Genomic DNA, 72089 nt, shown 5'->3' with positions numbered 1-72089 from the left:
TGGATCATGGCTAATCCATGGACAATGGTAGGAGGCAATGACGTTCTTATAGCACAGAAATTTCCTTGGAGTGGCAGATTTATTACGTTGGAATTTTTTTTTTTTTTGAGACGGAGTCTCACTCTGTCGCTCAGGCTGGAGTGCAATGGCACTATCTTGGCTCACTGCAATCTCCACCTCCCGGGTTCAAGGGATTCTCCTGCCTTAGCCTCCTGAGTAGCTGGGGTTACAGGTGTGTGCGCCACCGTGCCTGGCTCATTTTTGTATTTTTAGTAGAGACAGAGTTTCACCATGTTGGTCAGGCTGGTCTCGAACTCCTGACCTCGTGATCCACCACCTCAGCCTCCCAAAGTGCTGGGATTACAGGCGTGAGCCACCGCTCCTGGCCAAGGTGGATTTTTTTTTTTTTTTTTTTTGAGACGAAGTTTTACTCTGTCACCCAGGCTGGAGTGCAGTGGTGTGATCTCAGCTTACTCCTCTGAGGCCTAGGTTCAAGTGATTCTCCTGCCTCCGCCTCCTGAGTAGCTGGGATTACAGGTGCCTGCCACCACGCCCAGCTAATTTTTGTAGTTTTAGTAGAGACAGGGTTTCACCATCTTGGCTAGGCTGTTCTTGAACTCCTGACCTTGTGATCCATCCGCTTCAGCCTCCCAAAGTGCTGGGATTACAAGTGCAAGCCACCGTGCCCAGCCCCAGGATGGATTTTTTTAAGCCATTATTAGTCTGTGTTGAATAGCTCCTAAGACTTTAGTTTAATATCACAGTTCAAACATTAATGCAATGATTTGATCTTTCAATCTCAATCATCATTATGCTTCGCTTGCAAAAGTTAAAACTCACCAAGATTCATGTTGTAACTTGCTGATCAGGAAACACCCAAACAGATTTCTGAACTTAAGTCTCCACTCAATGGTACCAAAACAATAAGCTGCAAGGAGACCACAGGACATTCTGATTGGAATGTCCATGACTTTTCTTTCCTATGAGGCATTGAGTGCAAACTTAGAATTTGTGACTCAAAGGTGGGTTTCTGCCTCTTGCCTATGTGTCTCCCTGCCCCAGTTAATACTACCTGGGGATGTCTCTGGTTCTGGACTCTTCTCTCATGATTCATCCCCTAAACAAATCAAATACCAACTTATTCACTTACTGCATTGTACGCCACAATTCTTTCACCAGGAAGGGATTCCATAGCATTATGCATACTCCAGCTCTAAAAGTGCCCTATTTTTAGCAGTTTATACATTCCAATGAATAATCAGCTTTTCATCATTTTTAACAAATGGCAATTATATCCCCTTCAGCACATAATTTTTTTCCCATTGATTGCCTACCTTAGTGACTTTCAGACTGCATTAGCCATTTATACTTTTAAATTGCATTTTATTTAATTTTAAAACTGGAACAAGATGAATAAATGTTTGGTCATTTTTTCTCTGTTATACTGCACAATATTTCTCAACCACTTATTCATTACTTGAGATGGGAGGAAGGAGCCTTTTAGACCTTTTCCCCCTTAATCACCCCGTCCCATTTAATTTAAATACCACAGATGTTATTATATATGTTTATGTCCTGTGACTCCTTGGAGTAATGTTTAAGACCCTTCCCCACTAAAGAAGCAATTATCACCCCTTTTGGGCAATATTGTCTCCTCTTGAGAGTACAGGTACTACAGTGTTTTGACTTTATGACTGAAGAGATAAGGAACAAAAGAAGGAAAGAAAGAAAGTGGATCTGCTGTTAACATGGTTGCCACTTCCCTCTTTTTCGGGCATGAGATGAGGTGGTCTCTTAAAAGTTAACATTGATAAGATTTCTGCATATTTGTCTACCAAGTGGCTCACTGAGGTCAGTGTGATGTCAACTAGGACAAGAACACTTGTTAATCTGAATCAAACAGCCACCATGTGTGGCTTCTGTATAATACAGTTTGGATATTGTTGCCTGCCAAATCTCATGTTGAAATGTAATCCTCAGTGTTGGACACGAGGCCTGGTGGGAGGTGATTGGATCATGAGGGTGAATTTCTTGTAAATGGTTTAGTGCCATCCTCTTGGTGCTGTCCTCACAAGAGTGAAGAAATTCTCACAAGATCTGGTTCTTTAAAACTGTGTGTCTTCCCCCACCCTCTTGCTCCTGTTTTTGCCCTGTGACTTGCCTCCTCCCCCTTCACCTGCTGCCATAATTGTAAGCTTCCTAAGGCCTTCCCAGAAGCAGATGAAGCTATGCTTCCTGTACAGACTATAGAACCATGAGCCAATTAAACCTCTTGTTTTTTACATATCACCCAGACTCAGATATTGCTTTACAGCAATATCTGTAAGGAGATAAGCAGGGAGACACATAAGCAAGAGGCAGAAACCCACCTTTGAGTCACAAATTCTAAGTTTGCACTCAATGCCTCATAGGAAAGAAAAGTCATGGTTTTTTTTAACTTTTTATTTTAAAAAGCAATATCTGTAAGGAGATTTCTTTACAGCAATGCAAGAAGGGACAAGAACACTGTATTCATATATGATTTTCTAGTTTTGCCATCTACTAAGACTTTACAGAAATAGTTCTCCTTAAAGGATTAAAAAATAGGTGAAAACTTTGCAGAAGTAGCATTACTCCAGACCTTTCTTTCTAGTCTTTCCAGGGAACGCATTATAACCCGGATTAGGATAGATAAAAAGTCAGTAATTAGCGTGACAAGGAATGATGCTGGGTCCAACTGGCTGAGTTTTGTTATATCAACAAAATATGATCTTAGTGAGAATTTCTGCCTTAAAAACTATATGGATGAACCTTAACTTACAGGATAAATGAGCTTGTGTCATGCTTTACTACTTGCCAGTATATTGGCCTTTATAACATATGTTGTGTTCTTTAAAAAATTATTTTATAGGCTCCATGTTTACTTTTTGATTATTTCTAGTCAGAAATTTCTTGATTATGACTGTATTACAAAAACATTTACACATTCATTGTGGATAATGTACTCTAAGATAATATATTATATGTCTGTTACTTATAGTTTTATATAAAAGTTAAAATTTTATTTATTAGTAGCATTTTAAGTGATTTCAACTGCAGTAAATATATTCAAGATGTGAAATAAAAGCACCTGCATGTAATTGGGACCTTCCTCATTAATCTTTAATTTTCAATATTATTATATTTTCCTAAGATAGAAGAAAATGATTATTTTATTTTACATTATTTTTTATTTTTAGAAGACTCAGATCTAGTTTTGGTACCATAGTTGCCTGGCATTAATAGCCCTTTCAATAGCTTTTAGTGATCAACATACTTATAACTCACAATAAAAAGATTTTAAGCTTTTTTAAAAAATATATTTTTGGCTTTGTAATTGGTCTCCTTCTTCATATTGATCCCTGAATTTTCCACTCTTAGTGTACAAGAAAAGTTCTGTGTTAATTCTAACCCTCAAAGAAGGAATTTTTTCCCTTTCCATATGGGTATAGGGGTCTAATGGGTCCTTGATGTTTATGTTCCATAATTAGAATAATTATTTATAGAGCTACCTCTTTCATTGCTTAACTAATTCATAGCTAACTGCCTTACTTGGTATTTACTTTCATCTTTATTGAATACTAATGAATATTCTTGGCACTGAATAAACAAACTTCCATTAATTTTACAGGTTAGACTACTTGCATACTTTTCAGAATGTATCTGGTAAGACCACAGAAAGTATACAATTTTAATACTGAAATATAGTTATTTATAAGTATCATCCCATAATTGCTTTTAAAGCAATTTTACCTCTACATTTCCTTTTTTATATACGACAATACTACTATAAAGGCAGAGGGTATTCTTTCTATTTAACAGCTGAAAAACCAGAGCTCAGAGACTTTATTACTTGCATAAGGTCAACCGAGTCTGTGCAGAGATGAGAATAAAATCTTAACTCTCAGCCCCTTCCACAATAATATATTTTCTTTGGGAAATAATCATAGGCAATAAAGGTGCACCTTATATGAAAAAATCATGACGTGTATGGACTTCAAATCACCTGGTAAGAGTAGTATTTCTAGAGTACTTCGTATTTCTCAAACACTGAGCAAGGAGGCACAATGGGGTCATCAACTCTGGCTCTCAGGAGTCCACTGGGTCTTTTTAAACAGTATGAGAAAGTGATGCTTAACCCCTAAAACAGCAGAAAATGGTCTTTCATCAAATCAAGATTATAAAGTAAAGACCCTTTATGTACCTTTGCCTGCCTATCCAATGCAAATACCTGTACAAATAGAAGAGTGGCAATTTGTCAGGTGGCATTTTACATTCACCTCATTTGTTAGCCCAATGGGCCAGTAAGAAGCACTATTTTGTGCTTGGTTGATTTCTCTTTGCGTGCTTTTTCTAAGGGATCGGGAACTTCTGAGAATTTGAACCAGATAAAATTTAAAGATATCAGACCGCCTATGCCTCAGAAAAACTTGCTTTATATCTTCTATTGGTAGATTTATCTTTATTAAAAATTAATACACTGTTAAAGGGTGCTTGAAAATGTAAGCATATTTTATATTGCTACTCTACCCCTATGTTTTAAAGGAAATAACCACAATATAATTAAGCAGAAAAGAGAATAAGCAAGCTCAAAGAAAAAAACAATAAAATAATGATGGCCATAATCATTTGTTAGTGAATCACGGACAGGCCATTAGAAATTACCCAGTCAGAAAAACAAACAGACAAAAAACAGTGAAGAAATTACGGGTCACCATCAAGTCAACCAAGTATATGCATTATTGAAAGAGCAGAAAAAGAGGTACAAAAATATTTTTAAAAACAATGATGGGAAACTTGCCAAATCTGCAGAGGAAAATGAACATCCAGATCTATGAATTTCAAAGAACTCCAAATATGTTAAATATAAAGAGAACTTCACTGAGATACATTATACTAAAATTCTCAAAAGTCAAAGACAAAGTAAAAATTTTGAAAGCAGCAAAAGAACAGAAACCCATCATATACAAGTAAACCCCCAGAAGGCTATCAGCAGACTTTTCAGCAAAAACATAGCAGGCTAGAGGTGGGGGACATTATATTCAAAGTGCTGAAAGAAAAGAAGTGGCCATGAAGCATACTACATGCGACAAGTCTGTTCTTCCAAAGTAAGGAGAGTGATAAGGCCTTTCCCAAACAAACAAAAGCTGTAGTAGTTCATCACCACTAGAGCTGCCTTACAATAAATGCTTAGGGAAGTTCTTCAGGTTGAAATCAAAAGACAATGACAACTATGAAAACATATGAAAGTATAAAACTCACTGTAAAGGGAAGGATATAATCAAATTCAGAATACACAAATAATACAATAATGGTGCGTAAATCACTTCTTACTCTAGTGTAAATGATAAAAGACAAAAGTATTAAAATAATGATGGCTATAATCACTTGTTAGTGAATACACTATATAAAACTATGTACATTTTGACATCAATAACATAAAATATGTGGATGAAAGAAGTTAAAATAGAGAGTTTTTGTATGCGGCTTAAGTGAATTTGTTATAAGCTTAAAATGAACTACTAAAACTATAAGATGCTTTGTGTAAGCCCTATGGTAACCACAGAGAACAAACTGATATATCTACATGGGAAAAAGAGGAAATAATCAAAGCATACCACTATTTTTTTTTAAGTATCACATTACAAAGAAAAGCAGCAACAAAGGAAGAAAAAGCAAACAAAAAACCATAAAACAATTAGAAAGTAACTAACAAAATGGCAGTAGTAATTCTTAACCATCAATAGTAATGTAAATGGATTAAATTTTCCAAACAAAAAACAAAATGAGCAAATAGATTTAAAAAATCAAGATTAAACTATATGCCCCCTACAAGAGACTCACTTCTGCTTTAAGGACTTATGTAGGCTAAAAGTGAAGGGATAGAAAAATATATTTCTTGGAAATGAATAACCAAAAGAGAGCAAGAGTGGCCCTACTTATATAAGACAAAATACTTTGTAAAAAACTGTCTCAAGAGACAAAGATGATCACTATAGAATGATGAAGGGGTCAGTTCATCAAAAGGATATAACAATTGCAAATATATGTACACCCAACACCGAAGCATCAAATAATTGAAGAACTAAATGAAGAAATAGATAGCAAAACAATAATAGTAAGGAACGTAGATACTCAATTTTCAACAACAGATAGATTATCCAAACAGAAAATCAATAAGGAAACAGCAAACATAACACTACAGACCTAATAGACCTAACAGACATATAGAACATTCCATCTAACAGCAGCAGAATACACATTATTTTCAAGTGCATATGGACAATTCTATAGTATATATCACAGGTTAGGCTACAAAGTCAGTCTTAACAAATTTAAGATGGGAATTACATCAAGTATTTTTTTTTTCACCACAATGATATAAAACTAGAAATTAATTTCAAGAGAAAAATTCACAAACGTGGAAATTAAACAACATGCTCTTGAACAACCGATATGTCAAAGAACAGATCAAAAGAAAATAAAAAAAACTTGAGACAAATGAAAATAAAAACGCAACATTCCAAAACTTATGAGATGCAGCAAAAGCAGTTATGAGGAAAGTTTATAGCAACAAATGCCTGTAGTAAAGAAAAAAATCAAATAAATTACCCAACATTATACCTCAAGGAATAAGAAAAAGATGAAAAAATTAGTCGAAAATTAATAGAAAACCGTAAATAAAAAATCAGATAAGAAATAAATGAAATACAGCCTAAAAACCAATTGCAAAGATCAATAAAACTAAGAGTTAGTTTTGGGGAAAACTAAAAAAATTTGACAAACCTGTTGCTTGACTAACCTAGAAAAATAGAGAGAAGACTCAAGTAAATAAAATTATAAATGGAATAAGAAATTACAAATGACATCACAGAAATACAAAGGATCATCAGAGACTACTATGAGCAAATACATGCCCACAAATTACACAGTGTAGAATAAATGGATACATTTCTAGAAACATACAACCTACCAAGTGTGAATCATGAAGAAATAGAAAATATGAACTAACAAGTAATGAGTAAGGAGATTTAACTAGGATTAAAAAAACAAAAAAGAAGAAGCTTCCAACAGAGAGAAATCAAGGATCAGATGGCCACAGGTACACATTCCACCAAGCATTTAAAGAAGAATTAATACCAATCCTTTTCAAATTCCACCAAATAAGTTAAAGATATGGGAATACTTACAAAATCATTTTATGATGCCAGCATTACCCATATCCCAAAGCCAGAAAAGGATACTATAAGAAAAGAAAATTAAAGGCAGTATTCCTGATGATTATATGTGCAAATCTTCCCAGCAAAATACCAGATAACCAAATTCAGCAGATTACTACAGCAATCATACTTAGGATCAAGTAAGATTTCTCCCTGCAGTGCAAGGATAATTCAATATATGCAAATCAACCAATGTAGTATGTGACATTAATAAATTGAATAACAAAAATTACATGATCATCTCCATAGATAAAGGAAAAGTATTTGACAAAATTCAACATACTTCTATAATGAAAAACTCTCAACAAACAAGGTATAGAAGAAATGTACCTCAACACAACAAAAGCCATACAAGACAAGCCCGTAATTCACATCATACTCAAAGACAAAGAGTTTAAACTCATTCCTCTAAAGTCAGGAACAAGACAAGGATGCCCACTCTCAGCATTTCTATTCAACATAGTACTGGAGGTCCTAACCTGAACATTTAAACAAGAGAAAGAAATAAAAATATCCAACTCAAAAAGGAATAAATAAAATTATGTTGTTTGCAGACAACATAATCTTATGTAAAGAAACCTGAAATACTAAATAAAACACTTGTTAGAACTAATTCTTTCTTTCTTTCTTTTTCTTTCTCTTTTTCTTTTCTTTCTTTCTTTCTTCTCCTTCCTTCCTTCTTCCCTCCTTCCTTCTTCCCTTTCCCTTTTCCTTTTCCTCTTTCTTTCTCTCTCTCTTTCTCTCTTTCTTTCTTTCTTTTTCTTTCTTTCCTTCCGTCCCTCCCTCCCTCCTTTCTTTTTTCCTTTCCTTTCTTTTCTCTTCTCTTCTCTTTCTTCTCTTCTTTCCTTTCATTTTCTTTTCTTTTCTTTTCTTTTTTCTTATACAAGGTCTGGCTCTGTCACCCAGGCTGGAGTGCAGTGGTGTAATCTAAACTCACTGCAACCTCCACCTTCCAAGATCAAGTGATCTCCTCACCTCAGCCTCTCAAGTAGCTGGAACTACAGGTGCTTGCCGCCATGTCTAGCTAATTTTTGTATGTTTTGTAGAGACAGGGTTTCACCATGTTGCCCAGGCTGGTCTTGAACTGTTGAGCTCAAGAAATCTGCCTGCCTCGGCCTCCCAAAGTGCTAGGATTACAGGCATAAGCCACTGTGCCCAGCCAGAACTAATAAATAATTTCAGTAAAAATTCAGGATAGAAAATCCACTTGTAAAAAATAGTTGTGTTTCTGTACACTAACGAGGAATTATCCAAAAAAATTAAGAAAATTCTATTTACAGTACCATGAAAAGAATAAAATACTTAGGAATAAATTTAACCAAGGAGCTGAAAGACTCAGATATTGAAAACTATAAGATATTGATGAAAAAATTAAAGAAGACATAAATAAATGGAAAGATATACAATGTTGATGTATTAGGAGAATTAATATTGTAATATTACTACCTAAAGCCATGTATATATTCAATGCAATCACTATCAAAATTACATTAACATTTTCCCCAAAATATTTACAGAATCCTACAGATTTTGTACAACTACCCAACACCTTCCAAAGCTAAAGCAATCTGGAGTAGAAAGAACAAAATTGTAGGTATCACAGTACCTGATTTTAATATGTATTACAAAGCTATGGCAATAAAAAAAGGTAGGGTACTTTTAAAAACAGACAAATAGGCCTATAAACATAACAGAGAGCCCAGAAATAAACTCACACACTTATGGTCAACAGATATTTGACAAAGTTGCCAAAAACCTGCACTGGGGAAGACAATCTGCTCCACAAATGGTGTTGGGAAAACTGGATATCCACATGTAGGAAAATGAAATCAAGCTCTTATCCTATGCCATATACCAAAATTAATTCAAAATAGATTAAATTATTAAATTTAAGACCTGACACTGTAAAACTAGTGTCAAGGGAAAATGCTCCTTGAAATTGGTTTAGGCAACTAATTTTTGATATGATTCCAAAAGCATAGGCAACAAATGCGAAAATAGACAAATGAAACTCCATCAAACTAAAACGTTTTTGCACAGGAAAGGAAAAGAATCAACAGAGCAAAGAGACAACCTACAGAATGAGAGAAAATATTTGTTAACCATGTATCTGATAAGGGGTTAATATCCAAAAATATAAATAACTCAAACAACTCAATAACCAAAAAATGAATAACTGAATTTAAAATGGGCAAATGATCTGAATAGACATTTGTCTAAAGAAGAAGTACAAATTGCTAACAGGTGTATAAAAAACTACTCAGCATCATTAATCATCAGGAATATGCAAATCAAAATCACAATGATATATCACCTCACACCCGTTAGAATGTATATTATCAAAACATCAAAAGTTAGAAAGTATTGTGGGGGATGTGGAGAAAAGGGAACCCTTGCACACTTTTGTTTGGAATGTAAATCGGTATGGCCATTATGAAAAACAGTGGAGTTTTCTCAAAAATTTTAAGATGAAATTGCTATTCGATTCAGCAGTCCCACTCTTTGGTATATATCTGAAAAAATGAGATCAGTTATTAAAGAGATATCTGCACTTCCATGTTCGTTGCAGCATTATTCACAATAGCTGACATACAGAATCAATGTAAGTGTCCACTGTTGGATGAAAGGATAGAGTGTCACATATATACATAGATATATATACACACACCTATGGACACATATATACATATGTACATATATATAAGATAGTGTTCATCCTTAGAAAGGAAGAAAATCTTGTCATTTGTGACAACATGGATGAATCTGGAAGAAATTATGCTAGTGAAATAAGCTGAGTACAGAAAGGCAAATACTCCATGATCTCACCTATCTATGGAATCTATAAAAATCAAACTCAGCTGGGTGCGGTGGCTCAGCCTGTAATTCCAACACTTTGGGAGGCCCAGCGGGGCAGATCACGAAGTCAAGAGATTGAGACCATCCTGACCAACATGGTGAAACTCTGTCTATACCAAAAATACAAAAAACAAAAACAAAAACAAATTAGCTGGGCGTGGTGGCATACGCCTGTACTCCCAGCTACTAGGGAGGCTGAGGCAGGAGAATCACTTGGACCCGGGAGGTGGAGGTTGCTGTGACCCGAGATGGCACCACTGTACTCCAGCCTGGTAACAGAGTGAGACTCCATCTCAAAAACAAAACAAACAAACAAAGTCAAATTCACAGAAGCAGAGAGTAGAATGGTTGTTGCCAAGTCACAAAGTGTATGGGAAATGGGGAGATGTTGGTCAAAGGGTACACAGTTTCAGCTCTGCTGGATGAACTAGTTCCGTAGATCTCACGATCTACAGCATGGTCATTATAGTTAATACAGTAGTATTGTACACTTGAAATCTGCCAAGAGCTTGATCTTAAATGTTTTCACCACATACACACACACACACACAAAAGATAACTATGTGAGATGATGGATGTGTCAATTAGCTTGACTGTGATCATCATTTCGCAATGAATACATATATCAAAATATCATGTAATACACCATAATTATCTACAATTTTATTTTTTAATAAGTCAGTATAAGTAGAAAAAATAAAATATTAAAAACTTTTAAATTAGTTCTATTTGTAATTTTTCTCCTCTTCTGGAATATTTGGTATGGCATTTTGAAAGCCTCAGTTTGCAGTTGTGTATCATTACAAAGGTTCTGGGACTTACTGAGAAAAACAGATGAAATAGAATTTTTGAACTAATAACTAACCAACTCACTTATTTGATGTTAAACCTCCAAATGTTCTATTAAAATACTCAAGAAATGCTGAAAAATGGAATTGAACAAAATTATAAATTAGCCATGAGGAAAATTCATAAAGTGAAGTCCAGACAAATTTCCACCAACTGTTAGTACTTTTAGGTTTATACTACACTCAATCCTATTTCTAAACTAGAACACTGTATATTTCTATGAAAATAATAGGCTAGGCCAGGCGCAGTTGCTCATGCCTGTAATCCCAGCACTTTGGGAGGCCAAGGCAGGCGGATCACGAGGTCAGGAGCTTGAGACCATCCTGGCTAACACGGTGAAACCCCGTCTCCACTAAAAATACAAAAAATTAGCCAGGCGTGGTGGCGGCCGCCTGTAGTCCCAGCTACTTGGGAGGCTGAGGCAGGAGAATGGCGTGAACCTGAGAGGCAGAGCTTGCAGTGAGCCGAGATCACGCCACTGCACTCCAGCCTGGGCGACAGAGTGAGACTCGGTCTCAAAAAAAAAAAAAAAAAGAAAAAGAAAATAATAGGCTAATTTTACTCTTCTTATAATTGTCCTGGAATCTCGGATGCAGGTGCTGCACTGACTAAAAAATTAAAATTAGGCATTTGACTTCCCAGATATCTGGGAAAATTTTCTGAGCAAAGCCACATCTATTTCTTCTCTCTTCTTGTGTGTCTCATAATCATTAACATCAGACTGCTACTTCCACCAAGACACAAGAGTTCACAAGATCCAACAAAGCAAGAAATAGTTTTGGATTGGTAGACATTCACTGAATCAACTTAATTCTCATGCCTGTCACAGAAAATCTTTATATACAGGAAAAGTGGTACAAAAAAATCATAGCAAACAGGGCTAACTAGGATATTGTGAAACACCATACAAATGTAAGTATTAACTAACATCAGAGAGAGAAAATATATACAATCATGGAATATCTTTACCACCGGTTTGACTAAACTGAAAAAGTATTATGTCTGAAGTTATTAAAGATGTGGAGAATTGGTACTTATAAATGTAGAGAAGAGTTATCAATTGATATAGATTCAGGAAGGCATTCTGACAATATCTATAAATATCAGTAGTTCATTTATAGTTACTCCTAAAAATTATATCCCAATTATCTGCCCTAGGGGGAAAAACTCACTTATGTAAATTAGGAGAAAACTGTTAAATTAATTGTAATTGATAATAAACAAACAAATAAGTGCAGGACAAGCTTGAGAAATGACATCATAATTCAGGGAGAAAGCAGAAACAAATGAAAACAATAAAAGAAACATGAATTTTAAGATAAGTGGTTGGAGACTCCATTTAAGAATTAGATTTTGCTGTGGGGGAAGAACTATTAAGAGTAAAAACAGTAATAAAAATAAGATAAAAGAAAATTTGGCTGAGCTGGAAATAGGATTCAAGTTTTTTATTTTGTTTTGCTTTTGGCTTACTTGGGATTTTTTAAAAAAATTTTAATCCACAGTGCTTAAAAACATTCAAAATTCTATCATTCCTGTTACTGAGGATAGACTAGTTACATTTATGTAAAACACAGATCCCCAAATTCAGAGGGTTAAAACAGTGAAGGATCACTTCCTGCTCATGCTATATACAGTACATGTGGTGGAGGACTCTGTTCTATGTTATCCTCATTCGTGGATCTAACTGCTGGAGACTCCCTCTCTGCACTCTTTTGTTTATTTTATTATTTTATTTTTCCATAAATTATTGGGGTACAGGTGGTATTTGGTTACATGACTAAGTTCTTTAGTGGTGATTTTTGAGATCCTGGTGCACCCATCATCTGAGCAGTATACACTGCACCATATGTGTTGTCTTTTATCCTTCGTCCTACCTCCCATTCTTCCCCCCAAGTCCACAAAGTCCATTGTATTATTCTTATGCCTTTGCGTCCTCATAGCTTAGCTCCCACATATCAGTGAGAACATAGGAGTTTGGCTTTCCATTCCTGAGTTACTTGACTTAGAATAATAGCCTCCAATCTCAGCATCCAGTTCACTGCAAATGCTATTAATTCATTCCTTTATATGGCTAAGTAGTATCCCATTATATATATATATGATATATATATCTATATATCATATATTATATACATTATATACAAATACATCATATATAATGTATTTGTATATAATGTATATGTAATGCATTGTGTATGTGTACATTATATACATATACACATTATATGTAATATATATTATATATATCATATATGATATTTATTTGTGATATATATATATTTTATATATATATATATATGCACCACAGTTTCTTTATCCACTCATCGATTGATGGGCACTTGGGTTGGTACCACGATTTTGCAGTTGTGAATTGTCTGCACTCTATTGATCCACAAAGCAGGAAAAAGAAACAGATTATTAGGGCTTTCACCAGAAAATGACACTTATTAGATTATTTCACACCTTATTGGCCAAAGTCACATTGCTAAAGATCTATGTCAAATAATCTAAGAAGAAATAAATATTTGATAAACAATATTAAAAAAACTACCCATGGAAGTGGCTTTATAAATACTAAAATATGGCTTAGTGAAATTTTAAAATTCTGTTGTAAAGAAAAAAAATTTCTAAGCCTATAGGAAGGAAGCAATTGGTTACTCAGAAAGAAACAAGTATCAAGTTGACAAACTACATCAATAAATCCCAAGTGGGAAAGTTGTGATAAAATGAATAGATTTTCATTTTGTTAAACCTTGCTAGGTGACAGGGACTAGCTGAAGGAATATAACAGCATGACGATGAAAGTGACAGAGATTTTGGAAAGAAACAGGGAAGAGCTAGTGAGGTGAAATCATTGCTAAGAAAAGAGAAATTGAGGAGTGGTAGAGATAAACAAAAGAGGACATATAGACAAAATTTATTGCCTGAAGTCCAGATGTAATGTATTTTTTTATAAAATATTACTTATTAATTACTGTATTGGGCCATTCTTGCACTGCTATAAAGAAATACCTGAGACCAGGTAATTTATAAGAAAAGAGGTTTAATTGACTCACAGTTCTGCAAGCTGTACAGGAAGCATGGTGGCAGCAGCTTCTGGGGCTGAATGCAAAGGTACAGCAGGCACATCAGAAGGAAAAGCAGGAATGAGAGGGGGTAAGTGCCATATACTTTAAAACAACCAGATCCAATGAGAAATCACTCACATCATGAGTACAGCATCAAGGGGATGGTGCTAAACCACTCATGAGAAATCCACCCCATGATTCAATTCCCTCTTACTGGGCCCCACTCATGAGAAATCCACCCCATGATTCAGTTCCCTCTTACTGGGCCCCACTCATGAGAAATCCACCCCATGATTCAATTCCCTCTTACTGGGCCCCACTCATGAGAAATCCACCCCATGATTCAATTCCCTCTTACTGGGCCCCACTCATGAGAAATCCACCCCATGATTCAATTCCCTCTTACTGGGCCCCACTCATGAGAAATCCACCCCATGATTCAATTCCCTCTTACTGGGCCCCACTCATGAGAAATCCACCCCATGATTCAATTCCCTCTTACTGGGCCCCACTCATGAGAAATCCACCCCATGATTCAATTCCCTCTTACTGGGCCCCACTCATGAGAAATCCACCCCATGATTCAATTCCCTCTTACTGGGCCCCACTCATGAGAAATCCACCCCATGATTCAATTCCCTCTTACTGGGCCCCACCTCCTATACTGGGGATTACAATTCAAGATGAGATTTGGGTGGGACACATATCAAACTTATTTCAGTTACACTCACACACACACACACACACAAAAAAAAAATGTTTATTTTTAACATTTCTGACACATTTTTAAAATCTTGAACAGGATGACCTAAAGAAATCTAGTCATATGTAGAGATTTCTGTATGTTCTTAAGTATTTGAGCCTTTCCCAATGGGGTGAAGTTTCTCTCCTCTTGCCTCATTGAGTTTTCCAGCAACAGGCTAAATCTCTGCCACTACTGGAGCCTCACATATACCAGTGACGTATTGTCTCACAAAGTATCCTCAGATCTGAAAAAGGAAGGAAATGAAACAGTTCCCATAAGCTCAACTGACTTGGGGATCTGCAGCCATTTTTTGTCCTTTTCCTTCTGATAGACACATTAAAAGTAGGAGATAAACTTTTGCTTACCTATATGTATATAACTTTAAGAAATCTGGTGGCTCAGCTGTGGTTTTCTAAAAAATACTGGGCTGGTTATACTAAGCTAAGCATAGGTCCTCATCCAGAAATCCTTTCTTAATTTCCCAACAGAATTATTTATGATCTTTTCTCTATGATCTTACTGTAATTATCACAATTTTTATAACTTTATTGAACTTCTGTTGAAGTAAAATAAATTGCACTTATGTAAAAGGTACAATTTTATATGTTTTTATATATCCCTGGAAAGTGAAACCATCACAATAATGAAGATAATGGACATTACCACCACCCCCAAAAGTTTCCTTATGGCTTTTTAAAATGTACTTTTTCATTCATCTTTAACCCTAGACAACTACAGGTGTACATTTTTCTAAGTATATTCTTTTAAAATCTAGTTTATTTTACTCAGCATAATGATTTTGATATTCATCTATATTTTGCGTTTTTATTTACAGATTTTTTCTTTTTATTTCTGATTAGTATTTCATTGTATGCATATATTACAATTTTTTAATTAATTTAACTATTAATGGACATTTGGGTTGTTTCCATTTGGGGGCTCCTACAAATAAAGCTGCTAAGAACATTCATGCATAACTCTTTGTGCGGACATACTGTTTTCATTTCTCTGGAGTGTATACCTAGAAACAAACTAACTGGGTTGATTACTAATTATTTGCCATTTTAAAAAACCGTGCAGGCCAGGCACGGTGGTTCATGCCTGTAATCTCAGCGAGGCTGAGGCAGGCAGATCACAAGGTCAGGAGATCAAGACCATCCTGGCCAACATGGTGAAAACCCATCTCTACTAAAAATACAAAAATTAGCTGCATGAGGCGGTGTGTGCCTGCAATCCCAGCTACTTGGGAGGCTGAGGCAGGAGAATGGCTTGAACCAGGGAGTTGGAGGTTGCAGTGAGCCGAGATCGTGCCACTGCACTCCAGCCTAGAGACAGAATGGGATGCCATCTCAAAACAAACAAACAAACAAATCCAACTATTTTCCAAAGTGGATATAGCCATTTAAAGTTTCCATGAGAATTTTACCAGAGTCCTAGATGTTCCAGATTCTCATTGACCCTAGGTATGGTCAGTCATTTTAATTTTGGTCATTCTAATATGTATATGGTGTTGTCAAATTTTGGTCTTAATTTGCACTTATGTGATGATTAATGATATTGGGCATCATTTTATGTGATTACAGGGCTTCTTTTATGAGGTATCTGATTAACTCTTTTACTCATTTTCTTTTATTTATTTATTTATTTATTTATTTTTACTGAGTCATAAAGGTTCTTTATATCTTCTGGTTGCAAGTCCTTTGTCAGATATAATGTTACAAATGTTACTTTTTCCAATATCCTGGCTTATCTTTTTCTTTTCTTAACGGTGTCTTTCAAAGAAGAAGTTTTTTAAACCCTTGATAATGTCCAGATTATCTTTTATTTTTCTTTTTTGTTTCTATGGTTCATGCTTTTTGTGTTCTGAGAATATGCTGCTTAACCCAAGGTTGCAAAAATTGTCTCCTGTGTATTCCTCCAGAAATTGTACAAATTTTGGTTTTATATTTAGTCTTACGACATATATTGGGTTAGTTTTTATGTATGCGGTTAGGTAAACAAATGTAAATTTTTTCATCTGTATAACCAGTTGATACAGCAAAAATTATTGAAAAGACATTCCTTTTCCCTGAATTTCCTTGGTATTTTTGCTGAAAATCAATGGTCCATACATATCTGAGTCTTTTTCTGGACTAATTATGGTTCCATTGATCTATATACTCAACATTTGTCACTACCAAACTGTCTTGATTATGGTCTGAAATCAAGTAGGGTAACTCGTCCAATTTGTTCTTTTTATAAAACAATTTATTGGTTATAAGTCCTTTGCATCTCCATATCAAAAATCTTATTAATTTCTATTAAAAGAAACCTAGTGGTAATTTTTATTGGAGTATTTTGAGTATATATATATCAATTTTGAGAGAATAGCTCTTTCGATTATAGCAAGCCTTCTAACTCCCAACTCAAGAGCACAGTATCCCTTCCTATTTGTTTTTTAAAAATTTTTTTCTCATTTTCTTGTATAGAGATCTTGGTACATTTGGTTACATTGAGCACTAAGTATTTAAAATTTTTGCAGCTACTACTAATGCAATTATCTTTAAGTTCTATTTTGATTTATTTACTGCTAATCAATAAGAATACATTTGGTATTTCAATAAAACCCGTGTATTCCTGAAACCTTATTAAATTTATGTATTAGTTCTAGTATTTCTTTTTTTATTTCTTGGGATTTTCTACACAGGAAATTATATTCTTTGGAAAAAAGTAAGTCTTACTTTTTCCTTTCTGGACGTCATTTCTTTTATTTCATTTTGTTGCTTTATTGCAATAGCTAGGACTTAGGATACAATGCTGAATAGTAGTGGTAAAACTTGGCATTCATGCTTTGTTTTTAATATTTTGGAGAACAAATTCAATCTGTCATCATTAACTATGATATTAGCTAAAAATTTGTTATAGTTGACTTTTATCAGTTTGTGGGATTTTCCAAATATTTCTAGTTTGTTGAGTTTTTCAATATAATTATGCTTTTGATTACATCCAACATTTTTTTCAAATCTATTGAAATGACCATATGTTTCTTTCTCCTTTATTCTAATAATAGGGTGGGTCACATTGATTACTTTTAATTAAAATGTAAAGTGAAATTTGCATTTCTGGGATAAATCATACTTAGCCATGGCATATGATCCTTTTTACATATTGTTTAATTTGGTTTATTATTTTAAAATTTTTGCTTCGATAGATATTCATGATTAATAATCATGTGTAATTTGCTTTTTTGAGTTGTTTTCTCAAATTTTGAAATTAAATTTATATTTTATCTTGTGGCTCCACTACCCATAGATTATTGCCTTTTTTCACATCATTCAAGAGGGCTCAAAAACACATCATCTTCCAGACAGAAGGAAAACGAAACAGGTGAAGAGGAGGATGTGGTCCTTTCTTTCTAGAGTACACTGAGAGCTGTCCACATTGCTTATATTTAAATTCTATTTTCCAGAGCAATATATATTAGTAGCAAGCGAGAGTGCAGCTTTTATTTTGAATAGCCATGTAATCCACTGAAAATGGGGCCTTCTATTATCTTAGAGGACATTCAGAATATATTCTGGGGATACTTGGCTTTCTCCTTTTTTTTTTTTTTTTTTTTTGGAGGCCAGGGCATCACTTTTTTTATTAATACAGGTGGTGCTAGAGATAGAATAAAGGAGGTACAAACAGACTATAATGGAAAGAGGATAGAGAAAGAGAAGCTTAGATAAAGGCAGAAAATAGAGGGAAGAAGAAAATATTGCAACTATAATTCCTGTGAGACAAGGACTTTGGAAAGGTTCTCAGGTCTCTGCATTGTTTGTACCTTCAAGAAAAATGGGGCCTTGGAGAGGGACTTCCTGAAAGGTCACAAAGCCTATTGGCCAGCAGGTTTAAAAGTCAAATGTCCACTCCTGGACCAGGCTTTGAACCAGCTTGGTCAATGGCTGCTGGAGGGGAGGAGGAGAAATAGAAAAACATACCAAAATGTATTTTTAAAAGCATGTAAAAGAAAACGATAATAAAGATACAACATGACATATAAACATACTTAAAACATAAAATACAAAATATATATGAATATCAAAAAACTGTCAACTTCCCTATGTCATATGGAAGTTGACATATCTAAAGATGTTTAACTGAAGAGGCTCCTAAAGGTAACACCAACAACTGATTTCAAAGACTGGAACAAGCTTTCTAAAACAGAATCTTTTGGCCAGAGGTGGTGGCTCATGCCTGTAATTCCAGCACTTAGAGAGGCCAAGGCAGGAAGATCCCTTGAGCCCAGGAGCTTGAGAGCAGCCTGGGCAACACAGTGAGACCCTGTCTCTACTAAAACATTTAAAAAATTAGCCGGGCATGGTGGCATGCGCCTCTAGTCCCAGCTACTCTGGAGGCTTTCTCCTTTTTAAAAGTAATTAATGTGTTCAAGATTTAGGAAGATGATATGTGAATGCACATTCCAAATCTTGTTATACGTAAATTCATTAGGATTTCTTTCATATTTATTTCAAGTTTTTTGATGCAGATATTATATTATCTAAAATTAATGTTGGAGGTAAGGAAAAAGTTTTTGATGTTTGTTTTGTGTTACTTTTGCTTTCCTGCAAAATCCCTAGTACATTGCATGACATCATGTAGACAACAAGAACAAAAAACCTCAGCAAATATTTGGTGAATGACAAAAATGGGGAAACTGAAGAACAAAGAGCTACTCTTTATCTGGATGAGACTGTATTTCTCTAATGGTCCAATTTTAAGAAAATCATCATGGGGATACCAAATTATTTTAGTTCATTCATTTATTTTTTCCGTAACTTTTGTTGATAACTCATTTCCAACATATAGTTTTATGCAAGATACACGTGGTCACTGCCCTCATGTAAGTTAAGATCCAGTGGAGAATATTTACAAAAGAGAGATACTTAGAAGGTAGGTGAATTCTATTGAGGGGATGCACCGATGTCACAGCAAAACAAACTATTTTAATATTAACGTTTGAAGATGTAAAATTCATCAGCCAGTGTTGACTTATCTGTCATCTTCTACAGATAATGTACACTAAAGTAATCTTGGTATTGATTGAATGAATAACTCACAGATGCTTTAGGAAAACTCAATACTTCCTGGAATTTATTGGATGTGTCCAGTATTTTATGTTCCACTTCTCTTTAGCCTCTCCATCCTCCCCCAAGGAAGTCATCTGAGACATATTCAGGTATTTCTTAAGTACTCAGTGGCTAAGAAAACAACCTCAAATGTAAATTTGAGCAAATACTATCCTGACATGCTCCAGTTAAGAATACTTGATCTCCCAAGTATTAATATTTTGAAAATAGTCCTTGATACCATTCTCTCTCAATAAGACCCCAATATCTTAAAATAAGCTTCCAACATCTGTTTTTCAAATGATAACTTCTGATAGATTTTGGAAAATAAAAAGTACATTTCTGACCAGTAGGGTCAAATCTAAAATCTGAAACCACTTCCTAGATAAGATATATTAATTTAATGCAAGATGAATGTGTAACCACATCTTCAGACACATTATATCTTCAAGTAGTTGAATTGCTTCCAGCAGTATGTCACCTTTTTAAACACCTTATTTGACTCTAGAACAATGTAAATGTTCAAAAACCAAAACTTCCATGTCGATCTTTATTTCTGAAAATCTCTGTACCCAAAAGCCATGGAACCATTGTTCACAGGAAATGATTATTCACCTAGCAATATTTGCCTTTATACAAAAGACTCTAGCCCTCAAAACGTGAACCATTCATATAAGACTTTCAAGCTGACTATGCTGTCAATCCAGAGTCAGATTTGGATGAATGTCCCTTAGAGATTAACATAAAATTCTCTCCAGTGTACAATTTTAGGGTCCCAGAATATGTGTTCTCCAAAGTATCAAATATGTGCATAATACCTTTAATGAGGTCAACTGAAGTTTTTGAAATGATCACAAAATAGCACAATACGTAACCACCAATTTATAAAATAAATGGGCTCTGAAAAAGCAAAAAGTAATGTGGAATAAAGGGAAGCCTTGGATACTGCTGTACTGAATGCACATTGATTGTAAATTAGTACAGCTCTTATGCAAAAATTTTGGAGTTTCCTCAAAAAACTAAAAGTAGAATTAATATGTGATACAGCAATCTCACTTTGGGGTATCCACCCAAAATATTCAAAGTCAGTATGTCAAAGAGATGGCTGTACTCTCATGCTTATTGCAGCACCAATCACAATATCAACATATGGAATCAACCAAAGTGTCCATCAACATATGAATGAATAAAGAAAATGTGGTATATATACACAATGGAACACTGTTCAGCGTAAAAAGAAATAAATTTTGTCATTTGCAAAAACATGCATGAAATTGGAGACTATATTGCTAGGTGAAATAAGCCAGGTACCAAAAGTCAAACACTACTGGTTATCACTTATTTGTGGAATCAAAAGCAGTCCAAGTCAAAGAAGCAAGAGCAGAATGGTGGCTACCAGAGGCTGGAGGTGGAGATTGGGGAACAGGGAGATGATGGTTGAAGGATACAAAGCCTCAATTAGATGGGAGGAATAAAATATTTTTCTTTGAGACATATTGCAGTGTGGTGAACATAATAATATATTGTACACTTTAAAATTGCCGAGTGTATTTCAAATGTTGTCACCACAACAAAATGATAACTATTTGAGGTGATGAATGTTAATTAGGTTGATTTAATTATCACACATATTAATAAATTATGGCATCATTTTGTCACCCATAAATATACACAGTTTTATCAATTAACAATTAAAAATTGAAATTAAAAACAAAAATACAAAATTCCAAATATGCTGAGGAACGATTTCATAAAATTATTATGAAAGTTCTATAACTTCATTTGTAGCTGATACTTATACTTGCACATTAAGTTAGTGTGAAAGTATAAGTATCTACTCAAAATTTGAGTTTCATCACCTGAGATGCCCACTACTACTTTCTCATACTTTGCACGAGTTTTCTCATTTTATTCTCAGTACATACAAGAGCTGAGATAGTTATTATCTTTCTGCAGTAAATATTCTGGCTTTGGGTTATTTTAGACATTGGCCTCTAATGTCCTGTTTATTGTAGACCCTTTCTAATTTTCTAAACCAAAAAACACATGTACATTACCAATGATCTAAACTCTAAGAACAAAACTTAAGATAATTCCTAAAATATGCATTTCATAACAGGAAAGTGTGAATTAGCTGGAATTCCCTGCCAGGCTGTGCTACAATGACTCAGTCATGCTACTACCTCCATTTTTTTTTTTTTTTTTTTTTTTTTTGCAGTAAATACAGCTTCTATCCCTTGTATTTCCTACCATCCACAGTTGTAATCCAAGTACTTAAGTCAGCATTAAACATGGTAAGATGATTTCCTGGCCATTTTCTGGTAGATTCATGTCGGTACTGTAAATGAAGGTGTCCCTGTGACTCAGTGAGGCAGAGCCCCAGGCAGAGATTTATATGTTACCAATTTATCACCGAGTGAAATCCTGGGCCACAAGAGTGAAGAAAAAGGGAAATGAAGCAGAGAATGGAGAAGGTTCAGTAACAAGGTGTGCTATCAAGCTGGCCACCACTTGGTATCAAATCAAACATAGTAGATCTCTTGGGACTATCTTCTGGGAAGTTATACTAATAAGTGTTTGTAAAATGCTATACTTTATAAAAAAGAAGACACGAACCACCTTCTAATCCCCTACAGTGTTCTGTTACAATAATCCAGTTCATTTTTTATACAGTTTTTGTCCCCCATACTCATACCCCCCATAGTTGTCCTCCATGTACTTGAGTCATTGAACAGTCCATTAAAGAACAATGGGAGAAAAAATTATGGATCCTGTTTCCCATTGGTTTGTCCCATGGGATAGTAATTCCTCCATGCCTCCTGATTGCACTTGCATGGGTGCCTAGCAGTCTTGTGCATGTCATGCTTCAGCACCAACAGGGAGGCTCCTGAGCTGGAGGTGAGAAGCACCTGACAGGTATGCAGCAAGGTGCTTTTGATATGTATCTGCATGATATTGTTTGGAGATTTAATATGAAGTATAAGTATCTACTACAAAATGTGAGTTTCATCACATGAGATGCCCACTACTACTGTGGTTCACTTACAATGACTTCTGGAGAATGAGACCAACCTAGACGTTTGTTAATCTTATCGGTGTTCCAATTGCTCGAGCCATTCTGCACCCATGTAACTCCTCTACTGGGTGGCTTTTAATGTGTTTCTTCCTTATCTCAGGGAGGGAAGGGAAAGCCTATGCAAAGAAGAATTGTGTCATGGAAGGTCACAGTTATTTAAAGCACTCCCAGGTGAGAGACAAACTCAAGCTGTGGATCTAATAAAAATGCAAAAGCAATAATACCACCACTATTCAGCAAATTTTAATCTGGATGAAATCACAGCAAACTGTTGCCAATGCCTAGCTCCCCTCCATGTCTCTCAATTTTCCTTGCTCTCTGCCTTCAGCTTTGTGGGTTCCCTCTCTAAGGCTCTCTCTGCTGCTTATCTTGCTAACACTCATACCCTCCTATTCCACCAAGATCCTGGACTGTTCTTCTATATTAACATAAAAATCCTGTGCCTGCGTTTGTAATGTTTGCTCCCCAGCTCTCCTCTCCCAGTGTGCACCATGTTGTCAATATTCATGGGCCAAAGGTAGAGTGTGGAAAGTCATGCTAAACGTGAACCAGCATAGTATTTTCCCGACTGGATGCATTTGTTGTTTCATCTGCTACTACAAATAAAGGCACAAATGCTAGAGCAGTCATATGTGACCATATGTGCTCCAATGAGAGTGGTATAATGGCTCACGTGTGCTCTGTGGTGTCTTTCCAAGATCTGTCTCTCAGGACCCTGGATAGTCAGTGTCCTTTCGGCATATTTTCTTTGAATGGAATATTTAAATAGGGTAAATATGGCCATTCTTTTCTTCCACTTACTGCTGGCAGAACAAATAAGACCCTCCAAATTTATATGCCCAATTACTTTTAGTTTAACAAGTTCTGAAGTGCTGTGGAAATGCTCCCCTGGAGTTTCATTGTGGGTTAATGGAGAATCATCCAGCCTTTCTTCAGGACTATTAGAATAATAAACACCAGGCAGTGCCATCAATTAGTCATTTTGCCAAGACCATCACTCAAGTGGGTAAGTAATTCAGACCATTCCCCAGGGAAAATTGGCCGCAGTGATCTCTGCTTTTTGCCAAGACCTGGGTGAGAGACAGGGAAGCATTATTCTTCCAGGGATACAAGGTGGAGCCTGTGGGAGCCTCTCATAAGGCCTAGAGCTGGAGACGTGGCATAAGAAGGATAAAGAGGAGGTGCTGATGCCGGCAAAGGGGATCCTGCGCTTACTCTTTAGGACAAGTAAAGTCAACCGACACAGTTCTCTTCTCTGAATGACAAAATAAAATACAGGAAAACCTCACTATTGCAGAGCAAATGCATATGAACATGTTTGTGTGTCTTTGGGGAGTCGTGGGGGAAGAGATTCTAGTTTGAGTATGTAGAAAATAAAGAAAAAAACTGGATTTTAATATACTTTTAAGGCAGTTTAATATCTTTCAAATACATACAGTGGATGGAAATAGAATGGCAAATCGTTTTCTAATAGAGGTCTTTAGGCACCCGTTTTTTGGTTTGTTTGTTTTTTTTCCACACACATAAGGATGACTTATAAGTAGTATGTCAAATAATTGCTTATAAATAGTACTTCTCAGGTGCCAGAGGGACCTTGAAAACAATTATTTCTTTGAAGTGTTTTAAATATGTTTCCAGCATACTTATGTATACCATGAATTATTTGGGAAACCCTTTCTCTATTGTAAGCATAAATATAAAATTCAGTTTAGTTCTAATAATAATTGTCAAAAAATTTTATGTGATACTGTCTGATACATTTTGTTGCTGGATAACTAGTGCTCCACAAACTTAGTTGCCATTATAAAGAAACAGCTACTTCGTAGCAATGAATTTTTATTTCTGAGAGACAGTAAGAAATAGAAAAACCATCCAAAGGCTGATAGAGTGCTTTGACATTTCCAGTCCTAAAACTGAATTGTTTTTCTAGTCATTACTGTAAGGTCACATTTTAAACCAAAGACCAGAACTGGTTGTGTGTGTGTGTGTGTGTGTGTGTGTGTGTGTGTGTGTGTTTCTGTGCCAACACTTTACCCGTTTAACAAATAATGAGGCCATTGGCAATTGCCCATTTTGTTAGTGAGCTAAACTTCATAGACAATGTAGTATTGATACAAAAGATCGAAATTTCGAATTTTTATTCAAATTTTATTGACCTTGATGTGTATATGAATACATACATGTGCACTTTTTCTTTTCAACATTTAATTATTGGAAGAGAGATCAAATAAGACAATGTATTTTTCCCTCCCTTGGTGATGAAAGGTAAGATAACATTCCCATTTTACTGAGAAAACAGGAGCTTTGAATGGTTTTGTATTCTTAGCATAGGCACGGTGTTTCAGAAACGAATTCCAAAAGCAAACGAAGAATGTTTCTAAGTCTTTCAAAAAGAAACAAGACAGTAATTTATTTTTTTCATTCAACAGTAATTTATTGAGCGCTTCCCAATTTGCCTGACTGCATTGTAGGCCCTGCGGATATATCAGTGAATAAAATAATGCACTTGCCATCACGAAGCTAGCATTTCAAGTACCTCTTTATTCTTTTCTAGCTTTTAACTACCTAATTATGATAGCATACTACACTTGCATTCTTTACAATTTGCAATACATTTTCACATGCATTATTTCATTTCAATTTTGATTATCACAAGAATCATATGAATTAGACAATATGTTACTAGCTCCAATATACAGGTAAGCAAACTGAGGCTCAGTGAGGATAATTAATTTGTGCAAGTTTTCACAGCTTGTTAAGAGAGCCAGCACTCCCAGAACTTCTAATTCCACATTTGCTTTCTTCCAAATACAGCAAATATTCTGCTATTTCTTCACAGTAGCAAAGAGGAGCATGTTCAGGGTTATTTATCCAGCTTATAGTGGATTTTGCACTTGGAAACGGCAGGTTTTGATTCTATATTTACAACGCACTTATCTTCCTCTTACTACCCTACCCCCCTGCCAGTCTACTATCCCACAATTTCCAAAATGGCACAGCTATTCAAGTCATCTTTCTATCTGGGCCCACATTTTTCACCATCATTCTGTCTTCTTGGAATGAGAGCTTGTCCATATGGAAATGCCTTCAGTTCCAAATAATTCAAGAGAAGCATCTCAAGCACTAGGATGTCAGCAAGAATTCATCACATCAAAACTCAAGAGTCCCCAATTGGTGACATTCTGCTTCTCTGTTCAAAGGGACTTAAAATAATGTCTGAAGAGAGTCTTTTGCGAAGACAACCTTGGGTGCTTATATTTTAAAGCTAGCATTTCCACAGTAACACTGACATTATGAATACAGGATGGAAGTTTCACTTTATTGCTTAAGGCTGTTATTTGAAACTATCCCAGATTTAATATATCTAGAATCCATTTCATCTCCCTGGCTTTGTTATTTCCACACACTAAACCTTAGCACTTATTTAGGTGGCAAGTAACATTATTCCTGCTAAGAACTAGATCTCCTTCCCAAGGGTTATACCAACCTAGATGTCTTAGATATTGCATTTTGGGAGCTTCTGATTTTCCTTAGATTCTAATCCATGAATTTAAAGAAAGTAAGAATCTGAAAGTACCAGATTTGAAGCCATCAGTATGACTTTCTCAAAATAGGGGCATGTTAAAAAAAAGAAACTAAAAATATTATTTTAGAAAAAAACATTAATAGAGAAAAATTACCTTTGCCCCCTTTGAGGCATTTTCTGTTTTTTTTTTCTCCCCTTAAAACTCAGTGGCAGGTTTCCTAGGTTTTGTGAAATGGGCCCCAAGAGTGACACAGTGGAAAAGTCCCCACTTGATTACACCATGTTCTTTTTATGTTAAATGGCTGACAATGCCATTAAGCATTGTGCCTTGTGTTATGAGCACAGCTAGATCTGAAGCTAAAATGCTGGACCCCTGGGCAGCTGGTAATTTCATCTTAAACCCAGGCAGCTGAACAATAACGAATAATATGTCCATCGTTTGATCTGCTTTCAATGAAAGACCTGGTTGTGTACTCTACAGTGGAACACGCAGCAAGATTCTAACACTCTTTTCTTAACCAAATCCTCCCTCTAGCTTTCTCTACTGTGGAAGAAAAACAACCAACAGGGTGGTTTTTCTTTTTTTTTTTTTCCCCCTAGAAGAGGGGTCTGGAAGTAATTTTGAAATTTATTTTTAAACGTTTGGTGTGATTAAGCAAGAGAGAAACTGGACAAATAGCAACACAACTTACCTATTTATTTATCTGTTTATATGTGCCTTAATTTTTTGTGGCATATATGAATAGATTTAACAGAAATTTCTATAACCCCATGGCATTTTCTGTAAGGATAATGAGTGGATGAGACCACCTGGTGCTGATAGTATTCTCAAGGGTTCACACTGGAGGAGATAAAAGGCATAGCTTAGAAGACTTGATGGCAATATTTCATAATTGTAAATCTAGCTTTAAAAATTACAAGATGAGAAACTAGGACATAAGAGTAGATACCATTGTCACACTTGATCATGTTATTTTTTTCTTTCAATATCTAATTAGAAAAAAAAAATTTTTTTGAGACAGGATCTTCTCACTCTTTCGCCCAGGCTGGTGTGCAGTGGCACAATCAGGGCTCACTGCAGCCATAAACTCCCAGGCTCAGGTGATCTTCCCACCCCTCAGCCTTTCTAGTAGCTGGCGCCATAGGCACACAACACCATGCCAGACTAATTTTTGTATTTTTTGTAGGGACAGGGTCTCAGTATGTTGCCCAGGCTGGTCTTGACCTCCTGGGCTCAAGCAATACACCCACCTCAGCCTCCAAAAGTGCTGGGATTACAGGCATGGACCATCATGCCCGGCCTAGAAAGCTCCTCTTAACATGACCCTTTTTCATATTTAGTCCTAGTTTTTGGCAGACACCTAAAGTTTAGACTTGTGTCCCTATCCAAAAGTATGTTTAATCTGAAAGTCACAGAATTTTATATGCAAATACAATTACACCTACTTTATATATAAGTCAGGTACATAGTGGTTAGGAGCATAAACTAAGAGTTAGACTTCATATTCTGCCATGTACGTCACACTTAGCAAGTTATACTTACCCCACTGTGTCTCAGTTTCACTGTTTATAAAGTGAGGATGGGAAGAGTAACTAAATCATAATGGTGTTGTGGATATTAAATGTATTAATTTATATGAAGAACTGGGAGCAGTGTCTGGCATATACCAAATATCATATCTGTGTTTGCTCCTGTAGTGATGGCTGTGATTATGGTTATTTTTGTTATTTTATGGTAATTCACATTTTTTCTGACTTCCAGGTGTGTGTTTTATATTTTAAAACCTTAGTGCCTCCCTTCAGGTTTATTTTCTTTGTCCCTTTTCTTTTTGATGGTTTTATGACTGGCGGGTAGAAGGGGGAGTAGTAAGGCTTGAGAAACTGCTGGAGTAGTATTGCTGGAAAAGTAGCCAAAAACTGTATTAAAAAAATTAAAAAGCCATTGCTGCTTATTTCTGAGATTTCCATTCCAGATGGACGTTGTTGTATCTGATCATTGGTCCAATAATGTAAAGGTGCCCTTGAATGGGAACTGAGCAGCTCCCTGACAATGGTGATCCTCTGAGGGAACCAGGGAGTCAGCATTCCCACAACCTTTAGGGAGGAGTCTGCATGCCTCATCATCTCAAAGCATATCTCCATATCCTCATGATAAAACTCCCATTTCCTTTTTCTTCCTCCTTATTTTTCCTCCCTCTCTTCCTGCTTTCTCCCAGCAATCTTTTGCACTCGCTTCTGAGCTTGTAGATTTTGAATGCTACCCTATGACACTTGGGGGCTGTAAGAAACTCAGGGCTGCGAATGGGTATGCTTTGCTTCTAACATCTCTCGTAGCTGCTTATTCCATTTCTAGAAATGATCAGCACAGCCTGGTTTTTCTCTATTCTCATATCCCTCAATTTCAAAGGAGGCATTTTATCAACACTCCAGTCTCTTCTCGCAGCTTAGTCTTGGAGAAGTTTAAGGGAAGACCACAAAAACAAATCTTTTGCTAAACTTCTCAAATCCTTCCAGTTTAACTGTATTGCTTTCTCTCACTTGCAGGGCTCTTCCAGAGTCTCAGAGTTTGGTGGAAGGGATAGAGAAAGAAATAAATTGCTGTATCATCCAAGTCTCTTCTTTTTCTCACATACCTTAATCTTTAGCTTTTAAACTTAGTGTTTAGCATCTTTATTTTTCCATCATTGCTCTAACAACTTTTTTCATTGGTGTATGTCAGCCCATGTTGTGCACCTGGAATGCAGGTAGTTGGATGGAGAAAATAATGTGCTGATAGCGAACCAAATTTTATTCTGCCAACAAAAGCTTGATGTAATCAACACAAAGTAGGAAAAAGGGATTTTTATATTTTCCTACTTGTCACATTCACATTTATAACAAATTTCCTAAGTCTCCAGAAATAGCTGTCTTAAACATAATTCCAAGATTTAAATAAGTTCTGCCAAACTTTAACATTTTGGCATAGATATTCATTTGGGATAGAACACCATTTAAAACTAACAGTCCCAACAAAATCGATTATTTGTGGCAAAATTTTGAGCATCTATTATAGACTAGCATCTATGTTGAGTACTTTTACTTTGCCTCTGTTTTTTATTCATTTCAAACTATTTATATGAAGCTATACTAGGTGTCAGCCACAGTTCCAAAAGCTGGAGACAGCATAGGCTGGAGATAGAATATTCTACTGGGGGAAATACGTAATAAGTACATTTGCAACCTAAACAATTTCTGCAAATAGATCACTAAAGCAAATAAGCTAGAGTTATAGGACTGGTGTGGCAGCAACTTTGGGTGATGATATGGCTTGGATGTGTGTCCTTTCCAAATCTATGTTAAAATGTGATCTCCAATGTTAGAGATGGGGCTTAGTGGGAAGTATTTAGTTCATGTGAACAGATCTCTCATGAATAACTTGGTGCTGTCCTCACAGTAATGAGTGGGTTCTCACTCCATGAGTTCACACAAGATCTGGTTTTTTAAAAGAGCTTGGAGCTTCCTCCCCCTCTCTCTTGCTCCTTCTCTTACCATGTGACATGACTTCTCCCCCTTTGCCTTCTGCTATGACTGCAGGCTTCCTGAGTCCCTCACCAGGAGCAGATACCGGCACTACATTTCTTATGGAGTTTTCAGAATCTTGAGCCAAAATAAACCTTTCCATTTTCTTTATAAATTACCCAGCCTCAGGTATTTCTTTATGCAATGCAAAATTGACTAACACAGAAAATTGGTAATGTGGAGTGGGTTGTTACTAGAGTAACACCTGAAATGTGTTACTCTGATACCTGAAATGTGGAAGTGGCTTTGGAACTGGGTAACAGGCAGAAGTTGGAAGAATGTGGAGGGCTCAGAAGAATACAGGAAGACAAGGGAAATTTAGAACTTTACTTAGAGACTTTGTAAGTGGTTGTGAACAAAGTGCTAATAGGAATATGGACAGTGAAGGACTGGCTGATGAAGTCTCAGTTGGAAATGAGGAATGTATTGGGAACTGGAGCAAAGGTCACCCTTGTTACACCCAAGCAAAGAAGTTGGCTGTACTGTGTCCATGCACGAGGACTTTGTGGAAGGTTGAACTTAAGAGTAGTGATGTAGGGTATCTGGAGGAAGAAATTTCTAAGCATCAAAGCATTCAATAAGTGGTATGGCTGCTTCTTACAGCCTATGATCAGATATGAGAGCTAAGGAATAATTTAAAGTTGGAATTTATAAGGAAAAAAGAAGAAAAATGTAAAAAATTGAAAAATTTACCACCTGGTAAGGTGATAAGGAAGGATAGAGCTTTTTCAGGAGAGGAATTGAAGCAGCTGTGAAGCAACCACATCCTAGAGAAATTGTCATGACTAAAGGAGAGCCAAGTGCTAGTAGCCAGGACAATAGGACAAAGGCCTTCAAGGCAATTCAGAAAGATTTCTACCAGGCTACTCCTACCATCACAGGCTCAGAGTCCTGGGAGGAAAGAATGGCTTCAGGGGCCAGGTCCATGGCAGGACTGCCATGCTCATCCTCAGGACACTGTTCCCCAAATCCCAGCCACTCTGGCTCCAGCCTTGGCTCAAAGAGTCCCAGGTATAGCTTGGGCCACAGCTCTGGAGGACTCAAGCCAGAAGCCTCAGTAGCTTCCATGCGGTGTTAAGTCTGCAGTTGCACAGAGTGCAAGAGTGAAGGAAGCTTGGCAGCTTCCAACTAGATATCAGAGGTTGTATGGAAAAGCCTAGGTGCCCAGACAGAAGCCTCCCACGGGGCACAGCCCCCACAGAAAAACTCTATTAGGACAGTGCTGAAGATAAATGTGGGGTTGGAGCCTCCAAACAGAATTCCTATCAGGGCACTGCCTAGTGGAGCTGTGGGAAGGTGGCCCCTGCCCTCCAAACCCAAGAATGGTAGAGCCACCAATAATTTGCACCCTGAGACTGAGAAACCTGCAGGCACTCAACTCCAACCCATTACAGCAGCCATAGGGCTTCACCCAGGAAAGTGACAGGTACAGAGCTGCCTATGGCCTTAGGAGCCCACCCCTTGCACCAGTGTGCCCAGGATGCAGGACATGGAGTCAATGAATATTATTTTAGACCTTTCAGATTTAAATGACTTCCCTTCTGGGTTTCAGACTTGCATGGCATCTGTTGTCCCTTTCTTTGGCTGATTTCTCCCCTTTGGAATGGGAATATTTACCCAGTGCCTATACCATCATTCTATCTTGGAAGTAAATAACTTGTTTTTTGATTTTATAGGCTCATAGGTGGAACTAACATGCCTTGAGTCTCAGATGAGATTTTGGACTTTTGAGTTAATGCTGAAATGAATTGAGACTTTGGGGACTATTGGGAAGGGATGATTAGATTTTGCAATGGGAGAAGGACATGAGATTTAGGGGACCAAGGTCACAATGATATGGTTTGGATGTTTGTCCTGTCCAAATCTCATGTGGGAATGTGACTTCCAATGTTGGAGGTGGGCCTATGGAAGGTGTTTGGGTTATCAGGACAGATCCCTCATGAATGGCTTGGAGATGTCTTCACAGTAATGAGTGAGTTTCCACTCTGTGAATTCATGCAAGATCTCATTGTTTAAAAGAGCTTGGCACCTCCCTCTCTCCCTTGCTCCACTCTGGCCATGTGATACACTCACTTCTGCTTCACCTTCTAGTATGACTGTAAGATTCCAGAGACCCTCACCAGAAGCAGATGCTGGCACCACACTTCTTCTACAGCCTACAGAACAATTAGCTCAAATAAATGTCTTTTCTTTATAAATTACCCAGCCTTTACTCCTTTATAGTAATGCAAAACAGACTAATATAGGTAATGAGGGGAAAACTGTCTGAAGAGGTGGCTTTGGGATTTCCCTGAATGGTGAGAAGGATATGGCTTTATAGCAATCTGAAGGAAGAACATTCCTAGCAGAAGAGATGCTACCCACTCATTCTCTCTGCAGCCCTAAATGTGGCCACTAATATTTCAATTTTATTGATATAGACAACTCAGTGGTTTTAGGAAATTTGCCCATGTTTATGCAGTTAATGAGTAGAAGACCTAAAATTTGAACACAGTTCTGTTTGACTACAAAGCTATTTTAAATAAGATATACTGCCTTTTGTTAGAAAAGCCAGACTATTCATCCTTAGATGATGGAAGAGATATTTACTCTGTCTTCTTCATTAAGTCAGAACCATTTCCTGTAGATTATTCCACATTAGGGATACTTTATTTACTTCCTTCCTTCATTTAGAAGTCCTGTTGATAAAGAGCTGTCAGAAGATGCAAGTTATTAAAAGAACAGAAACCAGGAATGCCTCTTGGGAGTCAACAATTATTTTGACTCTCTTTCTGTAAACCTTTCTCAGATTTTGAGTATCTTTAGCAGGCCTGCAAGGGAAGTGAGTTTTAAATTAATTTTCTTCTGGCAGGTTGTATCTGTGATAAATTGAAGAACTCCACAAAACCATCCACATAGCCAGGTGTTTAATAGCTCAGTCACTTCAATGTCCCATTGGGGTCACTTTAGGTTCTTCTTTCCTTTCCTCCCATCAAGAGTAACATGGGGTCTTAATAAGACTTGGAAACAATTTTGATATCAAAAACTAAGAGACAGCTCTACTTATAATAAGCTTTAATGTTAGGATATCAGCAGCACCTGCAGTGCTATGGCTGGAAATGACAGTTTTATTATCTTTTCCTTTGAAACTGATAAATTTGTCCTGGCTAAGGGCAGCCTTTTTGGCTGGCACCTTAAAAAAACTCAAGGAAAAAGTAACTTGACTATCACTGGAGTTATTTAAAGCTCTATAGAAAATTCTAATAGACAAAATTTCACATGGTTCTTGTCACTAAGTGCTAAGTCCCAGACCAATTGAGAAGGGACATTGTGTGTGTGTGTGTGTGTGTGTGTGTGTGTGTGTGTGTGTGTGTCAGAGAGACAGAGAGAGGAGAGATACTGAGACCAATAGTGTATATTTAGGTTTGGGTTCACTTTTGATTTTGTCAATTGAACAGTCTCACTAACTTTAACAAATCAAACATTATCTACAAATAGCAGGCTGCAATTATTGTTTATCATAGTCATATCCATAATGAAGATCACTAGCAAAACAAAACCCTATAAGAGCATTTTAACAATGTCACATTATTTTTGAATACTATTAGATACTTTTAAAAAGTACTAGTAGATTTTATTTATTTGTTTTATTTAATTTTTTCCAGCTTTATTGAGGTATAATTGAAAAATAACAAATTACATATTAAAGGTGTATAATGTGAGGTTTTGATATACATATACATTGTGCAATGATTATCACAAGCAACTACCTAACATATACATCACTTCACATAATTACCTTTTTTTGGTGTGGTGAGAACATTTGTCTACTCTCTTAACAATTTTCAAGTATACAATAAGCATTATTAACTACAGTTACCATACTGTACATTAGATTTTCTGAACTATTCAATCATGCACAACTGAGACTTTGTACCCTTTAACCAACATCTCTCCATTGCCACTCCCCCACCCCGGCCCCTGGCAACCATCATGTTATTCTCTGCTTCTATAAGTTTGACTTCTATAGGTTCCACATAAGTGAAATCATACAGTATTATATAGCTTGTCCAAGAGTGATTTATCCCTGTGGTGCAAAGATGGTTTGACATATGCAATTCAGTAAGTGTGACATACCACATTTATAGAATGAAGGATAAAAACTATATGTCCATCTCAATATGTGCACACAAAGCACTTAACAATTTTTAATATGCATTCATGATAAAAACTCAACCAATTAGGTGTAGAAAGACTTCTTCAACATAATAAAATCCATATGTAACAGGTTCACAGTTAACATAATGAAGTGAATAGCTGAAAATGTTTCTTCTAATATCAGGAACAAGACAATGATACCCATCTTGTCACTTCTATTCAACATAGTACTGGAAGTCCTAGCCAGAACAATTAGGCAAGACAAAGAAATAAAAGCCATCCAGTCAGAAAGGGAGAAGTAAAATTGTCTCTGTTTGCAGATGACATAGTCTTATAAATAGAAAACTGTAAAGAATCTACCAGAAGCCTCTTAGAACTAATAAATAAGTTCAGTAAATTTGCAAGATACCAAATTAAATAGAAAAATCAGTTGCCTTGCTATACACTAGCAACAAACTCTCCAAAAAAGAAATTAACAACCCCATTTATAATAGCACTAAAAAGAATACAATACTTAGGAAAACATTAACCGAGGAGGTGACAGATTTATAAATTAAAAACCATATAACAATGATGAAAGAAATTGAAGAAGAGACAGTGGAAAAATATCATTTTGTTCATAGATTAGAAGAATTAAAAATGCTCATACTATTCAAAGTGATCTACAGTTTCAATGTAATCCCTGACAAAATTCCGATGGCATTTTTCACAGAAGTAGGTGAAACAATCCTAAAATTAATATAGAACCACACAAGAAACAATAGTCAAGGTAATCTCAAGCAAGAAGAGCAAATCTGAAGCCATTGTACTACCTGATTTCAAAATACATTACAAAGCTATCATAATCAAACAGTATGGTACTGGCATAAAAACAGACACATAGCTGGGCACAGCTGGCTCAGGCCTGTAATCCCAGCACTTTGGGAGACTGAGGTGGGCGGATCACAGGGTCAGGGATCGAGACCATCCTGGTGAACACGGTGAAACCCCATCTCTACTAAAAATACAAAAAAATTTGTCAGGCATGGTGGCAGGCACCTGTAGTCCCAGCTATTCGGGAGGCTGAGGCAGGAGAATGGCGTGAACCCAGGAGGCGGAGCTTGCAGTGAGGCGAGATCACTCCACTGCACTCCAGTCTGGGCGACAAAGCAAGATTCCATCTCAAAAAAAAAAAAAAAAAAAAAAGAAAAGAAAAGAAACAGACATATAGGCCAGGCACGGTGGCTCACACCTGTAATCCTAGCACTTTGGAAGGCTGAGATGAGCAGATTGCCTGAGCTCAGGAGTTTGAGAACAGCCTGGGCAACACAGTGAAACCCCATCTCTACTAAAATACAAAAAATTAGTCAGGTGTGGCTGCATGCACCTGTAATCCCAGCTACTCAGGAGGCTGAGGTAGGAGAATTGCTTGAACCTGGGATGTGGAGATTGCATTGAGCCGAGATCATGCCACTGTACTCCAGTCAGGGCAATGGAGCAAGACTCTGTCTAAAAAAAAAAGAAAGAAAGAAAAACCAACCAACAAACAGAAAACAGACATATAGAGCAGTAGAGCACAATAGAAAGTCAAGAAATAAATCCACATATTTGTGGTCAACTGACCTTTGACAAAGTTGCCAAGAACATACAATGAGGAAAGCATAGTGTCTTCAATAATTGGTGTTGGAAAAACAGGATATCCAAATTGGACCTTTATTTTATACCATATAAAAATCAACTCAAAATAGATTAAGTAATTAAATGTAAGGCTGAAAACTATTGAACAATTAGAAGAAAACACAGGGAAATGCTTCTTGACATTAGATTGGACAATTAATTTTTGTATATCTCCTCAAAACCACAAGCAACAAAAGCAAAAATACATAAATAAGATTTCTTCAAACTAAAAAGCTTCAGTACAGCTTAATTGTTGTTAATTCAACAATTAGCAAAGTGAAGAGACAATCTATGGAATGGGAAGATATATTTGCAAACTCTACATCCAATAAGGAGATAATACAAAATACATAGGAAACTCTCATAACTTAAAAACAAGAAAACAACCCAACAAAAATATGAGCAAAGGACTTGAATAGACATTTATCAAAAGGAAAAATACAAATGTCTAACCGGTATATTAAAAAATATGCTCAACTTTACTGACTATCAGGGAAATATAAATCAAAACCTCAATGAGATATCACATCAGACCTGTTAAAATGAACATTATCAAAAATAAAAAAGATAACAAATACTGGGGAGGGTGTTGAGGAAAGGGAACCCTTTACACTATCGATGGGAGTGTAAATTGGTGTAGCCATTATGGAAAACAATTTGGAATTCCCTCAAAAACTAAAAATAACACTGTCCTGTGATCCAACAGTCTCACTCTAGGTATATAACCAAATAAATTAAATTAGTATTCGTATCTCAAAGAGATATCTACACTTCCACATTTGTTGTAGCATTACTAACAATAGCCAAGATATGGAAACAAACCAAGTGGCCATCAATGGACAAATAGATAAAGAAAATGTGGGGTGTGTGTGTATGAGTGTGTGTGTGTGTGGGTGTGTAACAGGATACTATTCAGCCTTAAAATGGAAGGAAATCCTGTCATTGTCGTGGATGAACCTGGAGAATATTATGCTAAGTGAAATAACCATTGCATCCCAGGGATGAAGCCCACTTGATCGTGGTGGATAAGCTTTTTGATGTGCTGCTGGATTCCGCTTGCCAGTATTTTATTGAGGATTTTTGCATCGATGTTCATCAAGGATTGGTCTAAAATTCTCTTTTTTGTGTGTGTGTCTCTGCCAGGCTTTGGTATCAGGATGATGCTGGCTTCATAAAATGAGTTAGGGAGGATTCCCTCTTTTTCTATTGATTAGAATAGTTTCAGAAGGAATGGTACCAGCTCCTCCTTGTACCTCTGGTAGAATTTGGCTGTGAATCCATCTGGTCCTAGACTTTTTTTGGTTGTTAAGCTATTAATTATTGCCTCAATTTCAGAGCCTGTTATTGGTCTATTCTCTTCCTGGTTTAGTCTTTGGAGGGTGTATGTGTATTTATCCATTTCTTCTAGGTTTTCTAGTTTATTTGCATAGAGGTGTTTATAGTATTCTCTGATGGTAGTTTGTATTTCTGTGGGATCGGTGGCGATACCCCTTTATCATTTTTTATTGCATCTATCTGATTCTTCTCTCTTTTCTTCTTTATTAGTCTTGCTAGTGGTCTATCAATTTTGTTGATCTTTTCAAAAAACCAGCTCCTGGATTGATTGATTTTTTGAAGGGTTTTTTGTGTCTCTATTTCCTTCAGTTCTGCTCTGATCTTAGTTATTTCTTGCCTTCTGCTAGCTTTTGAATGTGTTTTCTCTTGCTTCTCTAGTTCTTTTAATTGCAAGGCTGGTTCAACATACGCAAATCAATAAATGTAATCCAGCCTATAAACAGAACCAATGACAAAAACCACATGATTATCTCAATAGATGCAGAAAAGGCCTTTGACAAAATTCAACAACCCTTCATGCTAAAACCTCTCAATAAATTAGGTATTGATGGGACATATCTCAAAATAATAAGAGCTATCTATGACAAACCCACAGCCAATATCATACTGAATGGGCAAAAACTGGAAGCATTCCCTTTGAAAACTGGCATAAGACAGGGATGCCCTCTCTCACCACTCCTATTCAACATAGTGTTGGAAGTTCTGGCCAGGGCAATCAGGCAGGAGAAGGAAATAAAGGGTATAAAATTAGGAAAAGAGGAAGTCAAATTGTCCCTGTTTGCAGATGACATGATTGTATTTGTAGAAAACCCCATTGTCTCAGCCCAAAATCTCCTCAAGCTGATAAGCAACTTCAGCAAAGTCTCAGGATACAAAATCAATGTGCAAAAATCACAAGCATTCTAACACACCAATAACAGACAAACAGAGAGCCAAATCATGAGTGAACTCCCATTCACAATTCCTTCAAAGAGAATAAAATACCTAGGAATCCAACTTACAAGGGATGTGAAGGACCTCTTCAAGGGGAACTACAAACTACTGCTCAATGAAATAAAAGAGGATACAAACAAATGGAAGAACATTCCATGCTCATGGGCAGGAAGAATCAATATCTTGAAAATGGCCATACTGCCCAAGGTAATTTACAGATTCAGTGCCATCTCCATCAAGCTACCAATGACTTTCTTCACAGAATTGGAAAAAACTACTTTAAAGTTCATATGGAACCAAAAAAGAGCCCGCATTGCCAAGTCAATCCTAAGCCAAAAGAACAAAGCTGGAGGCATCATGCTACCTGACTTCAAACTATTCTACAAGGCTGCAGTAAGCAAAACAACATGGTACTGGTACCAAAACAGAGATATACACCAATGGAACAGAACAGAGCCCTCAGAAATAATGCCGCATATCTACAACTGTCTGATCTTTGACAAACCTGATAAAAACAAGAAATGGGGAAAGGATTCCCTACTTAATAAATGGTGCTGGGAAAACTGGCTAGCCATATGTAGAAAGCTGAAACTCGATCCCTTCCTTACACCTTATACAAAAATTAATTCAAGATGGATTAAAGACTTAAATGTTAGACCTAAAACCATAAAAACCCTAGAAGAAAACCTAGGCAATACCATTCAGGACATAGGCATGGGCAACGACTTCATGTCTAAAACACCAAGAGCAATGGCAACAAAAGCCAAAATTGACAAATGGGATCTAGTTAAACTAAAGAGCTTCTGCACAGCAAAAGAAACTACCATCAGAGTGAACAGGCAACCTACAGAATGGGAGAAAATTTTTGCAATCTACTCATCTGACAAAGGGCTAATATCTAGAATCTACAATGAACTCAAACAAATTTACAAGAAAAAAACAAACAACCCCATCAACAAGTGGGTGAAGGATATGAACAGACACTCCTCAAAAGAAGACATTTATGCAGCCAAAAGACACATGAAAAAATGTTCATCACTGGCCATCAGAGAAATGCAAATCAAAACCACAATGAGATACCATCTTACACCAGCTAGAATGGCGATCATTAAAAAGTCAGGAAACAACAGGTGCTGGAGAGCATGTGCAGAAATGGGAACACTTTTACACTGTTGGTGGGACTGTAAACTAGTTCAACCATTGTGGAAGTCAGTGTGGTGATTCCTCAGGGGTCTAGAACTAGAAATTACCATTTGACCCAGCCATCCCATTACTGGGTATATACCCAAAGGATTATAAATCATGCTGCTATAAAGACACATGCACACATATATTTATTGTGGCACTATTCACAATAGCAAAGACTTGGAACCAACCGAAATGTCCAACAACGATAGACTGGATTAAGAAAATGTGCATATATGCACCATGGAATACTATGCAGCCATAGAAACTGATGAGTTCATGTCCTTTTTAGGGACATGGATGAAGCTGGAAACCATCATTCTCAGCAAACTATCTCAAGGACAAAAAACCAAACACTGCATGTTCTCACTCATAGGTGGGATTTGAACAATGAGAACACGTGGACCCAGGAAGGGGAACATTACACATCGGGGCCTGTTGTGGGGTGGGGGGAGGGGGGAAGGATAGCTTTAGGAGATATACCTAATGTTAAATGACTAGTTAATGGGTGCAGCACACCAGCATGGCACATGTATACATATGTAACAAACCTGCACGTTGTGCACATGTACCCTAAAGCCTAAAAGTATAATAAAAAAATATAGATTCAAAAAAAAAAAGAAATAAGCCAGGTACAGAAGTAGAAAGACTGAGTGTCAAACTACTAACAAGTTTAGCAACATTTTCTCTAACGATCAATGAACATGTTATTATTAATATTTCCCAAATTATCTAGAAATTCCTAATTGCAAACTTCAGAAATCCATCTCAAATTTGCTACGATGGTGAACATAGATACTGTAATTTCATAAATAACCCATTTTTCCATGAATATTCAGCATGGTATCTTTGAAGATCCAGAGGCATATACCGGCTCTTGTGTGCACTGGCACTTTGCAACTAAAAGAAGCTCCCCTTTACTTCATCTTTCACTTCTTGATTTCAAAATTAGAGTATTATTTGTGAAAATCCTCTGTCTCTTCTCTATATAGTTAAGCATGTAGGCTCAGATTCCTGGGCACAGCCTGTTTTTCAGACTATACTACCAATTCTGTGGACACAGATGAAGTGTGCTGTTTTTTTCTTTCTCTAACATGGTTCCCCTGATTCCAACTTTTGTCATCATCACAAGTTGTTTCTGAAAGTTTTTTAGATACTATAATTTGTAATTTTGGATGAGAGATTGTGGAACTAAAAAGACTAAATATTATCTCGTTTACTCAGTTACAGGTACAGAGCTGAGGCCTAGGGAGATAAAATAACAAAGATGGAGGGAAGTTGATTTAAGACTGAGAATTGGATTTTAATTTTCTTGAACCACTTGGTGCTTTTCTAACTATATCATGGTGCCTGTCCTAGTTGATCAGAAAGCTTACATTTATAAAATAGAAGAGAATGGCAAGAAGGTGATGGAGTATTCCATGGCTGACAAGGAATCCTAGCAATTCTCCCTGGGACCAGTAGCATCTGTACAATTGATCCGTTTTCTACACGTAATATGAGTGTGCTTCTACTTGGAAGTTTTAGTTGACACTTATTACATTTGAGTTGCTTAGTCCTCGGAGTACTGAGGCTAATGAGCTACACCATCAAGAAATCAGGTGGAATTTTAGCTCCCACCTGGAATTTAGGTAACCTCAGCACTCTGTAGTGTCTTCACCCACCTGTGGAAGCCATGTTCTATCTGAATGAAGCACCACCCAAACGACAAATATTCTCTCATAACACCATGAGAATCAGAGGTGGCAGGACTTTGAATCCAGTCTCCACCACTTTTTGTCAAACTCTGAACTTGTTTCTATATCTGTAAAAAAATAGTAATACAACTATATTTTAAGGAGTAAATGAGATAATTTATAAAAACTCAACCCAGAAACAGGCACATAAAGTCCAGTTGAAAATGGCATTTGACATGATCGTTATATTAATATGTCACTCATATCTTAGATCAATAAATAAGTATCACCCATGTTGAACTGGATGCTACATATATATATATATCTTATATATATATTTATATATATATCTTATACATATATATCTATATATCTTATATATATCTGTATATCTTATATATATATCATATATATATCATATATATGTATATATCTTATATATATATCATATATATATCATATATATGTATATATCTTATATATATATCATATATATATCATATATATGTATATATCTTAAATATATATATATAAAAGATATATATATATTTAAGACAGGGTCTTGTTCTGTTCCCCAGGCTGGAATGCAGTGGTGCAATCACAGCTCACTGCAGCCTTGAATTCATGGGCTCAAGCGGTCCTCCTTCCTCAGCCTCTCAAGTAGCTGGGACTACAGGTATGCACCATTAAGCTCTGCTAAGATGCAGGATTTCTTAATGTGGTAAATAAAGACAAGTTCTTCCTCCTCACTGAGCTCACAAGTTCCTTGGTACTGGTCAGCTTCATGAAGCTGGTGAAACTCTGCAAAGGAAAAACAGGTTCTGTATCAATGATATGAAATTCCCAGATGTCCTTTTTAGTAGATTTTTTTAATTAAAATATCACTAGTAGTTATGTGCAGATATGTTTTTGGCATGATTATGGAAAAAATATATACTGATGTCTGATACACCTGGGTTGGATTCTGGGAAGATTAATTTATGTCCTTAAAGATAGTTCTTCACCTAGAATAAGGTTGCTGCAGCCTTCACCTAGGAAAAGGGTGAAACATTGTTCTTCTACCTCACCAAAGTTGTGTCAGTCATCTTATTTCCTGCTACTCAATCTTCATTTCATCTTGTTCTCTAAGGAGTGCCTGCTTTATATTTGAGGCCCCTAGTTAACAGATAAAACTAAATAGCCCCTAGATAGCAGAAAAAAAACATGTAGTGTCTGCATTCCCCACTGGCTGGCTACACCTGAACTGCTTGCTTGTTCTCACAGAAGCACTTGTCTGTCAACGTTTCTCATATCAGTTGGGTTTTGTCTCAGATCTGACCGACTCTACTCTGCCAAGACTTTTCATGGAAACACTGAAGTCCTGTTGTCTTTTTTAAGTCAAAGCAAAAATTGCTAAGCATGTGGACTCATGTGATGTTTCCAAACAAAAACTGTAAAATCAATAATACATTCAAAACAATTTTCCATTTCATATTTTTCATTTGAATGGGGCAAAATCCATTGCACATGAATATTTAGAAGTGAAATAAGGTCCGAAGAAGAGATCTTCAAATCCAGAAGACAAATATTTGTTATTTTCTAAATGAGCCCTTTCATTAAATCACTTCATACTGAGAATATTAGTACTAGTTGGCAATATAAATGAGTTGGAGCTTTAATGTTTTTGTTTGTTTTTCTAGAATCACAAGTCTCAGTAATGTTAATAAGACTTGAGGCTATCAATGAACATAACCCTGTTTAATGTAGTAAATTCAGATTCTGTCTGGCTCAATATATTATGTAAACTGCAACATTTGCAGCAGTGTCACGGGGAAGACCAAGTTGCACCAAACACTATGTGTTCCAGTCTGTAAATATTTGTCACTTTGGTCTTGAAGGTTGACATAGCAATGCAATCAATTAAACAAACAAGCTACAAGGGTACTATTGACTGGAAGCACAGTGTTTTAGCAAATCTGGGCATTGGAGTGCATGTGTAAAAAAATTCCATCTTGCTCTTTCTCAGCCATTTATGTATTCAAAATAAGAGCTCAGTATAGTCTGTATAATATACTACCATTCTCTATAGGCCAAATAAACTCTTACTTTAAAGGACTCCTCCTAACACTGCACTGCCACATACACTTAGTCTTACCTTGTGTATTAGTTCCTTCATATTTTTTCAATGATTAGCCTGTCTCCTCTTGAAGCTTGACCAGACTGTCTCATCTATCACTTTGGTTCTTTTTTTTTTTCATATGTATACATTGATTTTTCTCTAGCCAAAAGCATTGAATTCAGCACTCTTTTACATTTTGTTGTTCCTTACTGCCTCTGCAGACATGATCACATCATCAGTGATGTCTGTCAATCTTGGGAATAGAACTTACCTGAATAAAGGGGAGAAGGATCTTAGTGTCTTACATCCTACCCCTTGTACTCTGCAGAAGATGATGTAGAGGAAAATGCTCTAAAACAGCATCTTGACCATTTACATCACATAACTAAACATTTTATTAAGTTGTACATTTTGATTACAATGCACTGCTGTGTGTCCTTCCAAATAATATTATCCGAAAGCCAACTTGGTAGTGGAAGAAAGTTGCTAATAATGAAGGTTGTATTTGAAATTTATTCAGTGTTTTATGGTCTATAAATATAACTGATTTTGTCTCACTTTGACCAATAGAATGTGGCAAAAGTGATATCGCATGACTTTTGGTAATATGCCACACAAATTACTGCAACTTTCATCTGGCTCTTATAGAACACTCAGTCTCAGGAGAATCTCATAGGAATCTATCATGCTGCTAGATAGACCCACAGAAATGCTATGTGTAGGGTTCCAGTCCGCAGTATCAGTCCAGCCTACAGCCAGCTGTCAGCATCAGCTGCCGTCCATGTGTGTGAACCTTCTTAGATGTCCAGCCCATTCGAGTCTTCGAATGAATGCAGCAGCCCCAGTTGACATCTGACTAAAAGCCATGAGTGATCTCAGCAGAGAACCACCATTTAAGACTACTTGACAAACTCTGCTACAAAAGATACCGATAAGTTTTTAAGCTACTGAGTTGTATATAATAATAGATAGCCAAAATGGGTATTTTCATTGGTACAAGTTTGTTTGATTGCACAAAATCTCTACTAAGAAAGTTATACTTTACCTAAACTTTGTAAATAATGAGCAAATATTCTCATTCTCTTTCATTTTATTCACTCCATTGCAGTTACTTTATGACACATCCACTGCTCACGTTGATCTTCGGAAGGTCATTTGCGACTTCCTAATTGCTAATCACTTCCTTGCAGAGAAGTCTTATAATTCCATTCTGTCCCCAGTCTCTGTGGCTTCTCCATAGCATTTGGCATGGCTTCAGTTTTGAGACTCTATTTCTTCTCAATTTAATGGCATACCATAATTCCTTTCCTCATACTAGGGGAAAGATGAGGAATGATGTTTCTGTCCTTGTGAAGGAATTATCTGTGCCTGGATTTGTGAGAACTGAAAAGTAGACAAAGAAATGCAGAAAGGGAAGAAATTTATACAAGATAGGCTAAAAAACAATGAGAACTTTAACATTATTTTAATTATTTATTTAATTAATTTATTAGAGTCAGGGTCTCACCAGCTGCCCAGGCTGGAGTGCAGCGGCACAATCATAACTCGCTGCAGCCTTGAACTCCTGGCTCAAGCAATCCTTCCACCTCTGCCTCCTGAGTAGCTGGAACTACAGGTGTGCACCACATTGTCTGGCTAATTTTTCTGTTTTTGTAGATATAGGATCTTGCTGTGTTGCTGAGGCTGGTCTGGAACTCTGGGGCTCCAGCAATTGTTCCACCTCAGCCTTCTGAAGTGCTGGGATTACAGGAGTGAACCATTGTGTCTGGCCTTTTTTTTTTTTTTTTTTTTTTTTTTTTATCGATTCACTATATCTGTGGCCCAATTCTTTACCTTTGGACAGTATGAAGTTCTTCTTAGTTTGAGAGTAGAGGTCGAGAGGAGGGGTTTGAAAGAAAGAAAAAAAGCCTTGATATTTTTCTAGAAGTCAGAATGTAAAGCTGCCATTTTCTTAAAACATTAAGTATTTTATATCACTAGTGTTTATTTGCCTATCTTCTCATCAGTTACATTATGGGCTCCTAACATATCTGTAATCAATGTTTGAATAACAATTTTCCACAATGCAAAACATTCTTCTTAATTTTTGAATCAATGTGAGTAAAGAACACTATCATCATCTCTGTTAGAAAAATTGTGTCATTACTCATACATGGCATGAGATGGTAAGAGAATAATGGACTTGGATCAGGAGGTGAGGTGGATTCCAAGTCTTTACTTCCCACTGCAATCATGCTTATTAGGAGATATCTTTTTCTTTCTTTCCCTGCCCTTCTTTCTTTTCCTTTTTCTTCTCTCCTCTCCTTTCTCTCTGCATTGCTGTCCTTATCTTCTTTGTTCTCTACATATGTGAAGTAGCTAAGAAAAATAGCAGTCAATTTTGTTTTGATATTGAAGACTTTTCATAAGCAGAACATGATGCTGCAAAAATCTATGGATGAGCAGTGCAAAAACTGAGATATCAAATTGTGCCCATCTGTGTTGTAATACCGAACACTATGAAAATGAACAATTCTTATGTTAGAATATCTGTCAGTTTTCTGGCTTTCGGATCAAATGGGTGTCCTGAGGAGACATTTTGTCACTGCACAGCTGCCGTTCCTAAGATCTCTATAGTCCCTGAGCCACCTCAATAGCAGTTATAGTCATGGCTACTTTAGAGACTTGGAATGCACAGTTCACTTCCCTTGAACCCCAAGGTTAAGAAAAAAATTTTTCAAAGAAGGAGTAGGAACATTGGAACTGAAGGGTTTTTCAGTCCTAGTTCTGACATTTACTAGCCATGGGAATTTAGTCAAGTACATTTACCCATCTGAGTTTCTGAGTTTTAATCTGTGTATTCATAGAATAGAGAGTTTAGCATAAAGAAGAAATCCATGTTAAGTATTAAATAGTACTAAGAACCACCAGGATTTGTGATGGGAAGATACTTTTTTTTGTTTTTTTGTTTTGTTTTGTTTTTTTTGGAGACAGAGTTTCACATGTCTCCCAGGCTGGAGTACAATAATGGCGTGATCTCAGCTCACTGCAACTTCTGCCTCATACGATTCTCCTGCCTCAGCCTCCCTGGTAGCTGGAATTACAGGTGCACACCACCAAGCCCAGCTAATTTTTGTATTTTTAGTAGAGACAAGGTTTCACCATATTGGCCAGTCTGGTCTTGAACTCCTGACCTCAGGTAATCCACTTGCCTTAGTCTCCCAAAGTGTTGGGCTTATGGGCATGAGCCACTGCGTCCCGCCAGGAAGATACTTTATAATGAGGCTTATTTTACAAAGAGTCAAAAGTTTGGTCTTCAAGTGATGAGAAGGAGCTGCCTCTGTTGACATTGAATGTTTTTCACAGAGTGAGTTTTTTGGAGAAAATACGCCTTGACACTGCCTGCACCCCTTTAATTATTAGATCCCTGTATGCATAAAATAGAAAAGCTGAAGTTTTCAAAGTACCAAAGGAGAACAAAAATAATGATGGAAAAAAACAAGCAAAAATGTATAAAAACATATGATACATATATATATATATATATATATATATATATATATATATATATATATATACACACACATATGTGTATCCAGGAAGGTAGGGACATATTTTTTGAGGAGATGGGGTTCACAAGCACACACACGCATGCACACACACACGTGCACACACACACACACACCTCAAAGAGTAGATACAAATTATGTTCTTATTTGTTAGTTCCCAGGCTGTTTGCATGTTTCAGGAGCTATCATTGAGCCTAGAACACAAAATCTATTTCCTAGATAAAAATGAGTCTTTAGTCTTCCTCATACCTAGGCTACTATTGGGTTTTGGGATCACAACTGAGAGAGGCTGTGATTCAAAAAAAAAAAAAAAAAAACCTCCATCTTTAAATATGATCCTTCCAACTGTATACAGAGAGTAATTTTTCCCTGGTATAGGTTTGATGCAGGACAGGCAGCCCACAAATTGGAGCTTAGCCCAGGAGGGTTCCTGGCTTCACTCAGGAAAGAATTCGTGGGCAAGCCAATGGTTTTAGGCAGCAATACTTTAATTGAACAGTACTACTCCTTGAGGAGCAGAGATAACATACAGGCAATTTTGCCCAGAGTCCACAACATATGGGTTCCTGGCAACTGTATTTTTATTCATGTAAACCCACTTTGAATTATATGCAAATTAATGGCAGATCAATGTAAATTGAGGGGCAGATTATTTAGAATTTTCTAGAAAAGGGTCAGTAACTTCTGAGTCCTTGCCATAGAAAGGGTAGTAACTTCCAAGTCATTTCCAGGGCACGTGTCAACTGTCATGGTGCTGGTGGAAGTGTCTTATGCCAATGAACAATGAAGACAGCTAGGGGTCACCTTAGTCACCATCTGCTGATTCCTGCTGGTTTTTTCAGTTTATCCTGTCTGAACCAGGTCTTGTTTTGGTCAGCAGGGTTCTGACCAGAAAACAAGTCCTCCTACCAGTCTCCTACATCAGGTCCAGTACTTAAAAAAAGAAAATTTGCCTGGGAGCAGTGGCTCACGCTTGTAATCCTAGCACTTTGGGAAGCCGAGGCAAGCGGATCACGAGGTCAGGAGATCGAGACCACGGTGAAACCTCATCGCTACTAAAATTACAAAAAAAAATTAGCCAGGCGTGGTAGTGGGCACCTGTAGTCCCAGCTACTCCAAGAGGCTGAGGCAGGAGAATGGCGTGAACCCGGGAGGCTGATCTTGCAGTGAGCCAAGATCGCGCCACCACACTCCAGCCTGGGCACAGAGCAAGACTCTGTCAAAAAAAAAAAAAAAAACCATGAAAATTTAAAGAATAAGTTGTATGTCTAGCATAAAGGGCAGGCAGGGGCAGAGGATGCTGTTCCAACAAGTGCGAACTCCTGCTTCATAGTTCAGAGAGTGGCTGTGAAGGCTGAGCACCATAGCACATGGAAAATGCTTAGTAAACTATAAAGCAATATAAGAAGTCACTTTAAACTTCAAATAAAATACTTTTATTTTGCATTAAGGTGATTTCTATGTGTGGGAGAAATTTCATCAGGAGTTGGATGATGCCTGTGTATCCTCAGGCACCTCTTGATATCTTGCTCACTTTGCTCCCTCACTTGTTTCTTTTCTGGATGCTCATTTTTACTTCTTTCTGATATCTACCTTTACTCCTGAGATTCATTCAAAATATTTAACAATGTACATTGTAAACGAATTGATCAGTCAAAATGGGCACCACCAGTAACTACTCTTTGCTCCTGGTACATGGTGTTGAACATCAGATCAGTTGCCTCAGGGAATGGAGAGTAAAGAAGGCCAATGATTCCATTTTGGTACTGATTAACTCATTATCTGATACAGTGTCTAATCAAGGAATATGTTTGGAATATTAGCTAGCATGACTTCTTTTTGGTAGAGATGAGCTCTCACTATGTTGCCCAGGCTGTTCTCGAATTCCTAGCCCCAAGTGATCCTCCCTTCTCAGCCTCATGAAGTACTGATATTACAGTCATGAGCCACCATGACTGGCCACTAAAATTTAGATATTTAGAGGGGATTATGTGTTAAGATTGTGTTTGGTGCATTTAAGGAGTGGGAGGAGGGGAAAACACTGCAGTATCTCGATGAGAAGAAGCAATGATTCAGCTCTTCTTTGACAATTTTATTTTTACCCACCCATTATGGCCCAAGCAAGACACTCAGTATCATCTCATTGACTTTTCACAAAGTCTTTATGAGTTTGATAATTCTATTACTATTTTACGTAAAAGAAATGCAAGGCATGTAGAAATTAAGTTTATTCATTTGTAATACCTGGTACCAGAAATCACTGAAGAACTGAAAGTATTTCCAATGTTGACATCTGCTCTTCTTTTTAAAGATTTTTAAAAAATCTTTTAATTGGCAAATAATAATTACATATAGTTACAGGGTACAATGTGATGTCTTGATACATGTTTACCATGTGGAATAATTAAATCAGACTAGTTAACGTATCCTTGAAGTGGTGAAGATGGTGAATTGGAACCCAACTGTATTTTTGTGCATTTCTTAACATAAGAAAAGAAAGCAAAAATCCTCCTTCAGTTTTAGAGGGTGGAAGTGAAGCACAGATGTCATTTTTGCTGCTTGTGAGCCTGCTGGTGGGCTGTCAGCGTTTACCAGTGTTTTGTTTGTGTTAGCACAGATGTTGGTATCATGTAGTCACTAGCTTCCAATAGATACCAAAGGGAAGGTGAAGTGTATAATATATGCAGGCACAAGTTATAAAAAGTGCAGCATGGTCTATTCATTTTCTGGTAGGTTTTGTGGTTGTAATCACTTCCTGATCAGAGCATTTCCTTGATATTAATAGCTTCCTTATAGTGGCAACAGTAGTATGAATCAGTGGCCTGGTTCTGCAGTGTGGTTTTTGGTGTCACTCCTGAACTTTCAATCACAATCTGCTTCTTCAGAACTACCAACAATTCTAGAAGCCACTTCATAAATTATAAGAAAATTTGCATTGCTCAAACTAGAGTGGCTTCTGTTTTCTAAAACTGAACCCTAATTAACACTTATCCATGGTTTCACTTTCCATGGTTTCAGTTATCCAGTCGACGGGGTCTCAAAATATTAAATAGAAAATTCTAGAAATAAACCACTCATACACTTTCAATGGTGTGCACTTCTGACTAGCGTGGTAAAATCTCTCACCATTCCACCCTGTCCTGCTTGGAACGTGAATCCTTCCTTTGTCCAGTATGTCTATGCTATAGATGCTCTCTGCCCTAGTCACTTAGTAGGCATCTAAGTAGTTATCAGACTGATCGTCACAGCATCACAGTGCTTCTGCTCAAGTCACCCTTATTTTACTTCGTAATGACCCCAAAACACAAGAGTAGTGATGCTGGAGATTCAGGCCTGGCCTGTGAGAGAAGCAGTGTAGTGTTTCTTTTAAGTGAAAAGATGAAAGTTGTCCACTTAGTAAGAAAAGAAAAATAATTGCCCTGAGGTTGCTAAAGTCTATGGTAATAACAAATCTTCTATTGGTGCAATTGTAAAGAAGGAAAAAGAAATGTGTGCTAGTTTTACTGTTGCACCCCAAACTGCAAAAGATATGGCCACTGTGTGATAAATTTTTAGTTAAGGTGGAAAAAGGCATTACATTTGTGGGTGGAAGATAAAAGAGAAGACGTGTTCTGATTGACAGCAACATGTTGCACCATATTAACTTAATATTAATTAAATTAAACTTTATCATAGGTTTGTGTATATAGGAAAAAATAGTGTATATAAGGTTTGGTTCTATCTGAGGTTTCAGGAATACACTGGAGTCTTGGAACATATTTCCCATGAATAAGGAGGGACTGCTGTAATTAAAATCAGCAGGAGTTGAAGGTAGGAGATTAAAGGAAATGAGAATTTGATTTTGGTTATCCAAAAAAGGTAGGTGCAAATGCAAAGTTGATGTTCTGAGCATGGTGATCTACTGGACCAGTGGCAGACATTATATTTAATTATACATAGGCTGATTGAAGGCAAAGATTTAGTGGGCAAATGGCCGTCTGCCTCTGTGAATCATTATTGCACAAAATAAAAATGAGAAAATGTTGACTGTGATGGAGACTTTAAAGAAAGGAAATGGTAAGCTCATGGTTTTAAATATGTAACTGAAGTCAAGGCTAGGATGTTAGAGGAAGCTTCTATGACTGACTTTAACAAATGTTTTGCCTTTTTGCACCTCAGGGAAACGTATTTAAATCAAGAACAGTCAGATTCGGAGTGCTGTTGAGTCACAACACATTTGAATGTACAGACTAGCCAGTTTTTCTAAGTGAAAATTGGGTAATGTTGGTGAAAGAATTAGATTCCAAGAATTTGCCTAAGGACTTTCAAAGAGGTTTGTCTCATTTGGAGTGCCCCCATTCTGAAACCTTGCCAAAACGTCATTGCTGTCAAGAGCAGCTCCACTTCTTTTCCAGTGAGGCCTGCCCTGCCCGGCTTAAACCCTAAAGTGACCGCACCTGAAAAGTTACTGGTAAAGAGAAGCCATTTATCTGAATGCCTCACCTCTGTTACCATCTCTCAGATGCACAGCTCAGCACACTTCGTGGGGGACAAGAATAAAGTTTGACCTTCAAGGACAGTTATGCACCAAAAATGTGCAAGAATCTGCTCATTTGTATCAGCAGAAACGTGAGAAATATGTGTGGAAATTGATTTTGTTGTTCTTGTAGCATAGTAGAAGAAACAATTTTATATTGAACCAAGGTTAGGAAAATTTTTTCAGTGATTCTATGTTCAAAGAAGTAATTTATGTATCTGACAGTGGTTATAACAGCTACTCAGCTGGTGGACTGAAATCTAGACTCAAGGATGGACTGTGCTAAATGAAGTTGAGGTGTCAGAAATGTCTGTGTATAACATAAAGAAAGGAATCTAAATATTTAGAGAGAAATCAAGTTGTGTTTATCATATATGACCCTCCAACATTCAGCCTGAATCTTGGAGTATTCAGAGCATACTCCCTTCACTAACACTAAAGAAGTACATTGGTGAAGAGAGGACCAGCTTCTTAAACATAAATAAAACTATGGTGGCTCTCCTCTAGAAACGAAGGAGAAAATTACGAGTTGCTCCACTTGATGGTGTGCCCTGACTTTGGTGGACATGAACAGATCCCAAACTGCCAGAAGCTACATGGCAGCTCTTCTTTACCACCAGAGCTCTGGTGAGCATAGGTTTCATTTAAGGAACTCAGTCCCTGGATTTGAATTAGTTCACGGAATGAGAGTATTTTCCTTGAAGGAAGGCCTGTGAAACATTCAGCAACAATCACGTGATAGCACAGAAATCATGACTCCAAATCTTTCCTATAGCCATCTCCAAAGGGATCTGTAAACATTTACTAGGAAATCTGCACATAGAAGAAAAGCCTATTTTCAACCTTTTGCAGCTGTGAGCAAATACTAATCTCTGTGGATTAAGAACATCATGCTGGTCCACTTATCGGAGTTAAGGTTGTGGGGTTCAGGTGATAAATAACTTAATATCCCCAGTTAAATTAACTGTAGGTCCAAGGAATCTGAGAAAACAGGCTCCTGTAATTTCTTTGTTTGCTGAATGCACAGTTGAAATAAGCTAATGTCAGGGTTCCCACACTAGCTCCTGAACCATGAAAGAAGTGATAATATGGTAGGAAGGGGCAAGTAGAAACCCCTAGAAATAATGTAACACCAAAACAGCATGCAGAAATCAATACCACATTCCTAGTGAAATAACAAAGATTAGTGCCATCACCCAATAGTTGAAAGATTCAACTCTATGATTCTTATCACAAACCTGCTAAGTCTCCTTTTTGGATTATATTGAAGATAGAGAGGTATTGGAAAATGACAGCAGATTTCACAAATTTTATCAGGTTGTGAACAAATTGCAGCTGCTGTTCTATTTGTTGTCTTTTTATTAGAGGTAACCACACATGCCCTACTTCTGGGATGCAGATATTGTATGTCTCCACCCCCCACCACCACCGCTATCTGTCCAACTGTCAGACAACACTAGAATCAGTTTTTATTCACAAGACAGAGAATAATATTTGGTCTTATTTCAAGACTATGTAAATGTGCTGGTTCTCTCGGATGATTTAATCTATAGGAATTTAGATTATCTTACCATCTCACAGACATTTCACTGGCCTACTATATTGACGTCAGCAAGCCAATGATCAGGAATAAACATATACCTTTATGTTTGATAGAAGGTGGGAGATAAACTCTCTAAATATGTGGGATTCTGCCATGCTAGTAGCATTATTGGGGATGGAAGAAATTGGTGGCTAATAGCATTTTGGCAAAGCACTCATCATAGTGAAAGAAAAGCTGCTATACTTTATTATATTTACCACCACGAAAGAGAACAATACTCATGGGGCAATTCTTTTGACATTGAAGGCAAATACATCACATTGATCCCCTTGCCAAGTAAATTGTAGAGCTACCAATTTTAGATGGGTCCCTTGCTCTAGCTTTGAGTAGGGCTCTTAATTGAGCTGCAGGGCAAGCTGCTCTATGAGTTGACCAGTACATGGAATACAACTTAAATGATATCAAATGGGGATGCTACATGAAGTCTGTGGCAATCACTCATGGGAGAACCACAGCCCAAACTTGCAGGGTTTTAGAACAGAGCAACATACTCTTTGGCAAGTAATTCTTCGTTCTTTGGGAAAAGAAAAAACTTCTGCTTATTACTGGATGGGCAAAGCAATAGGAGAGAAAGAGAACATTTCATGTTAGAGGGACCATCTTAAGCAAAGAAAAGGCAAAAGTATATATGGAGTGCTCTGAAGACCATAAACCTTGTTAGGCTGGAACACAAAGTTTCTGCACATGAGTAGATTTATTAGCTGGGGAAAAAAATCTCTTCCTGTTATATTGTAGAAAATGTGTCCAAATGAATTTAAACTAGTCTGATTCACTCCTGATTTAAAAATCCTATAGCCAAGAGTGCTGGTTGGAAGATATTTTTCTCTTTGGGCAGGACAAACTGTTCTATCACGAGCCATGCCTGGGTACTAGGAGATTCAGTACACAGCTTGCCACAGCTGGAAATGACTCCTTGCTGAAATCAACTCAGTGTCCAGCAGTGGCTTAGAAAACAATATATAGCACAGAGCTTTTAAGCTCATCATAAACTGACAGTTCTCCTAAAACAAGCTTTGTACAAAGAAAATGCCCTTGAATTTATGTGTGTATCTATGTGTATGTGTATATATATAGCCATATATATATACACATATATATATAGCCATATATATACCCACACATATATAGCCATATATATACACATATATATCCATATATATACACACATATATATATCCATATATATATACACATATATATCCATATATATCCATATATATATACACACACGCATATACACAGATATGGTAACACACACGTATATTTATGTGTATGTCCGTGTGTGTGTATATATACACACACACATATACAGATATAGTTACACACATGCATATTTCAACATGAGCTTGAACACTAACAACTGAGCACTTTTAATAAATGCTATATTGCTGCAGACCAAACAATATATGGCCATAATAACTGTATTTAAGTATGCTATGCCATTTGGGATTTGAGTTCTCAGCAGGTGAAATATAAAATATTCATTTTCCTATTCATTGTTTTTCTGGCTCCAGATATATAACTTTCAATAAGGATTTTTTTTCATCCACCAACCTAAGCTAACAGTCGGAAAAGAGAAAGTCGGTTTCTCCAGTTTCTCTCTCTTTCTCATTTTTGGGGATAGAATGGATGAGCTGACTGTAAACTCAGTTTACATTAGTGAATGGTGGATGAGTGAGCTTCAGGTAACCAATTCGATTTGTTCTTTCTCACATTAAATACCCAAGAGAATATAACTCAACTTAACCCCATCTATATGGCTATATATATATACACACACTACATATATATGGATATATATACACACACACATTTTATGTGTGTATATAAAATGTATATATGTGTATATAAAATATATAATGTCATAAATATGCAGTAATGTTTCACTGAACTAAAGGGTGATGTTCTGAGAAACTCATCCTTAGGTGATTTTATCATTGTTCAAACATCATAGAGTATATTTACACAAACCTAAATGGTATAACTTACTACACACCTGGGCTGTATCGTCCAGCCTATTGCTCCTAGGCTATAAACCTGTACTGTGACTGAGCACCGTGGCTCATGCCTGTAATCTCAGCACTTTGGGAGGCCGAGGAGAGTGGATCATCTGAGGTCGGGAGTTCGAGACAAGCCTGACCACCATGGAGAATCCCCATCTCTACTAAAAATACAAAAAATTAGCTGGGCATGGTAGTGCATGCCTGTAATCACAGCTACTCAGGAGGCTGAGGCAGGAGAATCACTTGAACCCGGGAGGCGGAGGTTGCAGTGAGCCGAGATCATGCCATTTCACTCCAGCCTGGGCAACAAGAGCAAAACTCCATCAAAAACAAACAAACAAAACCTGTACTGCATGTTACTGTACTTAACACTGTAGTCAACTGTAACACAATGGTAACTATTTGTGCATGTAAACATACAAAAGATATAGTAAAAATACACCATTAAAAAAGTGTTACACCTGTATAGGGTACTGACCATGAATGGAGCTTGGAGGAATGGATATTGCCCTGGGTGAACCAGTGAGTGAGTGGTGAGTGAATGTGAAAGCCCAGGACATTACTGCACAGTACTGCAGACTTTATGAGCACTGTACACTTAGGCTACACTAAATATATTAAAATGCTTTTTCTTTTTTCAGTAATAAATTAAGTTTAACTTACTGTAATATTTTACTTTATAAACTTTTTAATCTTTTTAGCTTTTGATTCTTTTGTGATAACATATAGCTTAAAACACAAACATGCTGTACAGCTGTACAAATGTAATTTCTTTCTTGATATCCTTATTCTATAAGATTTGTCATATTAAAATTATCTTTCACTTTTTAAACGTTTTTGTTAAAAACTAGGACACAAACACACACATTAACCTAGGCTTACACAGGGTCAGGATCATCAGTGTCACTATGTTCCACCTCTACATCTTATACCACTGAGTATGTCACTGCCAAAATAGTGTGCAATTATCAAACCAATGGTCCTGTGTGAATGTTTGGGATATTTAAATCAACCATCAGCCAGCCATGGGCACTGTCCCCATCTGCTCCAAGGCAGACTTGCTCTGTGTAATACAGATGTACTCCTGGGGGAAATGAACATGACTTTTTAAACTATTAGATTATCCACAAAGCTAAGCACCAGACTTTACCATACAGATACTCAGATTCTGGTTGTTACTATTATTGTCGTTATTCAAAATTTCCTTTTTATAGGTAAAAGAAGCAAATCACTCAAGTTTTTCTTCTTCTGGGTTGGCTTAAAAGATCCTGGAAGAAAAATATAATTAACAAAATATGTTTTTCCCCTTCTGATGCCAATTCACTTCTGGGATGCGTAGGTGGAAAGTAATGTTAAGTTTTTAGAGATCAATGCTTTTTATTTCTTTTTTTTTGCCAGACATAGCAGTTGGTACACAGCTGCCATTTTAAAACATCTCAAAGGTTAAACTCAAAATCCCAGCACTACTACCAGAGATGTGCTGATTGTGCAAAAGTTTTGTCTCAAACAATGCTGCTAATTCAGACTCTCCTTAAAAAATAGCCCTGTTATTATGTAATTAAACACACACAGCAACAATTCCAATAAAATCTGAGGATAACAGTGAAAGTCACGATGAAATCTTGAGGATGAGAGAGAGAGAGAGAGACAGAGAGAGAATATTTAATGAAAATGGGGGAGGGAATTAAATAACAGTGTTGTTAAAATTTCCTGAGTCACAGTATTTTGACAGTAAATATGTCACTATAAATAGCCATATGAAAGGGCTGAACCTTGGACATCCATTCCCCAACCTGGAGAGAAAAACCCCCAGAGAACATTTTACATAGAATGTATATAGTTAAAATCCATGTCAATACTACCCTAGGTCCCAAAGGAGATAAACATTGTAATTTTCTGATTCCAATTTTAATTGCCAATTTTACTTATAACTTCAATTTTAAAGAGATTTTTGAAATGTGAACGAAACGTGAGAGAAAACTGAGCATAACTTTTTCCAACTGTTCTTCCTGTTATTGAAACAATTTCTGGATAGGCAGATGTTTCACTAGTTTCCTTTAGTGAATTAAATGCTAAAAAATTCTATTCTTATATTATTTTTAATTCATAATTAATTTTGTGTGTTAATTATGGGTTTTTAAATTTTTAAATTTGAAATAATTATACATGCACAAGGAGTTTTAAAAGTAGTTCAGCATGGGTCCCATGTATCCTCACCCAGTATTCCCCGGTGGTCATCCTGCATAAATACTGTGCAATATCAAAACCAGAAAGCTGACATTGGTACAATCTACAGAAACTGTTCAGACTCCACGTGTACTTCACTCGTGCTTTTACATGTACTCATGTGAGCGTGTGCTTGTGTGCATGTGTGTAGTACTATGCAATTTGGTCACCTGTGTACATTTTTGAAACCAGCACAATCAACATGCAAAACTGTTCTTTCATCACAAAAGGACTCCCTCCAGCTATCTGTTTACGGTGGCAGTCAGCCCCACCCCACCCCCTGCCATCCCTAACTCCTGGTAACCACTATCTGATCTTCATCATTACCATTTTATTCATCATTGAGAGTGTTCTAGAAAGGGAGTAATATAGTATGTAACCTTTTCAGATTGGTGCTTTTTACTGAACACTCAGCAATATTTGGGAGATCAAGTTTCTCTGCATCCTTGCTAGTATTTAGTATTGCCACTTTTTTTTTTTTTTGTAGCTGTCCTGAGAGATTTGGAGTCATGTGTCATTATGGTTTTAATTTAAATTTCCCTAATGGCTAATAATATAGAACATATTTTCATTTGCTTTATTTTCTATCCATATTTCCTCTTTGCTGAAGTAAATGTCTGTTTTTATTTTTTGCCCATTTTATAATTAGGTTGATTTGCTTGTTTCTGTGTTTTTTGTAACTTCTAAAACATATTCTAGTTACAAGGATTTTTTCATATATATTTGCAAATAGTGTTATCCATTCTATAATTTGACTTTATATTTGTTGTGAGAAAATTTACTAGGACTGTATTAAATCCTTACTTGATTTTTTCCTGGTGACCTCTGTGCTTTAGTAATATTCACACAGGTTTTAAATCTGATATTACATTGAATTCTTTTTTCTTTCTTGTAAGGAATATATTTCAATGTGAATTCTATCATCATTTTTTTCTTTGAATCCATACACACTTTTAGTTTGCTGAAAATTCAAAAGCTGTTTTACTCTATTATTTTCTATTTACTGCAATAAATATCGAGTAAAATATTGTGATCCTGATAATTCTTGATTTCCATAGGACAATGATGTCCACATAAATTCTAATCCTTTCAAACATCTTCTACAAACCTTGCAGATAATCAGCTTAAATTATCTATTGCAGAAGTGAGCGACTGAAGATAGTATCAACTTCAGATTTATAGGTCATTTGGAAAATAAACACCTGAGATGAACAGGATTATCTCTGGAGCCCTTAAAACAATAGAGAGGCTGTCAGCATCTTAGTGTTGGGAGAACACAGTAAATATTATCTAGTTTGCACCTGCAAAAGTAGGGAGTATATGCTAGTAAAAAAAAAAATAATAAAAGCAGGTGTGACAGACAGTAGGGAGAGCAGGGCATTGGATCCAAGACATTTAAAAGAAATGTTTAGGAAGTACCTAGAATGACAGGTGACAGTTGAATAAGGCATCATTCTTGGTAGAATAGGACATCTAAAAAGCTGTAATGTCCTTTGGAGACATGGTGATGAAGAGAATGAAGGAAGCTGCTTAAAAAAAAAAGATAGCTGATTAAAATAGGATTAAAATTAATAATTAGAAAGTAAGAACACTTTCCCCCAACATTGCCATTTTTAAAACTAAGTGCACTTTACTATGCCAATTGAAGAAAGCACTCTTGAGCCTAGAAACCAAATTTGGTACCCAAATCCTTCTTCCCATTGTGGAATTGCTGATAATTGTGATGATTAAAATAATGTCAAGATAGCTATGAAAGTCTATAGCTCCTATTAGTCGATATATATTATATGAACCGAAAAAAAGACACAGTATCCCTAGAAAGCTACTACAACAAGAAAAGAGATAATGATTACTAAAAGTTCCTCTCAAAAAAGAAGAGAGCTGAAGCATAGCACTCCAATATTAATTAAATGCAGTTAAACAAGCAATATAAAAGATATATGAAAAACAATATAAATAAAAAATTTAAACACTACAACTAGAAATGAACAGGCATAAGGAGAAAACAGGAGAAAAAAATTGAAGCAGAAGACAAAATAAACTCAAAGATAAGAATTTAAATGACAAGGCATTCAAGAGAAAATAGACATAATTGCAAATATGTAAAGTACACAGAAGAGACAATCACTGGGACCAAGCAGGAAGAAGAACTAAAGAAAAGAGCAAAAATAATAATAATAATAAAACAAAATAAGAGAAAAGTATAGATCTGACACACAGAATAAAATATTATAACGTGTATTAAAGGAGTCACTAAAATATTCTGAATAGATTTAACGGTACACACAAATCAAGAAAATACTTTTAGATAATAGAATGCCTAATTCTGCATAATATTTCCTTGTCACCTGAGAGGAATTAACTGTAAAATATTTCAAGCAAATTTGTTTCACTTAAAAGAATAAGAAAAAAAAATCCCAGAACCTTTAGGGGAAGAAAAATATCTCATGTATAAATAAAATGTTCTTCAAAATGAAAAATAAAACAAAGGGGAGAGAAATGTATAGAAAGTAAAATAAGGTTATTGAGACGCCATAGGTAATAAGTCAAATGTTACCATTTAAAGCTGAAAAACCAAATAGTGGAAGTGTAAATAAGGAGAAATCAACAAAGAGCTTTTTATAAAGGTATTACTAATATGATGTCTACTATAATGAATATACTAACTTTATTAAATATCCAAATAAAAGCCTGTAGAATAAAAGCATTTATTATAATATAATATATACAATACCATAAAATAAAAAATAATCGAGAGCTAAGATAAAAATATCAATTTTATTAATAAATGCAAATAATATTTTGTAACCCATAGGTAGAACAACATTATAAGATATATTCACAAGGAACACCTAATGTAAAACATATGTAAACCGAAGAGATTCGGAAAGTCTGAAAATAAAAGATAGGCAAAGTAGACAAGGTAAATGCAAACATAAAAAGCAAACACTACTGCCAGGTGTGGTGGCTCACGCCGGTAATCCCAGCACTTTGGGAGGCTGAGGCGGGTGGATTACCTGAGCTCAGGAGTTGGAGACCAGCCTGGCCAACATGGGGAAACCCTGTCTCTATTAAAAATACAAAACTAGCCGGACATGGTGGGGCCTGCCTGTAATCCCAGCTACTCCATAGGCTGAAGCAGGATAATTGCTTGAACCCGGGGGACAGAGCCTGCAGCGAGCTGAGATTGTGCCACTGCACTCCAGCCTGGGCAACAGAGTGAGATACCGTCTCAAAAAAAAAAAAAAAAAAAAAAAAACACCATATACTACAATCTTGATCATTGACAAAATATAATTCAGCCACAAAAATATTAAAGGAGAAAGAAGGACATTTTGTGGATGTCGAAGAGCATTGCTCACAATAACGATATAACAGGTATGAAAATCTATGCATCAAATATCAAATCAAAGAGCTTCATAAAGCATACAATATAGGATAGGCAGGGAGAAATTGACAACATCACACTGATAATAGGAGAAAATATATAAATCTTGGTTTAAGATGGTTTAAGTGAACAAAAAATAGGTAAGAATATAGAAGACCTACACTACATAATAAAAGTAATAGACCTCATGAATATATACCAATTACCTCCTCCTAGCAGAACATATATTTTCTACTCAAGCAAATAAAATATAATCAAAATTGACCCATTGGGTCTTTATGAAAGCCTTTGTAACTTTCATAAAGTGGAAATAATATAAACTACATTTTCAATAACAGAAATTGAAAAAATTTTAAAAACCATTTCATTTTGAAAATATTAACCCTTTTGTATAACTCTTGGGTTGCAAGGGAATTATATATCAAAATGTCAGAGTTTCTTTAAAAATTAATACTAACAATAATAGGATTACTATATATCAAAATTTGTGAGATATGGTCAAATTAGTGATGAAAAGATAGCCCAAACAATAAATATTTATATCAATAAAATTAAATAATGGAAACAAATGAAAACAAAAAGTTGTTTGAATAACTAGAAAATTTTAACTATATCAAAAACTCAGAAGAAAATTATAAGAAATAAACATTGAAAAACAAAAGAAGGAAATTATGACAAATCATTGTCAAACACTAGTTAACCTAATTTTCAAAAGAGGAAAAAAGAATGAACAATTATGCACAACATAAACAAAACTGAAGACAGAAAATTATTACAATTGTTGGCATAACTCTAGGCAAAGGAATTTGAAAACCTACCAATGTAGGTTAATTATTTAATTTAACCTACTTATGTAGGTTAAAATGGATAATTTTTTAGGGAAATAGAATTTACAAAAATTGTCCCCAGTAGATGTCAAATGTTTAAAGCCACCAATTACAAGAGAAAAATAAATAGAAAAAGCTCCAAAGAACTGTTCAAAAGAATCACCAGGCCTTGTTTTATTTCACCAGAGAAATCTATCAAAATTTCATTGACCAGATAACCCCAATACTCTTTAAGTATTCCATAAAATAAAACAAATAAATAAGCTTACTTTTAAAAAAATCTGATAAAGACTGCAACAAAACAATCTCTTACCAATCTCACTTATGAATACTGGTACAAATATTGCTGAATGGAATTAAATAACATATAAAAAATAATATATCATGACCAGATGAGATTTCAAAAATACAAGGATAGCTCAATTTTAGGAAATCCATTGATATAACTTTTTATATTAATAAGTATAAAATAGACTAAAACATTTTATTTGTGTATATGATGAAGAAGTCTTCTGCACTACTCAACATCTATTTCTGATTCACAGGAAATTATTAAATAAGTAATTATTTGGTATTTTCTTAAGATGATAAAACATACATGCCCTAATTCTAAAAGCTGGTGTCCTTAATAGAGAAATAATAGAGGCCTGTCAAAGTCAGGAACAAGGTGAGTATATTAGGATTCTCCAGGGAGACCAAACCAATAAGATAGATAGATAGATAGATAGATAGATAGATAGATAGATAGATAGATAGATAGATACATAGATACATAGATAGATACATAGATACATGCATACATAAATACATACATGCATGCATGCATGCATATATATATACATATATACATATACATATATATATATATATATATATATATATATATATACATAGACAAGAAATAATTCATTACGGAAATTGGCTCACATAATTATGGGGGCTGAGGATTCCCACAATAGGTTGTCCGCAAGCTGGAGATCCAGGGATGCTAGTAGCTTGGCTTAGTCCAAGTCTGAAAGGCATAGAACCAGGAAACCAATGCTATAATTTTCAGTCTGAAGTCAAGAGTCCTGAGATCCCAGAGGGGTTAGGGAGGGCCCTGTGTGGAGAGGGCACTGGTACAAGCCCCAGAGTCCAAAGGCCAAAGAACCTAGCATTCTGATGTCCAAGGGCAGAGGAGAAAGGATGTCCCATCTCTACAAGAGAGAGAGTGAATTCATCTTTTTTTCTCCAGCTCCCCAACCAACTGCATGGTGCCCACCCATGTGGAGGGGGGTCTTCTCTGTTCAGTCCACCAACCCACAGGCCTGTCTTCTCCACAAACATCCTCGCACACACCCACTAAGAAAGAATACTATATTAGTTCATTCTCACCTTGCTATACAGAAATACTTGAGAATGGGTACTTTATAAACAAAAGAGGTTTAATTGGCTCATGGTTCCACAGGCTATACAGGAAGCATGGAAGCATCTGCTTCTGAGGAGTCCTCAGGGAGCTTTTACTCAATGCGGAAGGCAAAGCAGGAGCAGGAGTGAGAGAGAGGCAGGGTTAAGTTCTATGAACTGCTAAACAATCAGATCTCTCCAGAACTCACTCTCTATACAGTACCCAGGAGGATGGTACTAAACCATTTATGAGAAAACTGCCCCCATGATCCAATCACCTCCCATGAGGCCCCACCTCCCACACTGGGGATTCCATTTCAGCACAAGATTTGGGCAGGGACACAGATCCAAACCATATCAAATGCTTTACCATCTATGGAGATACTTCTCAATCCCATCAAATTGACACTGAAAATTAACCATCACAGTAAGAATGCCACTATCCCTACTATTTTTTTAAGATTGCATTGAAGATGGCAGATATTGCAATCAAATAAAAGGAAATCAGAGGCATTAAAATTGAAAAGGAAAAGTTTTTAAAAATATCTTATTGAAGATGGTAACATTTTATGTATGAAAAGCCCAAGAAGTTTAATGCTGAAGGGAATGCAAATGGTAAGGAATTTTAGTCATGTAAAAGGAAATAAAATGAATATATAAAAATCAATGTTATTTGTATATATAAGCAATAACTAGTAGAGAAATATAATACAAGAGATGATTCTATTTACAAAACAAGAAAAGACAAAATATTTAGAAATAAGTTTAACAAGAAAGGCACAAAACTTACTTGTAAAAAACACTTAAAAAACTTTTGGAAGTTGCATGCAAAAGCAGTCTTGAACTCAAGTAGAAAGAACTTTATTTTTGGGTAAGAAAATTCAGCATCATAAAAATGTCAATTCTCCCACAGTAAAAGTATAAATTTATCACAATCCTAATACAATATCCACAAGAATTTTTTATTCTGAATATGGTAACTTGATGTTAAGATTCATGTGGAAAAATAAATAAGCAAGAGTTTTTAAGAAAACCCTGTCAAAGAAGGAGTAATTAAGGAGACATGCCTGGACCAAATGTAAAATATCCTACCCTATCCTAAAACCATGTGATGTAAGTACATGAACAAATGAACAAATGCAACAAAATAGAAAATCCCAAGCAGATTGAAGTATGTAGCAACATATAACATATGATAAAAGTGGCATTTCAAATCAGATTAATTTGAAGATGGAATTATTAATAAATGGAACCTGTACAACTGTATAGCTATTTGGAAAGAGATCAGTTGCTGAGGTTCTAGTTTTAACTTGATGAATTGCACAGGTCTAGGGCAGTAGGTCAGTTGTTCAAAATTACATTCTTTATTTAAATTCAAGAAGGCAGTTGTCGAGCTATACCTCTGCCTGAGGATCCCTCTCCATGGAATTTTTGGACTTAAGACACCGAGGGACAAACAGCAAAGATAAAGCATATTAAAGACAAGCCAAGAAGGATAAGGATGATAGTAGATTAAATTGTCCTGTAAATACTGGAATATGGGAGGAACTCCCCTGGGTGGGAATATTCTATTCTAAAAGGAGACTTTTTGAATAGTTACTGTTTTGGTAGACCCAGAACTCATTGATATGGGGCTCTCCAAACCTATTTCAGAAGCCTCTGCACCAAAATATCAAATCTTTATCAGTGGTTCCAGGAGGACATTCTAAGTTGCAGTGATTAGTTCTCCATGAAGATGGAACAAGTCTTGTCTGAGGCTGCTGACTCCCCCACTCCATCGCATATTCCTAGTTGACCATAGGCATAGCCCAATTTAAGAAAACAAGAAGATGGGGAGATGGTGGCAGAGAGTGAGGGAGCAGAGACAATTCTCCACTCATGATGTTTTCTCTCTCATAGAGGTGTCACCGGTGATGTAATACACTTCCTTTTATCTTTTCACTCATTCCATCAGGAGGAAAAGACAATTGGTCTGACTGGTAGAACTGTAGAAAGGAAATGAGCATATGTGGCCCACCTTCTTCCTCTTCCTTCCTCTTGAGAGTAAGCTGTCCACAGAATTTATACATTTGGCTCTGCTTCTCCATGCTGAACTTTGGCGAGGGTAAGATTGTGTCTCTGTGTGTGAGTTCTGCCCCAGTCCAGAGCTATTGTTGAGAGAGGGATAAGACTGTCTGTAATGAGGACTCTTATTAGCACCTGCCCACAGGCGGTGGCACAAGCTCCAAAATCAACTAGAAAAGCAATGAAGTATAGTGTTGAAGAGTAAGAAGCATAGGGACAGACTGCCAATGTTCAGGTCTGAGCTATGCCACTTACTAGCAGTGGGACCTTGGTTAAATCAGTTAATGTCATCTTGCTTCAGTTTTCCCTATATGAAAAATGGGATAATAATATTACCTACCTCATTGGGCTCTTTGAGGATGAAATGAGTTAATATATGTAAGTCACTTGGAACAATCCCTAGACTGTGGAAGCATTTAATATGTTTGAGCTATTATTATGAGCCTTATCAGCTATAAGGAATATTATGCTCATCACACACTTTTCCTAAGATTGGCATTGGTTCTCAATTCATGTGGGAAAGATGGTGCTGTGTTTTATGTCCTTCAAACTCACATATCATGTGTAAACTACAAATATGCCCAGCTTTTTCTTATTTCCATTGCAGCTGTAAAGGTCCAAGTCCTTCATACCCATCTAGGTCTGTATTATATAAAAGCTTGTGTGAGGATTTTGGGGACCATTAATGTCACACCTTTCAAATGCTGCTGCTGAAATGAAATCTAATAGTGACCTTCTCATCTGACTCAAGCAATGAACTTGACTCTAGACTTAGTCTATTTCTCTCTAATTAGATCATCTTTACCATTATAAAAAGTCTTGCCTACTTACATAATACCAATTAAAGAGACAAGCTTAAATGATAATATTCAACTAGGTGTAATTTTGCTCAGTGAAGCTGAGTCTGCATTGTGTCAGAGTCTTCTTGATGTGCTTCCTGAATATGTTCCTATTTCTAAAGAGGGAGAATATGCATTGACTTTCAGTATCATCATACTCTAGTCTTTCTCATCATCATTATATTTACTGTACAATTTTTTTCCAAATAAATGTTATCATTGATTAGCTTTTATCTCAGTTAGAATCTTCCATTTTCTTGTATAGGTCATTCTACTGGAAATATGGGAATCACATATTATACTTCTATCCTAAAAAACCTTTAGATCTAGACTTAATGAATTACCAAATACTTACTGAGAACCTAATTTTCTAGATTTGATGTGCGCTGTACAAAGATTTAGACATACTTGCAACCCTCAAATAGAACACAGCACAGTTAGAAAGATACATCAGAGACATTTTAGAAGGTAATGAGAATTTTAAAAGAGTGTACATGTCACTGTATCGCACACATTAAAACTTGGTAACAGATAATTCCTTGGGGAAAAAAAAGCACATTTCAACATAAAAATAAAAATCTCCTCCCTGTAACAGTGGGCCAAGAGAAAAACATTTGCTGGTAGTTACTTGTGTTTACTTTATCCAAACATTTCCTGAGAAATTATATTAAAATATCAATAGATAAATAGAATCTAAGACTTTCAGACACTTCAAATATTGAGTCCTCTTCCCTCCCATCTCGTCAAATCTGTATACAATATTCTTCCATTCAAACATTCAATCTTGTTTAAGCACATTCAGTGAGATCCAGTGATCCCAGTGTCTTCTAAAGCAACCTAACTTTATTTTGTTGGTGGCTCTATCCACTGACAATGTATTAAGCCAAAGTCTGCTTGCTTCTACTTTCCAATTATTGCCATTAAACTTTACTCTTAAAATCACATGAAATATGTTTAATGCCTCTTTCACATGATAATTTCTCAAATATTTTGCATCATGGATAATTAAATTTTCTCTAGGATAAAAGTTTTCAGTTTCCAATTACTCTTTATATGACCTAACACTAATCTTCCTTGACATCTTATTTTAGTCACTCTTCACAGACATGTTCCATTCTTCTGATATCCCTTTTCACATATATGGGCAAAAAATAGAAAGGATAAACAAAAAACAGAAAATATTCTCTGTTCTTAATCAGAGCACCATAGGCCCATTGATCCACTCTGATTTAGATGTAGTCTTGAGGTAAACAATGTCACAACTTTACTTAAAATTACTTTAATGTTAACTAAAATTAAAAGCCCCATGACACTCCTCTTCTATGTTTTGTAAATTGTTTTGAAAATTGTTTTGTAATTGGTGGGTGGATCCCCAAATTGGCAAAAAAAGGTAAATCTAGATTAAAAATTTAGAGGTTATTAAGCACAATTTCTTCAATTTAGAAATTGTGGTTTTGAAACAGGGAAGGTAAATAACTTGCCAAGATTTTATAGCCTGAAAATTAGATGGAGTCTAATTTTCCATCTCAGGTTATTTATTTTCTGTTAGATCTTCCTCTTGGTTTCTCTGAAAAATGTTCATCTGGTTATTTGGGTATTGATAGCCTTCCTGGACAATTTAGCCTAAAATTTCTTTCTCATGTGGTTCATATTTTAGCATTAGAGACAAGACAAGCAGCTTTAGTAATGGGAAGAATAGAAAATGTCTGTCTTAAGAATTGCTTCTGATAAGAATCCCACAGCAGCTAAGCCCTCCAGACATTCAATATCATCTGTAAATGTTATTATTGTTCATGTTTTCTTTAGCTATACTGGATAATTTAAGAGTATCTCTTAAAAAATCATTAAAGCAGAATTACCCCTCAAGTTATAACACCCAAATGGGCTTCATCTCTGAACAAAAACAAATGAAATTCGTTCTACAGTAAACAAAATTTTCTCACCAGCAAATTGACCTCACATAACACATATTAGTTTTGGAATTGCTTTGTATAGTGATGATGGCTGGCCTGATACAATCTCTGTAGCTAATACAGAATAGAACAAGACCAGATTTTGGCAGATGACTGTCACAACATATATGCTACATAGAGGAGAATGAGGAGTGAGAGAGAGAGATCGATTGGGGCTACTTAAGGAATTTTCTGTACCATACCAAGCATATTACAGACATAAGGAATATTCAATGAGAGGTTCCCAGCACTTCTGTTTCAGCAGAATAACTGACATCACCTCTTGTTAGTGAGGTGGACAGTTCAGTTACAACAGCAGGCTGCACTGAATACTGCAATCTCAATTAAACCCTCAAGCTCTGCCTTAGGAATGAATGAATGTTCTTTCCCACTAAAAGGATGATTCTTGCATTGATAAGGAAAGCTAGAGAAATAGAGGAGGCAAATCAGTGTGAATTTGCCAACATTTATTTACTTGCATCTACTGCTCCTGAGTGAAAGAAACAAAGGACTGCAGTAATAAAATATTCTCAAAGGCACTATCTTAGATTTACATAGGAAACACACACATGTGCGCACACACACGCACACACACACACACACCCTTCTCTTCCTTTCTTAGTTGCTTCTTCTAACCCTACCTTGGTTTCTTTTTGTTTCTAACCAGTTCCTCACACTGTGACTTGTCTGGCAATCTCTGAGTAATCCCACAGTGCTCCTTGACTCCTGTGCCCAGGTCGGCTATGTAAACCCACCACCTTCTATTATCATAGCATTAGAACACAAACCGTCATTCAGCGCCCCATGTCTGAACAGCCTTTTCTTCTTAGTAAACCTAGCATGCACTGATTTTCTTCCAAATATTACAAATATGATAATGGTTGTTAATGTAAATTTTGCAAAAAAAGGGAAACCATTTAGTTTCTCTTGTATATCAGAGACATATTTTTAAACTTTCTCCTCTTGAAAAAAATCTATTTTTCTTGTATTTTTGCAGTCAATCTAACACTCAACAATTTATTTCTAAAACTAATCAGTACCTGTGTATTGGTTATGTGAGTAATTTATGAATTCCTAAGAAGAAACTGAGTGTCTATACCTTACTTCCTTTCCCCTCTTTACCCACCTCTCCTTCCACACTCTCTTCTTTTCTAAGTGATCTTTCATTAGATAACTCTTCTAACACACTATTGTCATTTAGAATTCTGTGTTCACAAAGAGCTGAAAACATTACTGAATGGAATCTCCCCTCAGATGATGTAGTGTCTACAGAAGACACAAATCCCAATTAGTTATTATTTTCCCTAAGTTTTTTATCTCTGTTTTATTCAAATGTAGGCCCAATAAGTCAATACTACACTCAGAATCATGCAAGATTGACAGAGGAAAGGCTCCAAGACGATTTATTTCCATTTCCGACCACAGTAAAGTCACATCAGCTACCTACTTGATGCCTGGTTATCAGATGCTATTAGATTCCCTTGCAATGGCAAGCAGTGAGCTTCACAGCATTGCTGGATTGCATTAATTATTAGAAAATGGTTTCTCTTCTTGAACTCATATCTTCATTGCTATAGCTTCCACACATTGGTTCTGGTTCTGTCCCCTGGAATACTACAGAAGCTATCCTTCTCTTTTCCATAGAATGAAATATACAGGAACATGCCCAGTTGGTTTTCTGACATTAGGTGCCTAGTAATGTATTATAACACCTGGTATAAAAATAATCTCTCCTCTAACATTGTAGGAGAATGGTGGTCTTGGAGATCAGTTTTCTAAATCTAATTTGTAAGAAGAGGCGTCAGTTTTCTGATTCAATTTTTTTCCTTAAGAAAAAATAAATCCCGATATAGAAAATGCATGCATTTTTTCTGTAGATATCAAACTTTAAAATGCTTTCAAGTGCTCCCTGAGTGTTGTGATTTGCACAACCAACTATGTTAATATTTATACTGACATGAATCTTATTACAGAAAAAAATTCTAGTTTGAAATTGCATTTAGCATGCCATGCCTTTTAGATTTTCTTATTCAAGTTTTATCTCTCCTTTTCTCTTTTATTTTTATTTTCTTTTTATCTTAACCCAGAAAGTGGCCTACTTTCTTGTTCAATAGATAAGAATTTACATACTGCATCCTTTAAAAAAGTTTTTAAACCATTTTATTATTATTGTATTTTGGTTAGTTGACATAGGCTTTGAATAAAATATATTCACTACTCATTTCCTGTCCTTAGGGAGCTATAGTTATAAATTTTATTTGGTTATAAGATTATAAGATGATACAGTTTATGAGTAAAATGACCATTTACTGAATGTGACATTTTTTAAGTGCTGTATATGGGAATTCCCAACATAGTTGTCAGCAGTGTGTGGAGTATCAGAGAGTGTGCACATATATGGGTTTATACAGCACTGGGGAGTTCAATCAGAAGACAGATTAAGAGAAAATACTACTGGAACAAGGGCAAAGACCCTTATTATAAGCCAATTTAGCTGGTCCAAGAAAAGCATGTTTCCTGAGGACACAGGTACTTAAACCTTCTAGATATTAGAAAATTTGGGTCATGAAACTATGATCTCAGAGTTCTTAACCCACTTGAGGCTTCTGTCATTCTGGATTCTCTAAACTGACAATCAAAAGTATTTGGTTTCTCTAAGTCTTTAAAGAAAAATCAAGTGTCTTATCCTTTCCATTTAGTATGAGCTCTTTTACCTAATATTTTGCATAAGAAGGAAGCCTAGCACTTAAGTAATCAGTTAATGTTGAAATGTAAAAAAGAAACAAGGCATAGCAGATATGAATTCTGTTTATAATCGCCTATGGACATGATAGTTCATGAAGACAGAAAATGTGAATGACACGTGACTAAATCTGAAAGGTGGTAAGTCTTCCCTATACTTGCAAACAACAAAGAAACTCACAAGTAATGAGCACTGTATTTTTCAGATATTGTATTAATAATTTTATATTCCTTAATTTACCTAAAACTCACAAAACTCTCAGTTTTTAATTTTGTTTTTGTGAATGTATAAACTAAAGGTAGGTAAAGTTAACTGACTTGTCCCAGTTTGCACAGCAAGAATTGGCCAAACCAGCAAACAATCCTATGTCTAATGTAGCAATCAGACTAAAAGGCCTTCTATATATGTAAATATCATGAGTAGAACTAATATCTAACCTGGAGGTAAAATTCACTAGGAGAAATTTGGGCTTGTTGGAAATAAGATCAGGTTTTAAAAAAAAAATGTGAATGCTGGTCTCTGAGATAATAAGAATCGACCATGGGACCAGAATCAGTAGAGGGAGTGGGATGGGGAATTAGCAGATAGGGGAGAGTATGATGATCTGAATTTCACCAACTTCATAATTTTCTTTGAGCTGTCCAACTAAGAAAATGTGAGAAATCTATTTTCTATGTTTTTAAAGGGATTTTATTATTTTAATATATTTTGAGCGTTCACTAGGCAAAAGACAATAATTTAATAATTTCAGGAAAACATTCTGTCAGCATAAGGAGTGGTATATAAGTCAGATACTGAAGAACTTGAAGGGCAGCTTTAGTATCCAGGATAAAGCAATTGTCAGAGTTCTTGTTAAATTCAAAGCAGAATGATGGATGACTGAAAGCTGTCTCCAGGTAACATATAGTATTTGCGGAAATAAGTCATTATTGAAGGTAAACTTATGTAGATTGAGTAACATGGGGAGACACAGAAAAAGAAAATTCTAGCTAACATTCTCTTTCTAACCTTAAAGAATATTGACTTCTGAAGGGAGATTTTGGAAGCTCAATTTATAAGCAGAACAGCAGCAAAAAAAAAAAAAAAAAGCTTTACCTCATGACTATTGAATTGATAATTAGACCTAATACTAAAATGCAATTAATAATATTTTTTTGGAGACGCAGTCTCACTCTGTCACCAAGGTTAGAGTACGGTGGCATGATCATGGCTCACTGCAGCCTCGATTTCCCCAAGCCCAGGTTATCCTCCCACCTCATCCTCCCAAGTAGCTGTGATACAGGCACATACCACCATGCCCAGATAATTTCCATATTTTTGTAGACACATGTTTTTGGCAGGTTGCCTAGACTGGTCTAAAACTCCTGGGTTCAAGCCATTATCCCACCTTGGCCTCCCAAAGTGCTGGGATTACAGGTGTGAGCCACTGTGTCCGACCAATAATTATTTTTAAATGATATTTGAAAGAATGAAGTGAAACAGCTGTGAAGTGCATCAGGGAACAGCTATGTTTCTAAAAATAAATGGAATTGACTTTAGTTGCTAAAGCAGTTTAAAAGTGATAAGCAGAGCTATCCATAGTAATTCAAATATAACTTAAATGGTAAAAATAGAAGGAAAAAAACTACAACAACCATAACAAAAACAAAAACTACTTAACACTGAGTTAAACACTAATTGAAAGCAGTTGGCAGTAGGGATTAATGAATTAAAGGGAACTAGCTTGTATTCAGAAGGCTTAAAAATAAGGAAAACAGCCACCATGTAGTCCAGGTGTCTTAGGTGATTCAAGTTGTACCAAACATTGGGTGGCTTATGAACAACTGCTATTTATTCCTCATAGTTCTGGAGTCTAGAAGTCCACATTCAGGGTGTCAGCATGGTTGAGTTCTGGTGAGGACCTTCTTCTAGATTGCAGATGGCTGACTTATTGTGCCCTCACATGGCAGAGAACAGAAAGTGAAAAAG

The sequence above is a fragment of the Homo sapiens genome, chromosome 8, assembly GCF_000001405.40.
Source record: "Homo sapiens chromosome 8, GRCh38.p14 Primary Assembly".
Classification (NCBI taxonomy): domain Eukaryota; kingdom Metazoa; phylum Chordata; class Mammalia; order Primates; family Hominidae; genus Homo; species Homo sapiens.
Note: the sequence above shows the minus strand (reverse complement) of the source record.